Here is a 72,089-nt window from a genome sequence, read left to right on the forward strand (position 1 = left end):
ACTTCTTTTGGGATCTTGAGTCACCCGAGAACGCTGCCAACTTGTCTTCAACTGAATCGCCCTGCCGGTCGGATCGCTTCCTTTCTTCAGCCAATAGACGCTGCTTGACGAGGTCCAAATTCAAATCTTCTTCCGCGACGTTCTCCAGGGCCGTGACTAGGGGATCGAAAGAGTCTGGAAGCGTCAAGAAAAGCTGCGACACCAGATCACTTTCCGCCATAGTTGCTCCGGCCGTCTTCAATGTTCTCACGAGCCCGTCAAATTCAAGATGCGTCCGCATGTCCCCTTCCTTCATCCGCAAACAAGCCAACTGCTTCCGTACTAACGTTTGGCTCGCGACAGACTTCTTCGCATAAGCCGCCTCCAGACTGACCCACATCTCCTTCGTGGTCGCCTTCTCTCGAACGATCTCAAGGCATTCGTCCGACAGGAAACCCACCAGCAACGCCTTCGAGATCCGGTCCGTTTCTTCAAACTTCTTCTTTGCAGCTTGTTCCGTTGGAGCCACCTCAGTCAGCACATCCGCGACGCCTTTGGCTTCCAGGAACAGACGCACTCGATAGCTCCAATTTTGGAAGTCAGCTCCGCTTCCACGCAGCAACGGGATGTTGCACGAAACGTCCTTCGCGGTGGTGCCCATAACATCTTGAACGGACAAACGGGAGACTCCAAACGAAGTATATGGTTTAGCAAGAAAAAACGGAGAAAGGTTTATTTAAACGTCTGTACTAGACGAAGTGCGATTGTGGAATGAACAGTTATTGATTTTTACAACAGGAAAATTTCCGTCGGAAATCGAATGTGCAGTAAGGCAGCCTCCACACCTGCGTAGGATCCGAAGGAAGACGTGACCAGAGATTTTTATGCCTCAAAAGCCCACTAACCTCGGCTAGGATTGAACTCAGACCCATTGGAGTGAGAAAGCAGTCACGCCTACCACTACACCACCGGTGCCGGCCAAAATGTAGTCAATATATAGCAACTATAGGTCAAAAGTAAACATTATAAAGCTTTTTGACGTTTAATCGGCGCACACTACTGCACCATTTAAATCGAACGAGTGCGAGCAAGAGGGCAACAGAATAGAGATTTTCACGTCCGGTTGTATTGGTGCGATATGTGAGATCGTGTTAGTGAATGTCCGAGGAAAATGCATAACAAATCGATGTCAAACTCATTTTGACAGATCTACTTTCATACATTTTTTAGGTTAGCCAGAGGAAAACAATAAATAACTAAACACGGTGTTGCTCCCGCTAGTGTGCGTACATTAAGGTGAATTGCTGTGACATCCTCGGTGACATCCTTATTCTCGGAACTACTTCGAAACTTTAAGTGCACAAATATCAGCATCTACGACACGTGCAACATTCAATTTGCTACTATACGTTTGCTGCACTGCAGCACACATGAAGTAGCAATTTCAGGTGAAATGGGGTACCGATTTCCGAGATTTGAGTCATTGAAAATTCGAAGTGGAAGTGCATGTATAGTCTAGGCCATTTGTGGACTCTTCAAGGAATCACCTTAAACGTCACTATTCTCTATAGTGGGAAAACAAACCGTCCATTCATCCATATGTTTTAGATAGAAAAAGACGATTAAACGTCAAAAAGGTCTTTGGAAGAGGATTAAGCAGCTGGTTTGGAACAAAGGAGTCAAAAGTAAACATCAGAAAAAATGTTATGGAAACCAAGTGTTATATCTTGATAGAGCTGGATTTAGGGCGTAACAGCTTTTGTAAACAATGACTTCTCTCGATGATTTCTCGAAACTCAAGGCACGCTCACGCCAACCAACATAACCCTAATAAATTTGTTATGGTTATTATTTTGCTTAACGATTTGTGGAAAAGTTTGACTATTTGGGTTATTGTTCGTTTATGGTATTTGTTTATTAAGGAAGTCTTCCCCTACCCAATAGTGACGTTGATTTGAGTGGGCGAGCCTTGGCTTTCTAGAAATCATCGAGAGAAGTCATTGTTTACAAAAGCCGTTACGCCCTAATTCCAGCTCTATCTAGATATATGTTCCAAAAGGTGGGATTGGTGAGAGCGAAATTGAAAGCGAAATTTGAGAACAACGAAATTAAAATTACTGGAGTCTAATTGAAGAAAAACTTCGCAATAGAATAAAAAAAAAAAAAAAATCTGGTGGGATCCTGGATCATTCTGGAGGGGCCAGACTCCCTAGGCACCCCCATTATCTGTGGCAATGACGGCCCTAATAAAAATACTATAACTTATAACTTAAATCATAGAACTATTCCCCAAATGGTTTGTATGATACCCAAAACACGTCATTAAGCTAAATAACCATAACGTTTTTATTAGGGAGGCAGTAGGATTTTTTGGAAATTTCTGGTAAGTTTTCGGATCTTCGCGGAATCTGTGAGGAGTCCTCGGAACTTCTGTGAAATTCTCATCATTTCTGGAAAAAACTGCAGAATTCCTGAAAAATTCTGTGAACTTCTGAGAACTTCTGGGGAGTTCTCGTAACTTATCAGAACTTTCAATATATTTCAAGAACTCCCTAGAAATTCTGAAAACTTTCCAAAAGTTCTCAGAACTTTTCAGGAATTTCGAGATCTTTCCAGAAATTTTAAGAATATATATACCGACTATAGTCGTAACCCAGTAAACAACTTTTAAAAAGCGAACAAAGAATAAGTTTACTTGTATAATTACATCACAAATCATTATTTGCATAGTTAATTTTTTTGCACTACTACGGAATTGCAAACATTTACAGTTTCAATCCGTAATTTCATCTACAGTTTTCGTAAATTTTCTGAAAATTACAGAAATTCATCATTTTAAATGCTGAAGAGCGGTAAAACACAGTATTTTACAAAACAATCGGTAAACAGATTGAATTCAGCAAAAAAAGTACATAATTTAAGAAATTTTGTGTGCACGGAATTTCAAATTCAGGCTCAATTTGTGACAACAAATTATCTAAACAAAAAATGAACCTTGCTGTTCACACTGGACCAGTGCATTTCGCTTCGTCAACCGAACGTTCCTGAAGGCCCAGAAATGCATCGTCCACGTGCTCTCAAAAAATGCATTATGTGTGCGTGGATTGGTGCAACCTCCTGTCAAATTCGGCTTGCGCGCATATTATCACCCGTTTTGTTGTGATCCCCGTCTTCATCCTCGCGTAACTTTTTCGGCATCGTTTTTCTTGAAAATATGTCCCGGATTCCGACCGTGAAATCAACGTAAAACCCTCGAGATGCTGTCCCCGTGCTTGAGGCGCATCGTCTCCCATCCGCTGCGAGCAGGAGTGCAGTCGGCAGTGAACCGCGTAAAGGCTCTGAAATGTGGTGATGTAACGAAACGTTTCCCGGTAGCCGCGTTGCACTCATCCGGAGTGTTCCGTGTGAAAAAGTTCTCCGACACGGAAAATGACTTCGCCCACAGTATCCTGCAGCATCAACAGCAGCAGTTTGCGGTGCATTCACTACAGCGATTGGCGATTGATGGAAAGGAATTGGATTTCACCGAGGTAGGCAATTGGGAGTCGTACTCGGTGCGGGATGTTCTGGATCAGTTTCACCGGGTGGTGGATGTTTGCAAGCGGGATGGTGTGTGCATTTCCGACAGGAGATTCGATGGTTTTGTGGAAGCGATAGTTGGGAGGATGGCAGAGCTTAGCGATGAGGAACTAGTGGAGACATTGCGTCTGCTGGCAGAAATTGGACCGGATATTCCGACAGTTGACACGAGAAACTTTGTGGAAATTTGGAATGCAGCGGATCGGGTGTGCCTTGGGCGGGTATCACAGTGGAATACGGAAAAGTTGCTGTTTATGGCGGACCAGTGGTACCCACTGAGGGTGACAAAAGTGGGCAATTTTGTCGGGAAGGCTATGTGGAAGATTAGCTCCCGGTTGAGGAAGCTTCCGCGGGATCAACTGGTTCGGACGGTGTTCTATATCAACCTGACGCGGACGCCGGTGGAGAACATGATAGATATTGAGTTCAATCTGAAGAGGAACTTTTTCGACTTTGAAATCGATGACATCTCGATTCTTTGCATGGGATTCTTCAAGACTAAGACTCCTGTCAGGAGTGCGGAGCTGATTGAAAGGATCTACCACCTTGTGACCCATCACGCGAAGGATGTAAAGGACATAAGCTTGGCAGCGATTTTGAAACTGTTGCGATATTCTTCAAGGATTCCTCAGGCATCATCGATGGAACGACTGTTAACGGCGTACATTCCGGAGATTCCAAGATTGTCACTTTTCTGCTGTCTACATTTGGCTCTGCTCGGATCGGACATCCACATGTGCCACCAGGCGAGTCTTGCAGTCATCATTGAACGGTTTACCAAAGATATAAAGCTGATGCGACTGAAGGACATGGAACGGATAGCGTTCATCATCGGTCATTACAACATGACGTTTGAGGGTAATAAGGATCTTGTTCTGTTAAATGCGATCGTTGAAGAGCTTCCCACTAGGATTACTGAGATAACTCAATACCCCAAAAGTTACCTCTCGCTGTTGAACTTTCTTTCGCTCAAGGAGATCTACAGCGAGCAGCTGGTAACAGCCGCCTTTGAGAAGCGCTTCCTCTACATGACCTACGGTCGAAACGTGGCCGGAGCTGGCCGGGAAGTGATAGCACTGGATGCATTCTTGCGGATCAACTTGAAGGATCGAGAGTATAATGGAAACTACTACCCTGAAAAGTCGTTCAAGGTGGTCGCCAAGCTGACGCAGGACTACGTTCCCAGTTTGGACCATCGGCTGACCAAGTCGGACCGGATGTTGATGGAGATTCAGGACGCTTTTCATAGGCGACATAAATTTGCTCATATAATACACCTGCTGCCGCACTATCAGCGACCGGATGTTCTACTGCTGTGGGATGATAAGGCGAAGAAGTTTCTGGATGTGGGTGAGTACTGTCCGGAACAGTACTCGGGAGATATACTGAGCAGAGAGTATCTGCTGAAGGAGGAGGCTAGCAAGGAGAACCTGCGGTTGATAGCTGTCGTCGCGGGAGGATGGAACTGTTACGTGAGGGATCAGAACCGCTTTACGGGCGGCTTCGCCATGAAACTGAAACAGTTGCAGATTATCGGATACGATACATTGGTGGTAAGTTGTTTTGAGTTTTAGCATTAGATATGTCGACTTGACAAATTTTGCATTGATTGATGGATTGCTGATGGCTATTGTCTTTCGAAACAGATACCGTGGCATGAGTGGCCGTTGGAATCGCTGGAGGCAAAAGAGGTTTTCTTGTTCGATAAGCTAAACCCGCTGTTGGGCAAGCGATAGGAGAAGGTACGTAGTCCCAATAACAACTCAAACCAGCCATTTCTACAATAGATCGTTGTTGCTTTATTACTTATTTCTAACCCGTATAAAGGCCGCAATAGATTAATAACTAAAACAAGAAATTCTATACAAACAACTCGTTCATCAGCTTTTTCGTATACTCGTAGACGACAAAAAGAACCGCCGTGGCCGGGATTGTCCGAACAATTGTCGGCTTCAGTCCATTGTAGAATGCAAGTGCTCCCTCCTTTCGGAAAATATCCACTCCCACCTGGGTCATGCTGAGCCTCAGACTTTGCACCTGTATCCTACTTTTGATCACATCCGCTGGGAAGATTGCCGTCCACAGGGCCACCCCTCCGACTGCTCCTGCGACCATCGTCTTCAGCGGTCCAATATCGTCCTTCGATTGTCCCGGTTTTGCCAAAAGGTCTCGTGTTGCCTCGTATCCGCCGAAAAAGAAGAAGTACCCTGGCATTTCTCTCGCAAACGTTGACGTCAACCCGCGGAACATACCCGGAATGCCTTCGGATCGTAGAATTTGCCGCGTCAGCAGGAAGGGTGAAACCTTAGGGACCTTTTCGTTCGGTTTCAGATTGTTCTGCTGCATCTCCCGGAGGGCTTGCAGTTTGCATTTGATCAGTTCCGTTGGGCAGAGGGTGAAGGACGAGAAGAAGGCCGCTACGAATCCGGCCGTGGCATTGTCCAGGGCCGTCAGTTCGGCGACGGATGATTTCCGTTCCACCATCACTACCAGTTTTTGGCACGCTCCGTAGGCAGCGAATAATACTGAATTTTCGGCAACGTTGGCCACCACGGCCGGAAGGGTTCCGGCGTACAGACCCCGCACGACGCCATCCCGTTTGAAGGTGTTTACGGTGCAGTCGATCATGTTTTTGTACAGCGTTGGGAAGGTTTGCATTTTCACCTTGACCGTGTCCATCGGTTGGCTGACGTACACCAGGGCCACTCCACCTGTGGGGGGAGAGGGGGAACGATTACTTATTTGGAATATATCAGTATTGAGTTGGATTATAGTGAGATAAAGAAGAAGACACATGATGTGTTCTGATTTAGAGTGCAAACGAGAGATGTCGTGAAACGAAAACACAATACGATGTTACGTATAACAGTTCGTCGTTGATTTCTAGTTAACAATCACTAAATCAAACAAAGTAATAACAGCATTGGTCATGCTAATTTATATGACTGAATTGTTATTTGTGAGATATCGACGATGGAAGTCAAAAGTGACTGTTACGTTATATCGAGGAATACCTGTTTAGGATTCAGAATCCGTAGAAGGATGCTAAGCACTTAGTGTTAGTATTTTTCGTGTTATAGTGACTAAATTCAGGACCCCGGTAGAGCCCCACCGGCAGAAACTGCCAGGTGACCCTGGCAGCCGCTGCCGGCAGGGTTGCCGGGCCTGCTGTCAATATCGTATTTTAAATATTTTTGTAGATTCCTGCTTCCTTCGTAAAGCAGATGAGTTGGATTTCCGCTACCGGTCGTTTTGGAGGACGTCCCGAATGTTGTCGGCCATACCGTACAACTCCCGTGATCCGTGGAAACACGGGCAGTTGATAAGGATGTGCTCAACCGTCATCGTTGTTCGGCACGCGTCGCATTTCCTCCGGAAGCCTCCACCGCTGCTGCTTCCCATGTTGTGAGTAATCCGGGTGTGACCGGTTCGAAGTCTGGAGAGTATTCTCTGTTCCGCGTAACTTTTGGTGTCCGTCCATGGGGCCGTTTCCCCTTTGACCTTTCTAATGAAAAGCTCTTGGTTGCTGTTCCATTCGTTGCCCCATGCTGACCTGATGGTAGATTTTATCCAGACTTTCAGGTCTTGTCTGGGGACCGACTTGTGGGCAAGACGGTCGCTTCGTCCGATGGCCGCGAGGTGGTCGGCTTCAATGTTACCGGCGATTCCGCAGTGGCCCGGTATCCACATGAAGGTGGTGCCGGGTTGTGTGTGCTTCTGGATGGCCTGAATCCACGGGTGGCGTGCAGTGGAAGATTCCAATGCAGCCAGAGCGCTGGCGGAGTCCGTGAGTATGCATAGAGGGGAGGAGGATGGTAGGGAGGCCGCGTAATGTAGGGCTGCTGCTTCTGCTGAGAAGACCGAGCATTGGTCCGGGAGTTTCCAGAAATGGGATGTTCGGCCATCAGTTACTCCAAAACCTACTCTGCCCCTAGCCTTCGATCCGTCGGTGTATCGGAGTTGGTGGTTATGGTACATCGTTCTCAGTCGCTCGGTGAGGCAGGTTCTCATTTCCGCCGAGTTGTCCCCTGCTCTGAATCGGTTGGCCATGGTTCTGTCTGATCGGATGGGGGAGGCATCCCACTCCCTGGCTCCGACCCAGTGGAGTTTAGACACTGGAGGGAGCTCCTGGTGGGCGGTCTCTTGGAGAATTCGTTTCCCCTCCGAGAGGAGATAGAAATCTCCGTCTCCGCTGAGTTGCTCGTCGAGTCCCACGGCTCTCGTACAAACCGACTCCGCAATGAAAAACCGGAACGGTAGTGTTCCGGTCTCAATGCATGCGGCGTCGGCTGGTGTTGATGGCAGTAGACCAGCTGCAATCCGAGTAGCCTGGTTGTATATCGGTGCAAGACGGGAGATGATGGAGTCGCTGGACGCACATAGAAGTTCGATTCCATATGTCAGTCGGCTGTGGACGATGGATCTGGCGGTGTTCATCACAATACCTCGGTTGTTCACCTTGTGTGGACCGGATAGGGAGCGAAGGATGTTTAGTCTTGTTCGACAGTTGGCCTTGACCTCGTTGAGGTGGGGGCCGAACCGGAAGTTTCGGTCAATCGTGACTCCTAGTATGGAGATGGATTTCCTCCTGGGGATTGCCTGCTTGTCGATCCTAATCGGGGTCGGTAGTGGCCGGTGACCATGCCGGCAGACATGGGAAACCGAGCTTTTCTCGGCTGATATCGCAAATCCTGTCTTGGCGGCCCATCTACCAACCGCAGAGACCGCCGCCTGCAATTTTACCTTCATTGCTTTTAGAGTTTTCCCGACTACTAGGAGCAAGATGTCGTCCGCATACACCAGGATGTATATTTCCTTTGGCAGTCCCACAAAGATTCCGTTCATTGCCACCAAGAAGATGGTGACAGCAATTACGGAGCCCTGTGGAACTCCAGTCTCCTCTCGCCTGGTGTTGGATCGATGATTACCGATGGTCACCTGGAATGTCCTGTCCTGTAGGTAATTCCTCAGAAAGTAGAGAATATTTCCTCCAAGACCCCATTTGGACAGTTGGTGTAGGACTTGTGGTGTCCATGTCCTGTTGTAAGCTTTAGCCATTTTGCTTTTTTGATCCAGTGTAAGACTAGAGAACCCAATGGGTCATTTCAGGAGAACTTCAAAAGTAAGCTTAGTAAATCTTGAGTACATGGGAAGTAACATCAACAAGATCGGATTTGTACCCAAAGTTGCTGAGCAACTTCACTGGGAGCATGTCCTCAAAGACACTGTAAATTGAGTTCTTGCGAAACTCACGATACGATATGATCCACTACAACCTAAGAGAAGAGGTGACAATACGCGGGCGAAAATGAACCACTTTTCTGTCAAACGTGAACCAGCTCCTGATTGGACGATTTCATGTGCGTAAGATAGAGATAGAGATAGAGATATAAATAAAAGAGGAAGAAGCCAATTGTCACCTCTTCCTCTTAGACTACAACCATAGAGGTAACTCTAAGACCAGAAGGTCCCGAAGAAACGTGCTCAACTTTTTGGCTCAGCCCTGGTACTCTCTTCGGTCCTAAGCTAATCGATTCACCCCTCGAAACATAAGAAAATCCACTAACCCCTCATTTTATCTGTCAAACTTTCATAGCGAATCAAAACAAACATTGTTTAGTACTAGAATTTTTACTAGAATGGGGTACGTTAATCGATTTGCTTGGGATCAATAGGCTAGTCGAGTAGTGAGCCAATTTAAAATCGAAAGTTTCCACCGGTTGCTACACCTGCCCTACCAGTTATCTACATCTTCTGTTGAAGTTTCGTGGACATGGCCACTCCGGAAGAAGTTATAAGATCTTGGTAGGGTATGTTGCGATAGCTTCAGGCAGTTCCATAGATTTCAGGAAAATGTCTAGAAAACAAATAGCTTTGGGCAGTTCTATTAATTTGAGTAAAAAATGCAGGATCTTTACAGAAGTTTCTAAAACTTCAGTTGAGTTTAAATATCTTAAGGGAAGTTACGTAACTTCGGGCAGTCTATCAGGAAATTGCGATAACCTTCTAGAAGTTTTAAAGATAGTCAAAAATTTAAAATCTAGTGTTCAGAATCATAAGGGCCTAACTGCGATGATCGATTCTCTTCATAGATTTTCTCTTACGTTAATAACTCCACTAGAATAGCATTTCTCGATGCGTTTGATGTTGCTTTTGCTTGCTTATACAACCTTTCACTACATTGTATTTTGATTATTTCGGAAAATTAGTTCACTGAACTGTGACAATACGAAGAGAAAATCGATGAAAAGAATCGATCATCGCAGTTAGGTCCTTATGATTCTGAACGCTAGAAATGAGAAACTTCTCAGAAGTTGCGAGAAATTCATGGAAGTGCAGACATCAGGTCGGAACATTTAGAGATCTTGACGGCAGTTTAATTAATTTCAGAGCAAATCCAGGAACATCATCAGAAGAGTAGCAAGAACTTCAGGGAATTTCAGAGCTCTTATTTATTTAATAATCCATCTCACAAAGTTGTCTTAATGAATACACTATTCATTATCTTCAATAAGCTTCAATCTTCTTACTCTATTTACAAATTGAGGTGTGGCCATACCAAAATCAAACGCAGACTCCACGGATACAAGCATACGAACCATTGCACAAATAGGCTGGATGTAGCCATAGAGAGTACGATGAAAGCTCGGTTGCATCAGGGATTGCTGACGTAACATCCTACTAGACAGAAGGTGATGGCAATCGACGTCACCGTTGAGTATTTTAGCTATAAACGTAGCCTGTTGTAGCTTACGTCTTAGATCAAGCATTTCGAGGTCAAGCAGACGACATCTATCGGGATACGCTGGAAGGTTCATAGGATCACGCCACGGTAGGTTTCTGAGCGCAAGCCGTATGAATCTTTTTTGCACACGCTCGATTCTTATGTTCCATGTTACGTCGTTTGGAGCTCATACAAATGAAGCATTTTGAACAATACAATGCTTTTAGACAGTATGGATCCGTGAAATTCTTGGCAATCTTAGAGATGAAGCCAAGTTGACGATTAGCCTTGGAAATAATCGACGCATAATGGGAATGAAAGGAAAGCTTCGAGTCCAATACTACACCAAGATCCGTCACTTGATCCACTCTGCTAAGAACAGTATCATTGAAGGAACTACGTGGACAGGACGGGGCAATAATAAACGGGCCGAGACTTAACGAACAAAATAATGTTTTATTAAAGCAAACTTGAATTGCTCACATTGAGCTCTTGAATTGGAATGACAGCACAAAATAGCAGGAGTGACCAGGTCAGGTAATCCAACGACTACTTTGATTTCACCGAGGATTTCACCCCCTCTCGCTTGGATAGTCCCAGCATCGTCCGAATTTCCTCAAATCGTCCGACGTCCAACGATTTAGTGAAGAAGTCAGCCAACTGGTTGTTGCTGGCAATCGGCTCCATCAATAGCTTACCAGCAGCGACATGATCACGAAGAAAATGGTATTTAATGTCGATGTGTTTGGCACCGGCAGAACACCGACTAGTCATATTGCTTCCAATGCTGCAGCACTCAACGCTACATATTCAGCTTCGCTTGAAGAAGTTGCAGCTTGCTTGACCACGCAATAGTACATCCGAAAACACGGAAAACATCCGCTTACTGATTTCCGGTCCGATGCTGACGGTGGCCCAGTCTGAATCAGCAAACCCGATGAGTGGCGCCGCTTGATTCTCTCGAGTAAAGTATCATACAACCCGTTTCACACCTGTCCAATGTTGTTGACCAGGTTGAAGTTGGAATCTCCCCAGATATCCGATAGGAAAGCACCGGACCTTGTGGACATCATCACGTACATCAAGCTTCCCAATAATTCACGGTACGGTTCTTGAACACCTTCGGCCACTTGACGATCCAATTTCAATCCTTTCTCCATTGGCGTCCTTGTTGCATTGCACTCCGCCATGCCGAACTTCTGCAAGATCTTTTCCAGGCTGGTTTCTTGAGACAGCATCATTCTACCATTTTGTTGATCCTACCGTATCTTCCTCCCAAAAAAGTGAATCAACTCTCCACAATCGGTCATTTTTCAAACATCGCCGACAGTTCGCGTTTCAGCTTCATTATGGTGGTCAGCTGCATACCTGCTATCAGGAGATCATCGACATACAGCACGATGAAAACAACGTCTTTCCCCCTCTTGTCGATACGGGTGTATAGACAATAGTCGTGCTTGGAACGTGTGAAACCTAGCTTCAGCAGCGCTTGATTGAATTTTTCGTTCCAACAAAGAGGAGACTGCTTCAGACCATACAACGATTTCTGTAGCTGGCACACTGGCCCAGGGTCTGCCTTGACGCCATCCGGAACAGACATGAAGATTCTCTCTTGTAGCTCACCATGAAGGAACGCCGTCTTGACGTCCATCTGATGGAACTGGAATCCCCTTTGTACGCTTACGGCCAGCACAATTCGAATCGTCGTCAACTTCGCAACCGGCGCATATGTTTCATTGTAGTCCAGATCAGCCTTCTGCAAGAAACCTTTGACTACCAGTCTTGCCTTGCATCGTTTCCTTCTTCATCCTCTTTCACGCGAAAGACCCACTTCGACTGCAAGGGCTTGACACCGGCAGGGCATTCCACCGTCGTCCACACCTTATTCTCCTCAAGAGATTTTAACTCGTCTCTAACTGCGGTCATCCAGAGCTGTCGATCTTCTCGATCTTCGATTCCGGGGGATCTGGGAGAGTTGAGTTTTTACCAGCAGATGTTGCTCTAAACCCAGTAAAGAAGTCAAGTAACTTACCTGGGAGCCTGCGCTCCCGTTCACTGCGCCTAGTGTCAGACTCTGATTAGTCCACCTCTATGTTGAAGGGAGCGCCCCAGGGTTTTCGGATGGAGCTTCTTCGGTTGGTTCTTCATCCAGATCAACGGTGCTTTGCGTATCCGGATCGACTTAATCTTCGGTTTCGCTTTCGATAACAGCTACTGCTTCTTGTTCGGCCGACGAATTGTCCCCCCCTGGCGGATACAGCATGGGAATCACTAAGGGAACCTTCGAGCCTTCATCTTCTTCATTTGCGTATGGTAAAGAAGCTTCATCGAACTTGATGTCACGAGAGATGAATACTTTTCTTGCTTTTCTGTCCCATAAGCGGTAGCCATTTGGAGCATAGCCAATCATGACCGCCTCCCGACTCTTGTTGTCCAACTTCTTCTTCAGCTGGTTTGGAACCCACGAAAACGCTTTACATCCAAAGATACGCAGCTTGGAGGGATCAGGCTTCGCACCTGTCCAGTGCTCAGCAGGTGTACGATTATCCGACAGAGCAGCAGTAGGACACCGGTTTAACAACGTTCCAGTAAGTGCTGCCTCCGACCACATGAACTTTGGCATATTTGAGTCGATAAGCATGGTTCTCACCTTTTCTACTAGGGTTCGGTTGAACCGTTCAGCCACGCCATTTTGTTCAGGTGAGTATGCAATTTGAATTCCCTTTCGTTTGTTGTACGCTTTCTGTTTTCCGGAGCAATATGTACTCACGTCCCTGGTCGACAGTTAGCTTGCAAATTCGTTTTTCAAACTGGGTGGTTACCATGGCTTCATACTCTTGAAAATGTACGAAAACTTCGGACTTTCTCTTCATCAGGTAGATGCACGTAACATGGCTGTAGTCATCTATAAAGGAGACGAATATCTCGATCCATCTCAAGCCGGCGGATCGATTGGTTCGCACACATCCGAATGTATCCGCTCTAGCAATCGACTGGCTCGCTCACGAGTTCCGTTGAAGGGTTCTCTGCACTGCTTTCCAAGCACACATGTGTCACAGAATCCAATTGAATCAACTTTTGGACCAAGACCTTCCACCATATTGTGTCGAAATAACGTATTCATCGTGGTCTGACTGGCGTGACCGAAACGACGATGCCAGAGATTGCTGACCTCCGCTGCGCAGAGATTTGCTGTAGGTCCTACCAAGTCCAGATCTAACTCCAACTCGTAGAGATCTCGTCGCAACTGTGCCACACCGATCGCCGCATCACCTTGCTTGAACAACACGTCAATCCCGGCTTGGGACATCTTCTTGACAGAAAGCAGGTTGCCTCGCAGCTCTGGTACGAAAATTACATTTTTCATCTGAAACAGAATACCTTCTTTGGAAATCCCCTTGACTCCGCCTTCATATTTCCCAACACCATCTTTGGCCACATCAATAACGAAAGGTTGTTTGAGCTTCCGGACCGACTGCATGCAATCTAAACTGTCAACCAGATGGTCGCTACATCCGGAGTCCACGTAGAAGATGGTTCGCTTGTTCTGCACCTTCGGTTGCTTCTGGTTCACCATGAACGAAACTGCTTTGCTTCCAACCGCTGCGTTGACGTTACCATCGCTCTTCTTGACAGGACAATCTTTCATCATGTGGTCAGTTTTGCCACATCGATGACACTTTCCGTTGAACTTTCGTTGCTTCTTATTTCTGTGTCCAACAAACGCTGCTGCCTTGTCTTCGCTCGAATCTTTCAGCCTATCACACCGCTTGGATTCTTCAGCCAGTAACCGCTGTTTCACAGCCTACAAAGTGAGGTCGTTCTCATTGATATTCTCTAGAGCCGTTACAAGGGAGTCGTAGCTATCGGGAAGGGTGAGAAATAATTGCGATACCATGTCGTTCTCTTCGAGCTTCGCGCCTGCCGATGTGAGTTGGCGTATGATATCGTCGAACTGTTGAAAATGATGCCGCATCGAAGTTCCTTATTTCATACGGAGCCTGGCCTACTGCTTCCGCAACAGGGTCTGACTTGCTACAAACTTCTTCGCATATGTGTCTTCCAGTGCCTTCCACATTTCTCGAGCAGTCTCCTTGTCCCGTACTATGCCTAGACATTCATCAGAAAGGAATCCAACTAGCAAGAACTTCGCTTTCCGATCTGTCTGCAAACACTTCACCCTTCCCTGGTCCGATTCACCTTGGAACTGGCTTGGTTAATACGTCCGAAACTTCTGCCGCACAGTTGAAACCGCCAATTCTCGAAGTTCGTTCCAGTCAACTGCGGAATTCCGGAGCTTTCCTTCGTAGACAAGCCCATAACCTGAAGGAACTACGTGGACAGGACGGGGCAATAATGAACAGGCCGAGACTTAACGAACAAAATAATGTTTTATTAAAGCAAACTTGAATTGCTCATTGCCAGGTCATCGATGTGGTATTCATAAATTATCGGGTATTTGTTCGAGCGGCACCAGTGAACGAACATGTTAAGCAACCTTTGCAGGAGAAAGGCAGTTCTCGATGCAGCGTACCACCAAATAGATTTTTAGATCATCAGCATATACGAGCTTGCACTTGTTGCCAATGGTAGATGCAGCGTCATTGAAAAATAACACACAAAAAGTAACGTTAAAAGTTATATGTTAAAACTTTAACTTATGGGCAGTCCCTGTCACTTCAGGAAGTTCAGATCTGTTAAGGTTAGTTTCAATAAATTCAAGACAGCACCATTAGCTTCAGAACAACTTAAGTTGTTCCGAGAACATAAAGGAGGTCCAACTCCTGAAATGTTAAGAAATCTTAAGACGTATTTTAGAACAGTAGTCCAGTTCCATTTATTTCAGGACAGTACCAAAACCTTCAGGAGAATTTCTAGAATTTCAAAGAATATACTTCAAAGAAATTTCAGGAACTTTACAGAAGTTCCGAAAAATTCAGGGAATTTCCAAAAACTTCAGCAAAGTTCCGAAATCTTCAGGGAAGTGCTGGGAACTCCAGAGAAGCTTAAAGATTTTTGGGCAGTTTAATCACTTTCAGGGATGTACCGAGTATTTCTAGGTAGATCAGAGAACATCAGCCTTCATGTTTTAGCCTAACGTTTAATTCGCGTATGAATCATATGTAGATTAGAAGGTTTCTGACACAATGATCATGCAGTCGACGCGGGATCCTCTTTATACGCATTGATAGCTGATTTCCAAATCCGGCTCATTGTCAGCGATGCATGCAGCATGCGTGACCAACATTTCCATTGGGATGGGTTTGAGGCAAGCACGTGCCGGACAAAATTCGCCCCTTATCACTCGAATAAGTCCGGAAGAATTGTAATCAATGTTATTGTTTTTTTAAACGATTCTTATACCACGTTCAGACTAAAGTCGTTATATGTATAGTCTTCTTCTTAATTCCTTTATTTAACGTCGGTCTCTGTTCCGCAACCTAGTGACAATCATCGACGGACATTGATTGTCATCCATTGACGACAATCGAATGTGCAGGAGTGCAGGGAGGCGGTATCCTAACCTGCGTAGGATATATCGCACTCATCAACTCGCTCATCAACACACATGGGCCGGGACCAACGACTTTACTTCGCTTCTGAAGGAAGAGGTGACCATTGCATGCCTCAGAAAAATCCCACAGACCTCGCCTGGGGTTAAACCCAGACCCATTGAGGTGAGGATATATTTATAGTCTGGTGGATAGAATCTCGGGAATCAACTGTCCGATTGGCGAGGAAAGAACTATCAAAATTTTGTTTATAAAAGTTGGTAGTATATTTTCAATTGTTCATCTGCAATATATTGAATTGGTTCCACTTTTTTAAAGATCGAAATTCTATCCGCCAGACTATATATATAGCGACATATATTCATACTACAGAGTTGTGGGTTGTGTCATGTTACAAGGGTATTATAATAATTATCGACATGGAAAATATCATCAAGATAGATTTATAACATGTTATAACTGCTCAGTCTGACTAGCGTTTTATACTACGTTATAACTGTGTAGTCTGAACAAGGCATCAGAATCCACTGAGTGATTAAAATTCACATTGTGCTTCAAACAACATGTTTTCACAGTTTACATCGCAGCAGTCACTGCCTGGATAGAAGCTTTCAATTTAGAAAGTCGCGCCTTACTACATACAACTACTAACTACAACGATTAAAACTTACCCAACGATCCTGCCGTGAAGTCAATCAGACCCGTTTTGAACCCGCTGCCTTCGCCTTTTCCGTGCATTTTCGATCAGCTTATTGTTGTCAGACGTAATTTCCGAAATTATGTTCTCTACAAACCCCGAATCTTAGTTCTCAAGATCATGCGCCCACTAGAGTAAACAATACAGATTCTTCACCCTAATCAAACCGCGTTCCTTCTATTCACCGGGACTTGGAAGACGAATGATTTAGCACGATAATGACGACTCTGTTTGCTTATCAGCACAGTCCAGCACTATTCAGGAGTGCCTTCGCTCGTTACAGTTGCTGGCCACGCTGCTGCCTTTTTCTCAGTCAGACTTGAACCCGTCGTGCGTCCACCACACAACCGGGGCACTCGATTGCGTCAGCAGAATGTTGCTTTGCAAATTTGCGTCTTCTTATGCACGACACCGTCTAAGGCGTGTTCGACTCGTTCCTCTGCTGGGGGCTCGCACTAGGGACGATGTCTCTTCCTTATCACACAACCGTGTGATGTGGTGTGGTAGGTAGGTACCTGTTGATAAACAAGTTTTAACTCTTGCCCTCTCGGTTGGAAAAAAAGGTCTTCACTCCTTCAACTGTGCCGTGCGACTGAGCTGCTTCATCTAGGTATATGTGGGTAGAAACGATGATTTTTGCGCACTTGAACCAAACGCTTATCAGAGGTAGATTCGTCCAAAATATTTGTGCAAGTGATGTGCCTATCTCTTTCTCTATTGTAGACGCTGATAAGCTTCGGAAGACGGGATGTGCTTATCTTGTTCTCCGTGTGGACTCATAAACAATGATGGTTAGTCACTTGATTATGGCGTAGCGGGATGCTGGGACTGATTGGTTCAATGGCAGTGAGATTACACTTTTACTCCAACGAAGCTACCCACTCAGCAGGTTTCTTATCAGGACTTGTTTTTCCAGGTACCCACGACTTGTACTGTACCGACACCACGAGTACTACTGCTTTTTGCCATGCTTGTTATCGATGATTATGCAGCAAACTACTCGGCAAATTACAAGTGCAGTAGTGTGGAGTAGTATTTACCGGAGTGATTCGTCATTTGGACGTAATTGCTTTTGCAAATTGCTGATTATTGCAAATTTAAGCTCAATCTCGCAAACACACTATACCAAATGATAGAAAAATAATTCCTCTACCTGATTGTATTGTTAGTTTTCGAGATCGAACCTTTATTCGATAGCAATAGGCGATTGACGTGTTTGTTCACAAAAGCAATTACGCCCAAATCACGAATCACTTCGGATTATAGTCGCTATATTAATATAGCGACTATACTTCGGATTAGTAACGGCGCCGGTGGTGTAGTGGTAAGCGTGATTACCTCTCACCCCAGCAGGTCTGGGTTCAATCCCAGTCGGCGCCGCCGGGATGTTCTGAGGCATAACATCTCTGATCACGCCTTCCATCGGATGGGAAGTAAAGCCGTTGGTCCCCGGTTCATGAGTTGATGGGTCGATAGGTAGGGTCCAGGTGTGGGAGCTGCCTTCCTGGCACGTCGGTAGCATTGGTGCTCAGCACGGAAAACAAGATCGACGGAAAAAAAAAAAAAAACAAACCAAACTTCGGATTAGTGTGGGACCATGCTGTCACACACTAATTTATAACTAAATACATGTATCTATATATATTACGGCGTGTTGCTATGCAAGCACGTGGTCTTGTCTATGTGTTTGTGATGCTTTCAGCGCCTGTTGCTGCAGTGCTACTGTGCACAAGCCAGCAGAACAGGTCTGGCAATGTGAAACTTGCCGTCATTCTCATTATTCACTCGATTTTAAATGGAACTGAGCATAGAGATTGCTGACGTTTATCGTACGCAATACGTATATGCAAAATGTTTTCAGCGGGAAAAAAAAACTTCATAGCCAGGGTGGCCAGATTATTTTTTTCATTATCGGTAGCTTCTCAAAACTTGTATCGGTAGTTATCGGTAAGCCGTCTCAAGAAGGCTTTCCCGAAACTTGAAACCTATTGGTCCCAAGCAAATCGATTAACGTAACCCATTCTAGTCGAAATTTCAGCACTACACTGTGTTTGTTTTGATTCGGTATGAAAGTTTGACAGATAAAATGAGGGGTTCGTGGATTTTCCTATGTTTCGAGGGGTGAATCGATTAGCTTGGGACCGAAGATAGTACCACACAGCAAAAAAAAATGTAATATCGATCAACGTAATTCAAGCTGATGTATGAAATAATGATGTAATAGCAAAAAGCAGATACAATATTACATCAATGGATGTAATTTTGTTCGCAAAATCGATGTACATCGTACAATGTGATATTACACAACCGATGGATTGACCTGGTTGCAGCAGTTTCGATGTAATATTCAACAACTTTTTTTGCTGTGCAGAGCTGAGCAAAAAAGTTGAGCACGTTTCTTCGGGACCTACTAGTCTTAGAGTTACCTCTATGGTACAACGGTGCTGCTTTGTATGTCTGTCAATGGTATTAAACGTGCCGAAATCAATATTTCTAATTATGACTACACAGAAAACAAAACATTGGAAGTTATTGAACATTTGTCAAGATTACTAAAAATCTGTAATTCTCGGTAAGAAAAGTGAAAAATCGGTAGTTTTTAACCTTTCGTCTGTGAATCGGTAGGCATCCCGAAAATCGGTAGGACTACCGATAAATCGGTAGGTCTGGCCACCCTGTTCATAGCGGAAAATTTTCCCGATGAAAACAAATCACTGACACCATCATACTTTAGCAAACTCTATGGCGTCCCATTCGTTGTTGCATAAAAACAGGGGGAGAATGAAAGAGATGACTAATTCACATTGCCAGACCTGTTCTCCATGATATGGGTTCACAGGTTCACATGTCCCCTTCAGGAAAATCATTCGTTCTCCAAGCCAGGATCTCACGAATACTACACGCTATTTCAAAACTACCCAAATTTGGGTACAATTCACCAAGATCGGTCAAAACTAGAAATACTCAGAGGGAAAGATGGGCGGAGAGAATGTCTGAGCCAAATGAACTGTCATAATCTGAGCCAATCGAACATTCTAGAGTCGGTGTATAATGAGTCACGCCAAGAGAAAAACAGTTGAACTCGCAATACGGTTTTCGAAAGATTCCCTTTCTTTTCACTTGGCAACAGAGGACTTCTGCATCAACTTCAAATGACTTCTAGCGAGGAAAAAAAATAACGGCTGTAGTAAATCATTATATCAGTGATTTTGTAGAATTATCTTAAGGAAAAATAGTAGAAATTGTCATTACTGATCATTACAAAACGTATCGCATGACAAATGTAATGCTCACTGCGTGTATATTTAATAATTAATTGCAATTCCTTTCGTGGACCTTTCATAGCATCGTAATGCTTGTTTACTTTGCACGATAGGTAGCCGGTTTGACAGTTCAATAGGTAGACTTGGCTTCACTCTTGGCGTGACTCATTATACACCGACTCTAGAACATTCCAATTAACGAAAACGACATTAGAGCAACCATAACGGTACGCTGCTAAACTCATTTTAGCAGCCCTCATCATAGCGCAGCTACCGTATCGGGGGTTGCCATACGAGTAACTGAAATAGCAGTCGGCTTCTCGGTGAGAAACGCGTTACCAAATTTAGCAGCGCGGGATAAAGGTTGCTATTCGTAGAAATGTCAAAATGCTCACTACCGGTACACGGAACCAAAAAATTACCCAAAATTAAGTTCTTTTCACTCATCTCCCATGTTCCGTTCAATAAGCTAATTTTCAGTAAACCGTTTATAGTAGTTTACATTTGACTACGGCAAAAATAATTACTTACTCGTGAGTATTTTCTACCCAAAATTAAGTTTAATTGACTCTAATTTGAGAATATCACATATACTCACTACTAGCTTATTGAAAGATAGTCTTGAGAAAGTCGAATCTCTCGTTCCGTTTTTGATAACAACAAAAAGTGAGAGTGGGATGCAGAACTCAAAATTACCCAAATTTAAGTAAAAATAACTTAAATTTAAGGTATTTTTTTTCTCTGTGTACGGACTACGGCGAGTAATTTGATAACCGCGATAGCAGCGACCGGTGTGGAGAAGAGTGACTACACTAAAATGAGAGCGCTGTGCGCGAGGGGGGCGACACATCTAAATCTCAAGTTTAGATGCTCAACAAATCTCACACTAGCGAATCAATCTTCGAAAAATCTGCTTTCATTTGTCGCATCTACTTGCATCGCGCATCATCTTTTTGCAGGAAATCTTCAGAATCGTCATCAATCTTCTTTCTATCTACTCAGCGTGCGCGCAGCTAGCCACAGCAAAACACAATCTTTTCAGCATCGTAGATAGAGTCGTCCCCCTCGGCTGTGCGCTGTTGAAATAGTCGCGCAAATGACAACGACCGTTACGGTTGCTCTAAATTTGGTAACGCGTTTCTCACCGAGGGGGGCGACACATCTAAATCTCAAGTTTAGATACTCAACAAATCTCACACTAGCGAATCAATCTTCGAAAAATCTGCTTTCATTTGTCGCATCTACTTGCATCGCGCATCATCTTTTTGCAGGAAATCTTCAGAATCGTCATCAATCTTCTTTCTATCTACTCAGCGTGCGCGCAGCTAGCCACAGCAAAACACAATCTTTTCTGCATCGTAGATAGAGTTGTCCCCCTCGTTTCTCACTGAGAAGCCGACTGCTATTTTAGTTACTCGTATGGCAACCCCCGATATGGTAGCTGCGCTATGATGGAGGTTGCTAAAATGAGTTTAGCAGCGTACCGTTACGGTTGCTCTAATGTCGTTTTCGTTTTTGCGGTGTAGCACCGGTGTAGTGTAAAGCTTTAGGCTGTGTTCCATTTGGCGAATTTTCACTTAAACTTGACAGATGGAAAATTTCCAAATTAACCTGCTATTCCAGCAGACTTATATCTGACAGACAAGGAATCCATTTTGACACACACCTTCTCGAAAATTGGCCGATCAACAACAGAGGGATTTTCGAACATTATAATTTAGTTTCGAAGTGTCAAATTTAAGTGAAAATTCACCAAATGGACCACAGCCTTAGTAGGGATCCAGCCGAGGGGCGGTCAACTTCATAAATCAGCTCGGCGAATGAGAGCGACCCAAATTTGAGTTTAGTTCACTCATAATCACCACAAGTGCAGGAACTCAGCGATGAGTAAAATTTGTCTCATGGTTTCCTGTGGAAAACCTAAAAAATCTCAAAGTGTTTTTTTTTTTATGTTACTTCATACGCGAAGTTAACGATTTTCAGAGTTGGTTGGAAATGCTAACATGAAGCTAACAACCCCGTTCACATTACGCACTATATCACGTGATATAGAGCGATTCGTGATATAGCAGCTATATCACGTTCTATATTACGTGATATCCCATACAACGATCTGTCAACCTATATCACGAAGAGTGCTTGATATAGCTCATATCACGATCCATGCTTGTCAGAAATTGATTAAGTGACTGCTAGCAACACGGCCACGATAGAGCTGGTCGGCATTTTTTTCTTCAAAATGTCATCTTCAGAATTCTGACACCTTTCCTTGAGTTCGTTCAGTCTCGCGTTCCATTTTTGTTTTTAAATTTCGCGTTCCATTTTAGCTTTTTTTTATGTTACGAGTACATTTTCAATTGCTAAAAACATTTTAAATATTACAATGGAGGAGAAAAGAAAGCGCACGAAGAGCAAACGAAATCCTTGGACACCCGATCAAGTTGATCTGCTACTCGAAATGTGGGAAGTAAAGTTGCAAGATCTGCGTGGGGCTCGAAAAAATAATCATGTTTTCGAGGAAATGCGAGTTCTTTTTGAGCAGCATGGACACGCGGTTACAACGGATGAGATTAAAAACCGGGTGCACAACTTGACAGCCCGGTACAAGTAAGTCTATATCTGGTATATAATTGAATATTTATGTATTCTAGTGTATTCTTCCTATTGCATCAAACGTAAGCGCGACAAGTCAAAAATATTGATATTGAATTTTCAGTTTGCAATTCATAAACGTTGACGGAACGGTCAGGCCGGGTTATCTAGTAATTATAGAAAAGCAACTAGTACTCTTGCCTCTATCTAACCACCAACAAACAGGTCCTGATCGTCATGTTCAGGTTTGTGCATTTACCAGTGAAAGATCCTAGTGAGTTTTATTTTTTGGCTTCGCAATGCCTTCGTTTTCAGTAATACTGCGTTTAAGAACTTTACAGAAAGATGCTGCTGAGGACAAAAAGAAAAAGTGACTAAATATACCGGGTGCACATCTCATGCAATAAGTAAAGATGAAGAATATAGAAAGTTAAAAAAAATAAATTTACGGAAAAGATTCGCTTTGACTGGGATTAGATAATGTGTATACACATTTAACAAGGGATGTTTTACTTCGTGGAACTTGCATGTCACCATGTAGTCACTGCTATCATCGCTGCTATCCGATGGTGTTTGTCTCGGTGTTTGTAATATCGAACTAATTCAGTAACCTATCTATAGATAGGTTACTGAATTAGTTCGATATTACAAACACCGAGACAAACACCATCGGATAGCAGTGACTACATGGTGACATGCAAGTTCCACGAAGTAAAACATCCCTTGTTAAATGTTTCGCGGGAATTCTCAAAGCACATCCCGATTTTTTTTTAATACATCGCAAATTTCTCGAGTTTTCAGGAACAAAAATATATATCCAGAACAACATGTGAAAAGGGCATACAAGCTTTTTGTAAACAAACCTTCTTATGCCCTTTTCTCGCCACCCATATGACACCAACGCAAACCTTTAACACCACCGGGTAGGGGACACTTTCCCCTTCCCGATGATATTGCTGGTTTGCGTGAGCGACTCTCGGTTGGTGAGAAAAGGGCCTACAAAGGTTTGTTTACAAAAAGCTTGTATGCCCTTTTCACATGTTGTTCTGGATATGTGCATGTGTACTACTACTTTTATGGAATATTGGTCCAATCTCAGGCAATACAAATGGAGTTCCCTGCATATACCTACTATGCAATGCGTGCTTTCTCATCGAGAACGGACCATCGAGCTATAGAATAACAATCCCATCCAAAAGCGGTTTTCCATTAGCCATGACATTTATTTTTGCTATGGTAGTATAACTTGATATCGAGTTTCTGGACTTCGAGTTGTAGATAGTTGACAGTATTAAAATGTTAATGTACTTTCCAGTGATGTTGTGAATTCCTGTTGGACAAATTATTTTTCAATACCCTGATGTGAATCAACAGCTAGTACGGATCTTATATTTCTTGTCGGATGTTTGGCACAAGATAAACGTACGAGTACTTCAAAACTCTCGCGTATCATTTGAATAGGGCCTAGCACAAACTACAAACTCTATCACGAAGAGGAGAATTTCCACTAAAACGCCGTCCAGAATGGAGAGTTGTAACATGTTATAGCGCTTTCTTGATGGTGTTTTCTGTGTTGAAATTACTTGAAAACCGTTATAACATGTTATAACTCTGTAGTCTGAACGTACTATAACCAATGGTGTTGTTGGTTTGCATAGGCAAGCTTCTATTTACGCATAAGGAGTTTTACAAATCTTGATGAACATTTCAAATGGTCCTATCTGCTTTGATCGATTCTCTTCATCGACTTTCTCTTTTGATAACCACGCCTACGCAAATACATTTGTTGCTATTTTCGCCACACAGTTTGATAGCAGAAGTTTCTATCTTGTGCTTCGAACGTTGAATACAGGAGGGAATGCTTTTGAAGTTGAGTTATTAATGGAAGAGAAAGTCGATGAAGAGAATCGATCAATGCAGATAGGACCTTTTGAAATGTTTATCTAGAAATGTTGTTTACAAAAGATGATAGGCCCTTTTTAAATGTCTAAATTTGTTATTAGTTGAATTGACTTAATAGTTAAAATATTAAAAATAATAACTGAAAATCTATGGGCATATTTTCTTCTTTCTCAAATATTGATATATTCGTTAGTGAGTCATGTAACACAATATCAAAAGCAACAGTTCATGCACCCAGAACTGATAATCAAGCCAGGCTATAGATAACATACACTAATAAAAATTCAATGATTATTTTTATGTGTCCCACACATGAATTTTTGCAATGTGATAAACAAATGATATATATGTGTCGGATACATAGTTCTTATGTATAAACATAAAATTCATGCGTAATCACACATTCTCTTAATTTGACTCATAAATTTCATGTGTACTTCTGAGTGGATTCTGTTGATGTGTGGACACATGATAATCATATGGAATTTTACATGGAAATTCGCCAATAAAAATGTGTCGAATTTTATGAGTGTAGAGAATCGATTATTTCCCTATTATAGTTCTTACCAATTCTTTAAGTTTTACCTTAATTTTTATAGTTGAATACTAAAACAAACCAATTAATTTGTTTTCCAGGAAAGAAAAAACCACCATCGGTCCCTCCGGAGGCTCGCCTTCGGTGTGGCCATATTATAATCGGATCCATAGGATTTTAGGGAGCTTCAAAATCCATAATGTTGAGGAAGTGATTGAGGACAGTATTTCAGATGATTACGGTATGTTTATTTTTTATTTGTAGTTTCAAATTCAAAAGCAATTACTAATTACAGATACCCGTGAAGAATGGATTCAGGAGGAATCATTTTCAACCCAAGCGGTGGACTATGATTCAGGTGATGCAAGTGGATCGTATGCTGAGAATTCCCCGTTGGCTTCGACAGGACCGGAACGTTCAGCTGCGAAAAGGAAAAAGACCGTTAGCATACAGCAAGAGATTCTACAAGAGATCAGAAAATCTAATTTGACCTTAGAAGATGAGCTGCGGAGATCCAAGGAAACCGATGAAAAACTTTTGAAACTTGAAGAAGATAGAAATGATCTTCTTCGAGAAATGACAAACAGTTCTAAAGAACTGAATGATGCTCTCATAAAATTTTTATCTAATTAAATTCATAAATTGGAGCAATAAATACTTAAATTCATCCACCTATAGTAGTATTTAACCGTTCCGACTTAATTAAATTTCAAGCAAATCCTGGGATGGGAGGGAGGGTACTCGGAACCCGACCGGAATAGACCGCTTCTAAAAAAAGTCGAAGGGTCTGTGCCTAGGGGCGCGAACGGAAGCTTGACGTAGGACCGCTAGTGATCAATTATCTATTATCTCAACTCTTTCCGTTTTTTAATTGTAGGCGTACCAAATTTGTAGTAATTTTTTCAAAGAGAAAGTTGATTAAGAGAATCAATCAAAATCACTTGCACCCCTGCTTCCAAGTTTGGTTACAAGATTACAACTCTGGAGAGCATTTTGTGTGGTCGTGTGGGCTTGTGGTTCTGAATATGGACAAACAAGCACAGATAAATTCTATTCCAACTCTTTACTGATGTTAGCTTGATGGCCCTGAAAAGGGCCGTTTTATTGAAGAGGACATCCATGGTCACTTACGCTTGGCGTGTTTAGTGTAGGTGACAGCATCACGGACCTCATTTTCCAGGAACACCTTCAGCACACCTCGTAGATCACACCGGAGATACGTTTGACACCACCACGGCGAGCTAGCCGACCGATGGCATTTATCTCGAAGAACTTTGCGATGACGCTTGGCGCCTCCTTTACCAGACCTTTTCCTCCTTTGCCACGACCAGTCAATTGTTGCTTGTTGGGTGTGAAGGAGTGGACTAGCCACAACCTTCCTACTGCTGCTATTGCTGTTCACCACGCCGTCCGAAGCGAAAATGAGCTAATGCCATACAGCAGCGCTCTTTTATATCTTTTCAGGTTAAAGCAGAATGATGTGCAACCAAGTGGTATAAAAGCTATAAAGACTCCTCCCATTATGAGTAGTTTGCTATCAAGTAGCGACACTGGCTCTTTTCCTTTTGCGTACACGGCGAATGAGAACGACCCAAATTTGAGTATAGTTCACTCATAATCGCCAAAAGTGCAGGAACTCAGCGATGAGTAAATTTGTCTCATGTTTTCCAAGGTTTTCCCAGGTTTTTCCAGGATTTTTCAGGGAAAAATTCCCGAATTTAAGAAAAGTAAAGTTTATTTCTTATTTTTGAGATAACTAAACTCAAATTTGAGTCGATCTCATTCGCCGTGATATCACCTTGAAAGATATCGGCGCTGGTGGTTAGCGTGATTACTTCTCACCCCAGCAGGCCTGGGTCCAATCTCAGTCGACCCCACCAGCATGTTCTAAGGCATAACATCTCTGATCACGCCTTCCTTCGGGAAGTAAAACCGTTGGTCCCCGGTTGAGTTGATGGGTCGATTGGTAGGGTCCAGGTGTGGGAGCTGCCTCCCTGGCATCGGTAGCATTGGAGCTCAGCACGGAAAACAAATCTCCTGTCACTTTTCAATAGGTCCTATCTACATTGATCGATTCTCTTCATCGACACTCTCTTTCGTAAATAACTCGGCTTCACAAATGCTTCCTACCGTCTTCGTCGAATTAGATGCTGAATTGTTGCTTCTTCCATTGAAAATATCCGGCCGTAGCGATTCAAAGTTGATCAAGGTTGATCAAAGTAATTTGTATCCCTGCTTGCAGTTTGATTACATGAGCATTTTGTGTGATCGTTGGTTCTGAATATGGACAAACAGGCAGATGAATTCTATTCCTACTACTTACTGTAATAAGCTTGGTGGCCCTGAAAAGAGCCGTTTTGTTGCCAAAGTTGGTGATGATTTAACCTCCGAAACCAAACAGAGTGCGTCTCTGTCACTTCAAAACGCAGATGACATCCATGGCCGCTTACGCTTGGCGTGTTTAGTGTAGGTGACAGCATCACAGATCTCATTTTTCAGGAACACCTTCAGCACACCTCGTAAATCAAACCGGAGATACGTCAGACACCGCCACGGCGAGCCAGACGACGACGGATGGTGGTTATCTCGAAGAATTTGCGTTTGGTTCTGAGTATGGCGATGAGTGTGCAAAATATTACGCAATTCCATCCTCCCTATTCGCACCAACCCGAGGATCGGAGGCGAATGCCACTTCGACTTGTTTCGTCTACTTACTACTCTCTCACGACTGTGCTTGGGAAGCAGCATATGCATGTAGGTAATTGGTGGATTTGTTAGTTGTTTCAACGCTTTTGGACAATGCTGGACCTTTACCAGTTTTTCAATAGTTTCTTGTTGAAAATCAACATTCAAAAGCATTGTTATCGATGCGTAGCCATATTTCTGATCGATTGGTGATAAAATTATTGAAATTGGACCAGGGGCAGCTGAGTTATTAACGTTCAAAATTTTTCTTAATTTGTTACATGTTCCATTTTCGGTTTTCACAAAGTGTACCCCCATATAGAAATCAAAGACGTAGTCCTACGTCAAAAATAATTATCGCTAGTGTTGCTTGGGTTGATATCACTCAAGCACACGCGCGCACACACACACACACACACACACACATAATGTCGAGTTGATTCGATAGGTATATGATACATGGTCCTCCGTGCGTAGGATCAAAAGTTGGTTTTTCAAACGATGTGTATATTAGGGTGAGTCAAGTTTGTATTGCGAATCAAAACCCTTTTATCCCCACTGATTTTCGATCTGTTTTGAGATTCCCAACAACTACATACTGTGCAAAATTTAAACGAATTTGGCTACGACCTGTATTTTTGGGAAAATTTCAAAGTTTGTACATCAAAATGTATGCAAAAGGGAACAAAACTGTTCAATTGTTGGTTAAAAATTCAAAAAATGATCAATTTTGACCAAACCTCAGACTGATTTGAAAAACCATAACTCTAAAATGGCCATATGGGGCAAGACGAGCATCAGCTCTAAACCACATCTTTTGACAATTATATTGGTAAAAATGTGTGTAAACTATAGACACTGTATATAGACCGGACAATGTAAAAACATGCAATCTGGTAGCCCTGATAAATGTCATCAATATGAAAAATAAATCTGGCATCACTTGAATTTGTTCAAACTTTCAGGGAGCAGCTCAATAAGCCAAGAAAAAGATTTTTGTTTTTGTTTTTCCTTTGCTTTTGTTTTGATTCCATTCGTGCATAGAAGCTGTTAAATAAAAGTGCTGTGTAAAAATAAATCTCACAAAAATCCACAAAACAAATCCGCTCACCGAAATTGCGGCAATAGCACGCGATGTGAAGTAGATTCCGTGGGTTTCTTCCGTTTTCCGAAAAAGGATACCATCAGACAGATTTGGCTAGCATTCTGTGGCCTTCCTTAACTTATTGATGAATCAAGAGCAGAGATTCAAATGCCAGTGGCCGGATGTTGTTTTAAAACATATAGCTGGGTAGAGTAAACGCAAACCGTAGTGGATGTTGAAATTGTAGTCCTGTTGAGAGAGAGGAACCTTTTCACTATCACAAATCCAGCCGCGTACAAATAATATGTTGGAAAAACTTACATTGAGAGAAACAAAATTTTACTAGGAGTTCGCCTCTTTGTTTATATTTTGCATTTTGTTAAAACAACACTAGATCACAATACTTGCTCCTTTAAAGCAAACCAAAGGATGACAGTCCGTTTGGTTACACTTTTTGACAGTTCGTTTGGCTGCATAAGACAAACGTTGTCCAGTCTATACACGGAGATGAAAAACTACCCAAAATTAAGTACTTTTCCCTCAATTCAGGGGTTCAGCCCAATAACCCAAATTTGAGTATATCGCATATAGTAGTTTCCATTTAACACCAGCAAAAAAAATTACCTACTCTTAAGTACATTCTACCTAAAATTAAGTTTAATTCACGTAAATTTGAGAATATGCAATTTACTCAAAAGTAACTTATTGGGCTGAACTATATCGTTGGGTTGAATCTCTCGTTCCTTTTTTGACAACAATAACGAGTGCAAGTGAGAAGCTGAAGTCAATATTAAGTAAAAAGAACTCAAATTTTGGGTAGTATTTTTTCTCCGTGTATACAGTGTCTATAGTGTAAACCACTTCTTTAGTATGTTCTCATGTTGCATACTGCAACAATTGAGTACTTTTTGCTCAGTTTTTGTTAATGTTTGTCAAGTATACTTGCAAATTTTAAAATAATGATTTTTGGCACACACCGGGACAGACAAGAAAGACAAGTACTCACTCAAATAATTAGCAATTGACTCTCGAATCAAATGTGCCATGGGATCAGTGTCCGACAGCGTAACAACTTCTTCCGGTTGTTGTTTCTGATGAATGGTTTTTTTTTTCCTGCAACTGTTGTAACGATTGCTGATTGACAACATCGCTATTCTCGTTCAAAAAATTGTGGAGAACACAGCAACATTTGATTATCAGTGGAACTTTATCAATATGGTTGTCAAGGCCTTTTCCGATGCGTCGAAATCTGGCTTTCAGGTGGCCAAATGCGTTTTCCACAACCCGACGAGCTTTTGATAACGCATAGTTGAAGCATTTTTGTTTTGGTGGCGCATCTGCACGAAACGAATATGGTTTCATCACCATGTTGGACAATCGAAACGCGGAGTCACCGATCAACAAAACGGGTACATCTACTCCACACAATTGCGTTGAATACTGATTCAAATTTGAAGAGAGTAACGCCTTCTTCAAATTGGACGTTTCAAATATTGTTGAATCGTTACACCTACCGGGGCTTCCAACACTGATATATTGAAATCGGTATCTGCAAAAAAATATATTTTACAAAATGTTTCAAGCTATTTTCTCACAGGATAATACCTGTAGTCAACGCAGGCAAACAACACTACAGAATACCATCCTTTGTAGTTATGGTGGTCTAAAGCATCTTCTGCGTTTGGACAAACTTCAATATGGCATCCATCTGAAAGCAAATACGTATACGACACTCCAATTATTCAATTACCGACTAATCAATCCAATATCAGCTAATATTGAACATCAGCAATCCAATAATGAAAATAAATCCCCAGAAGTATCACATAAATATCTGTAACAATAGTTTGATAATATAACCTTACCAATTGCTCCGTAGCATTGAGGAAATCCTAACTCGCCGAAACCATCCACACATTCTTGAATTCGATCTTTTTGAAGTGGAAATGAATCCATATAATCATGCCGCATACTGCTCCAAACTTCCTCACAAAACTCTAGTAAGATTTGGCATACCGTCGATTTTCCCACGCCGAAAAGATTTGCAATGGTTCGGTATTCGGCTGATGAACCAAGTGCATAAAGTGCAATAGCCACTCTCTTCTCAAGTGGTATACATTTCCGTAGAGTTGTATCCTGTCGTGACATCCCTTGAACTTTCGTACAAATGATGTAAAAACACGCCTTTGTCATCCGAAAGTTTTCCTTAAAGAACGGTTCACCATTTAGCTGCGCATCATTTTCAAAGAATTGGCACGTGCGATTCTGGAAACAATCTCTAATAGTTTCTTAAGATCAATTATCACAAAAATATCTTACCTTCGTCCAAACTGATCTGATTCCACTACTTCGTGCCAGCTGCTCCGATAATGCAAGTGTTTTGCTTTGCAGTTCCAGTACTCGACGAATATGCTGCTTCCGCATCCGCTTAAACAATGCCTCTCGCATAGAAACCATACGAAGCAATTCGCGAAGTGAATTAAGTCGTCGTATATGATGAACCAAAATGGTTTTCAGATTGCGCTTGCTACTCTCCATTTTTTTAAATCCGTTGATACTGTGCGAGGCACTGAAAGCATCAAAATAATTGAAATCTTTGATAAAGAACAGCACAAGATACGTCAAATTTTGTTTTGATTTCTGATTGTCAATAAACGTCAACCTGTATCATCTCAACGTAGTGTGAACACTTTCTGATATCGATATCATCTCGCTATATCACGTGATATAGAGCGTAATGAGAACGGGGTAAGTGTGATGATTTATTAGCTAGAGAATGATCTTTAGAAGAGGGTAGGTGGATAGTTCCGTTAGAGTACGGCAGCATGAAAATTGAATAGAAGTTGATAATGAGCGAAGGGCCATTAATGCGACAGTTTTTCAAGATAGACGCACATTTTTGCCTAACCCGTACGATGTACGCGGGGACTTGAAGTACACTCAAAAAATTTCACACGTTTGATCGAAGTGTTTAAACACTTGATTTTTTAAATGCAGAATCACATTTACTTTAAGTGTATTTCACCTTGGTTCGATGTGTTATACACGTTAATTTAGAGTGTTTCAAACTTTGAAATGTTGAAAATGTTTCACTTTCTATTCAAGTGTATTGCACATTGAATCACGCTAATGTTCAAAACAGATGGATTTAAAGTGTTTTGCATTTCAATACTATGTGAATTGCTTGCTCAGAAAGGTAAACATCGAAAACAAGAGTTGTGACTTTATCCTATTAACCCGCCTCATATATGAGAACAACCCTGGCACAGTGAGATAGAACGAAGACTCCGGCAGCAGCACACCGTAACAGTCCATGATCGAATCCCAAATCAGACCCATTAAAAAGATATGTGAAAGCTCTGGTCTCGGACAGTTTTGATTATATATTTGTCGTTTCAATTTTTAGAGTCGGTAAAGTAGAAGTCGATAAAGTAGAATATTGTAGAATATTGAACTATGGTGTGCAAAGCTATTGATATCACCATATGAGACACATAGAATCCAAGTGTGTCACAATTCAAATCCATAGTGTTCAGGTATGGTTCATAGCATAAAATTCACACATGAAATGGATGTGTTTCACAATAAGCGCAAAATTAAGTGTGAGACACATGATGATGGCGTGTGGAATTTTTTGAGTGTATGTCTCCTGTGGACTTGGATATGATATGGTATTACAGCCGACAACCCTTCTTCTTTTTTCTTCTTCTTCGCATTTCAAGCTTATTGCATATCGCATATTAGCTTATTGCGTGCTCTCAACTTAGTGTTCTAGATGCACTTCCACAGTTATTAATTGAGAGCTTTCGATGCCTGTACCATTTTTGAATTAGTATAATTGTGTGGCAAGTACAATCATACTCTATGCCCAGGGAAGTCGAGAAATTTTCCAACCCAAAAAATTTCTAGACCGGACCGGGAATTGAACCCAGCCACCTCCAGCATGGTCTTGCTTTGTAGCTGCGCCTTTACCGACTGAGCTAAGGGACCCCCAGCCGACAACCCATTACCGGCGGAATGAGTCGGAACGAGTGGTGACCTTCTCGTGAGAATACATCGAGCAAGGATCGATGCGAATATGACTAGTAGCATGGAGATCGGGAGGATTCCAACTATGCTACCCACAAAGCACGCATTTGGTCGTTTGATGTCTAGTGAACGGGAACCGGTGCATATTTCATAGTAGTTCACGAATACGGGAATGGATTTTTTCCAAGTAGCGCTAGTTCTGGCACGAGTTCTGGCAAACACACAAAATATACATAACCAGCTTTTTCTTCGTAACTGTCTTCATAGCCATGGTATGAACTTGTTGAGTGGCTTAACGGGAAGAACAAAGCATATTCTGAATAATCCGATGAAATAGCCCACATCTGCTCAGCAACCATTCGATCAACCTTCACGGATAGTTGATTATTCATAAAATGTATAAGTCAACTAATAAGCAGACGCCTTGCAAAAAGTTAATGAAGATCATGTGCCAAATGAAATGTATAAGCGGTCACACATACGCTTTATGCATTCTTATATGACCTATGTGGTTTGTCTTATGGAATGAATAAGGCTGATGTTTTGGCAAAAATGCATAAGTGAAACACATGAATAAAATAATTGATTTTCGTTTCGTGTTCATTATCGTGCCCCCTAGACTGGTCCTGCAAGAATTAACCGCCGGCTGTAGGCCGGATCTCTCTTATTTGGTAGTGCGTATATGGAATGACTACCAAATTAGAAATATTTTTCTTCAGTCATCGGTCAATCATTGACTGGATGATTATTATCCGCTCATTTCTTCATATAGTTATGTATAATCTAGCTTATTAGAGGATGAAATGGTCTGTTTTTATAATGTTGAGCTTGACGTTGAATCATTATCCCCAAATTGTGGGAGTCCCGATCAGATTTCTGTGGAATCCTACCGATTGCTGGAGGGTGAAAGAAAAGAAAAATGAAAAATGCAACAAAAACAAAAAAAAGAGCATCACACGAATGTAAACATTCTTGGCTCTAGGCAGTGCTGCCAAAAAAGATTGAAAAATTGTTCTCATGGTGATTGAAGAATGTTTTTGATGTGTTTAGCACAAGGTGGCAGAGTGACTTACCCCCTGACTCGTGTGCATTTACCTACCGACACAGGAGTGGAACTTCGGATCAGAAAGTGCCTTCTGCCTGCAGTTAAGATATGCAGCATGCTATGATTGCAAATAGAAAGAACGTGTGGAACGCTACCACAACACATCGCTTGTTGAGCAGAAAAACGAACCACTTTTTGATTCACCGATTTGTTTGCACTTCCCCTTCTGTTCTGTGCTACCGACCTCTTTGACACAATCATAAGCCTAGTAGGTATACAGATCGAAGCGAAACGAAAATGAAATCACGCGAAAAATCATGAAATTTCACTAGCGAAAAAGGTTGTGAAAAAATGTTTGTGGAACATTTTCCAGTTTCAATTTTTCGCAGTTTACAGTTTTCATGTGAAACGAAATCGATCAGTTTACACCTCCGGTGAAGTGAAAATCTGACAGATACGCTCTTTCAACTTTTCGCTAGCGCTGCATGCGCGAAAAAAATATAAACGTAAGCGAAAAATACGATCCACAAAATTAGATTTCGCTGGATCGTATCTTTTTACAGTTCAAAGCGAAGTGAAAAATTTGCCAAATTCGCTTCGCTTCGATCTCTGTACAGGCCTATATTCGGTATTATTTCTCTGTGGTATTATGCTTAAATGGATTGTTCCACTTTGGAAAATATATCGATTTTTATATATCATCTGATAGAGCTTCGTTTTCTGAGCACAACGATATTTTTATCGATCCCGTAGACATTCATCTCGGTTTTTAAATCAAGATTTAAATTTTTGTTCCTTGACACTATATCCAAAGATGAATACTAAGATGAAACTGTCGGAAGAAAAACTTTCTATTTTAGTGTCTTCTTTCACGGTCCCTTTCATCCAATGAGAACCCCCCGTATTCAAGGTAATTTTGTGGTTGTGCTGCCCCCTCGGAAGAGATGAAATTTTGCGCTCATTTTTATCAAAACAATCACACCAAAGTCAGAGATGTCCCATTTTTTAATTACTCGATTAACAACTAATCGATTATTTTTTGTTCGCTGTGCTGCCATTTTTATACCAATGAGAGTGCAGCACATGTTTGAAGCGATCGGTGATGATCCTGTGGAGATGTTAATGCTTATATCGGCATGATCTAACCGATTATAAATAGTTTACTTTTCGGTTCGTTAATCGATTATTCGAATGAAAATTGGCCATCACTAGATGAATGTGAAACGTCATTTCAAATATAAGGACCGTACATGAATAATGATACAATTTGAAAGGGACCGGAGCTAATCACAAATTACGTCCCCACGGTAACTGAAATAAACACGAGTGTTCACTAAAGCCCTACAGTAAAACGGTTGCTATATCTATTCGTTGACAGCTCGCTCCCATACAAAGTCCCACCAAGGGTGCTAAGATGGCGATGTTTGCTAATGTAATCGTATTTATTTAAAATAATTCCAGTGTACAAAAATTGATGAAATTTTGGATTTCGGTTCCATTTTTAATGCAGATAACGAATACCTATGTATTTACTTCAATACCCCTAAACAACACATTTGAAATTAAATTCAGGGAATAAAATGGAAATTTGATAATCGGCATTTGCTGGTCACCATGGCATTGTAGATAGTTTTGCATATCTGGAATATTTCTGTTTTACTGGAAAATGAAGGGATTTGTTCTTATACATTGAGTCGATACCCTGCAACAGCGGCAGAGAAAATCCGAGAAGCATTATTGCCTGAAGTCGTGCTTACTACAGACTCCACTAGACCTTGAGGCCTGGTAAACTCCACCCCAGTACTAAGTGTACCATGTACAAGACGCTGATAAGAAGGGTGGTTCTCTAAAGGCACGATACGTGGACAATGCTCGAGGAGGACCTGCAAGCACTGGGAGTTTTCGAACGACGTGTGCTTATGATCATCTTTGGTGGGGTATATGAAAACGGCGTATGAAGGAGAAGAATGAACTACTAGCTGGCTCTAGTAGTCACACGTGGTAAGAATGCCGGACAGCAATCCCTTTAAAATGGTGTTTACGTCGAATCCGGCCGACTAAAGACGCAGAGGAGCGCCCCGAGCTAGGTGATTAGACTTAGAAACTAGAGACAAGCCATGTATCGAATTTGTTGGCGCAACAAACTTCGAGGATTGTGAGGGGAATCGCCAAGCCGTGCGACAATATTGACTTCGTTGGAATTCTCTACTACTTATATGGAAATCTTCACCGTGGGAAAACCCCTTCCTGGACCGTGATATCTTCCAAAATATAATGTTCGCTGTTAGTAGTAATTGTCGTCACTACCCTTTCTTTTGTATTCAATAAATTCTAACCTCCTTTAACTTTGCTTCCTATCCAACTTTTTTCTGATTGATGTGATTGTGATCCTATCTTCCATATTCTCTCAAGGCACAAATACCGAATTTTGAGTTTCAGTGTTTGATGATGATTTTTTTTTTGGATTTTCGCTCGCCAGTATTGTGACTCAGCTGCCACTAGTAGATAATGAGATGCTTTTGTTATTTTTAGCTAATAATGATAGTGGTCAGTAGTTAATTGTGCCGATTGCGATTGCGGTTCCGATCCTCGTTCCAGTTCATGTGTATTTGTCAGTTCAATAGTTCTGGCTTTTAATCTCAGAGATACCAATTGGTTGGTGCCTATCATATCCTAATTTGGCTACGCACTTTTGCTTTGCTTCTTGCTTCTTTGTTTTACTAAACTACAAGTTATTAGTTATCAATTCATATTTGTCTACTATTGTTGTCTAAGCCAATATAAATTAGTAAACCTATTGATTTCAGTTGTTTTCTGTTCAGGGATGTGTGTAATACTTGGCCGTTTCCTTGCTTGCGAGAAATAGCCGTTCAAAGGTTTGCTTATGCTTTCACAAAAATTCAAATTCACCGTCGGTTACGTTATTCGACAAAAAAAAAAAATGATCCTGATATAGTGAAAAGCATATCAAATGAAAGAACTTCCTCCCGACTTACAGTATTAATCAAGCCATCATTCCGCCGGTTTTCCGGCGCTTCTTGGTCTTGTGCGCAGACAGCGATTCCTGGCCGCTGTCGGTGTTGCTGCTGTCGCTTTCGTCGCTGCTCGAGCTGGAAGACGATGAGCTGGAGTTGCTCGAGCTATCCGACGCCACGCCGGTGCTTTGTCCAACGTCGATTTTCCCTGCGACCTTCGCCAGATCCGGGTCCACTTCCTGTAGGAATATTTCGTCAATAATTTGCGTTGGAGCTAAATAGGAGCTAGGGCGCTTACCTGAAGCACCTTCAGCCATTTTTTGGAGAGTTTCGGCCGCCCGCGGACAGTCTTATGCCACACGACGGGAAAGTTGGTTTTGCTGCAAAAGTTCTGAGTCACTGCAACCGTATCGTCCATATTGAGAACCACGTGCCACCAGCCACCCGGGACGAACACAGTTTCGCCCGGTTTTTGCAGGATTTCCAACTGGAATGCGATCCATGGTTTGAATTTTCCAGATTCTAACAGTCAAACAACCAGTACTTACCGGTTTACAGTCGCTCGGCCAGTCCAGTTGCTTCGTCTTCGGGTAGATCAGGTTGAACCACGTGATTGCTTCGTCCCTCTGTTTGCCCCCGATGGCTCCGGTAACCTTGAGCAGTTCCTTTGGCGTGTGGGTAGGGAACAGACACCACCGTTTGTGACCGCTCACCAGAGCATTCCAAGCGCTGGTGCCCAGCGGATCGATATGAATTCCCGTCCCGGAGCGGCCCGGTCCCATCACGAACCACCGATACGGTGGTCGTCGCTCCTCGCCTGCATATTGGAACAGATCATCCCGGAAGTATAACGGGATATCGTAGTCCTCCAGGAGCTTTTTCCGACGATGATGCTGAAATTCAAACAACACTCTCAGAATCTGTGCTGGTCGCTTGAAACCTATTCCCCTACCTCCCCAAAGCTACTATCGAATATATACAACGGGCTATCGTCTGTCGTGCTCTGCATGTACTCGATGTAGTACTTCATCTTCATCTTGACGCTGTAGCCATCGTTGTCTTCGCCGCACTTGAACTTCTGATTACGATACTTCTTGACCAACCGCTCCAGGGTCCACTTGTACTCCGCCTTCCAGCCTTCCTGTATCCCCTCGATGACCACCGGCTTGTAGATGGCCTCGTACCTATCGATAAACTCCTGCGGCGAGACATCATTGACGTTAATCCGCTCGACGTTGTCCTCAAACTCCCGGAACTTGTCGAACTTCCTGTGGTACTCCAGCTGTACCCAAGCGGTCTTGTCGGCGAGTTCTGCAAGAGACATTCAACGAGTTACATTTACTCACTAATTTGCGAAGGCCACCCACCCCCACGATTAGAGGAGGTTATGACTAATGGCACCGATTGACCCGCATCATACCTGGTCGAGCCTTCCGTTTGACCTCCCGGACGCGTTTTCTCGTACGATGCGATAGTTTTACCTCGCCTTCCACCAGGGACATTCCGCCGAGCGTATCTCCGAATAAGACGCCTAAACTTTTAACAACTTAGGAAAAAACTGCACTATCTGGTTTGCTCGTTTCGTTGCGGGACAAACGAAGCAAATAAGGCCTATTTTTTTTCGCAAGAAATGGTGCGGGGCGATGCAAACTAAATGGAACAGAGTGTGGAGGATCCAGCGAGCGGGCGAGCGCAGTCAGTCCCAGTATATGTGCAATTTCGACTTTTGATAATGGCGGAATGACAGTTATGTGCGCTGACGGACTGATGATGATTGTTGCTTCGCCGCTGATGATTTTTTGCAGAATGACACAAGAATCATCGATTATTGGTGTTTTTTTGCACGCTATTTTAAAACTACCCAAATTTGGGTAGAGTCCACCCGGATCGATCTAAAGATCTAAACTGAACCTATTCAAAAATGGGTGAAGTACTATCAACAATCAATACGAAACTAACGATTTTAAATTGGCTCACCACTTTAGTAGCCTATTGGTCCCAAGCAAGCGATTAACATACCCTATTCTAGTCGAAATTCTAGTACTACGCAATGTTTGTTTTGATTCACTATGAAAGTTTGACAGATAAAATGAAGGGTTATTGGTTTTTCCTATGTTTCGAGGGGTGAATCGATTAGCTTGGGACCGAAGATAGTACCAGAGCTGAGCCAAAAAGTTGAGCACGTTATTTCGGGACCTTCTTGTCTTAGAGTTACCTCTATGGTACTATGTTGGGAGTGACAAATTGACAAATGGACAACATCGATATGAATCCGATGGATGTTGTTTATTTGTCATCTTGTAACTCCCTACCCAACATAGTTAAACCAATTTTTTTGGGTAGGTTCAGTTTTGACTAAAGCCCTACAGTAAAAGTATGAAAGTTGTTCCAATCGAACCGTCAAAATGCACCGCTTTGCTCGATTGGAACAGCATTTTTCAGTTTTGTGGTGACAGTCGTCCATACTTTTACTGTAGGGCTTTAGTTTTGACCGGTCTGTGACGTACACAGCGAATGGGAACGACCCAAATTTGAGTTTAGATTACTCATTAATCACAAAGTCGACAGTGAGCATTAGACTGATGCAAAATTTGACTTTTTCACTCCACAGTGCTTAAATGGTTTCAAATCGGGTCGTGATTAGCCTCCAAAAGTTACAACTCATTTGGTTAGAAACAGACTTCGCACAAACCATTTGAAGTTTACATGTAAATTACTATGGGAAATCTCAACTTTTTGTTCCTTGCCTTCTAGTCTTTTTCCATACTGAGCTGCGAAACAGTTCGAGAGCTATTCCTTTAGAAAATTTTCTCAGCTACAACTTTGCTGAAGATCGTTTCTACACACAAAAAACGAAAATTGTATCGGTAAAAATATTAACCTTTCAATTTAAAAGTACCCCAAAATTTGTTAATTGAACTATGAAAATATTTGAAACAACAAGGTTATTTTCAATCCAAAAGTAGATGTTTTGATTTTAACTTGTAGTTTTAAAAGTGCAGATTTTCAAATCAAAAATTGTTTTACTGTCAAAACAACTTCTTCGGGGGTAGGTTTCTACCCATTTCTGGTTAGTTTTTGAATAACGTGAGTAAATAAAAATAAAAACGCGCAAAATGAGAATTGAAAATTTTGCTTTATTAATTTCTATTCGACCAGTTTTCAAAACAAACCCCTGCTGCATTCACCGGATCATCCGTGAGCTAGACTGGCTGAAAATATAAATAAAATACGGCGATACCACAGGATCAATATGGTAAGTTTATCTACGATAATGCCTTGTTCAGACTAGAGAGTTTTTTACGATAATAGAATCGCTTTCTTTTCGGAAATTTCAGCATCAGTCAAAAGTAAGATCATCGTTCCGGATTGGGTCACACCGGACTCTGAGCCAGATGGCTGAAACGATAGCACCACAGTTTAAGGTTGAAGCAGGGGAGTGGATTGCATGGACGGCTCAACAGATGCTGACGAGGATGGCGGACAATTCCACAATTCAATATTTTTAATTTTTTTTGTTAGTTTTACATTTAAAATATATATATACGTAAAAATCAAAACAATGAACTTTATGTTTAAAAAGAAATAAAATTTTATTTGATTAACTACGCTCTCATTTTGAAATAAGATAAAATTTATTTTGACCTAACCTACTCTTAATTTGACAGTTCTACAATTTCATTTCAAAAGTAGAAACTTTTAATTTGACATTTATAAAATTTAATCATAAAAGTTGTGACTTTTAAAATCAAAGGAGTCAGCATTTTTATTTTAACTGTTCATGTCTTTTGCAATTGAAAGTTTCTGACTTTCTACCAAAAAGAACCAATGCAAACTTTTAATTCTACCAACGGTTTTTTTAATTCTATTAACGTTTATTTTTTGTGTGTATGTTAAACGAGACAGGAAATAGTTATTAATTATTTAAGAGATTGGTAAACTTATGACATGATCAAGCAGCTGCTTTGTAGGCAACACTGTATTTTTCAGTGTGACATAGTAGCCATGATTTTTGTGTCCTATTCAACGCCCCAGAAACACCAATGTTGCCTGCTGAGCAGTTGATTGAGCATGATCATAAGACATCAGTGCATTGAACCATTAATAACTTTCGATCCTTGCATTTAATCAAAAAGTGGTCTTTAGCAAAGTTGTAGCTGGGAAAATTTCCTACAAGTAAAATTGAAGGCTTTTGAAGCAGACCGATATGGTGAATTATTAGATTGACATGAACAAAAATCTTGGTTTTACCATAGTAATTCCCATACAAACTTCAAATGGTTTGTGCCATTTCAGTTTCTCACCAAATGGGTTCAAATTTTGAGAGGTTAGTCAGGATCCGATTTGGAATCGTTTAAGTATTGTGGAGCGAAAATTTCAAATTTTGCATCACTCTAGTGAGCATGCATAAGGGCGTATACGCGATGATCGATTCTCTTCATCGATTTTCTCTTTGCATTGCTACAGCTAAGCGGAACAATTTTCAAGAATTTGTTCAATGCAGAGTTTTAACAGGTTGTATCGGCTATCAAAAGCAACAGCAAACGCACCGAGAAACGTTAATTCTAGTGAGTTATTAACAAAAGAGAAAATCGACGAAGAGAATAGATCATCGCGTTTACGCCCTTATGCATGCTCACTGTCGAAGTGCAGAAACTCATGTTGCCTCATGTTTTCCAGGTTTGTCCAGAAAAATATCCCGAATATGAGAAAAGTTAAGATTGGATTCACTCAGTCTATTGGTGCTACTCCTAGACTGAGTAAAATTTTCGTAAATTTTCTTAAACTCTTTCTAAACTAAACTCAAATGACTTGTCACTCCTAAAGAGCCTGAATTTATAAAGAGGTGACATCTTATCCATTTGACAGGTCTTCTGCTCGATTGGAATGACTTTTCCTATGACTTTGACAGACAATCGATTGTTCCAATTTTTTCGTCTCTTTATAAATCCAGGCTCTTTAGTCACTCCCAACATAGTTTACCCATTTTTGGGTAGGTTCAGTTTCAAGCGATCTGGGTGGACTCTACCCAAATTTGGGTAGTTTTTAAATAGTGTGTAACATTTTTGCGAATTTGAGTTCAACGGTGAGCATGCATAAGGGCCTAACTGCGATGATCGATTCTCTTCACCGATTTTCTCTTTATGTTGCTACAGTTAAGGGAAGCAATTCGACAGTGAGCATGCATAAGGGCGAATACGCGATGATCGATTCTCTTCATCGATTTTCTCTTTGCATTGCTACAGCTAAGAGAAACAATCTTCTAGAATTTGTTCAATGCAGAGTACTAACAGGTTGTATTGGCTATCAAAAGCAACAGCAAACGCACCGAGAAACCACAGACAAACAGACGTAACTCTTTGAAAAAGTTTTTCTTGAAAACATAGTATCTCAAAACATAGGACCTCAGTAGCGACATCTTTCAGGCTTCTCGCGGAAAACAGGCTTGTTCGCTAACTCGCAAACAATATTGCATAAAAGTTCTATAGAATGTATAGAAACGTCAAAGTGATCCGATGCCAGTGCTGCGGCGAGTAGTTCGCGGAACTTATAATATTCAAATCAACCGTTAAATTCGTGAACGAAGATAAACAATGAAGAGTTACGTCTGTTTGTCTGTGGAGAAACGTTAAATCTAGCGAGTTATTAACAAAAGAGGAAATTGACGAAGAGAATCGATCATCGCGTATCCAGCTTTCCATGCTCGGTAATGGTGGCCTGTTTGTATGAATAAATGTATCCTTCACTGTGCTTTTTGACACTAACTGGAGGGCGTATGTTGTTCCATTTTCTTCTGTTCCTGGGAGAGGGAAGGGGAAGGGGTTAAAATTCGAACATCCAGATAGTGTCAACAAGCACAGTGAAGGATACATTTATTCATACAAACAGGCCGCCATTACCGAGCATGGAAAGCTGGATAGGCACTTGTGCATTGCTCACTGTCGAATTTTCTGAAAATAATTGTCTAACACAGTACTGTTACAGGTTGTATAGGCTATTATTAGCAACAACAAACGCACTGAGAAATGTTAATTCAAGCGAGTTATTAACAAAAGAGGAAAACTACGAAGAGAATCGATAATTGCAAATAGCACCGGTTGGAAACTAACGGATTTAAATTGGCTTCCTACTTGACTAGCCTATTGGTCCCAATTAAATCTATAAGGGTACTCCATTCTAGTCGAAATTCTAGTACTACACAATGTTTGTTTTGATTTGCTATGAAAGTTTGACAGATAAAATGAGGGGTTCGTGGATTTTCTTATGTTTTGAGGGGTGAATCGATTAGCTTGGGACCGAAGATAGTACCAGAGCTGAGCCAAAAAGTTGAGCACGTATCTGCGGGACCTTCTGGTCTTAGAATTACCTTTTTGCAAATATGCCCTTATGAACGCTCACTGTTGTGTACGCCGAATATGTGTACATCAAGCTGAACATTAAATTAGGTTCTAAGTAACATTGACAAATTCTCTTCGTAGACTTTCTCTTTGTATTCCTACGGTCATGTAAAGACGTTCCCAGGTATTTTCAACACACAGATCGATAAAAGAAGCTTTTATCTAGCATCCAATACGACCAACACAACAAGAAACGGTTATGTGCTCAAGTTATTAACGAAAGAGAAAGTCGACGAAGAGAATCGATCAATGTTACTTAGGACCTAATGCAATGTTTAGGCCGTTCGCAATGCTGTTGTATTTTATAAGGACTGTTTCAATTTGAAACTAGAACAGAAACGCACCTCTCGCAATGCTGAGTTGCAGTTTCATTATTCGAGCACTATTTTGCACCAGATTTGCAACTGCTCGACTATTCTGTTTTATTTCTGAGCGAGTTTGAAACACGAATGGAACTCTGTTTCAAATTTCTTTGGATGTGTTTAAGATGTTTCGAAGAGCTCCACAAATAAAAAACGGAGAACTTCATAGAGAACAGTAAAGTTTATGGAACTTTATGATTACAAACATGTTTTAGAACTGTGCGTTGCGCTGATCGTGTTGCAGTTTTATTTTTGACAGTTTCAAATTATAGAATTGACGAGTAGTTTAAAACAATTTTGAAACTCAGCATTGCGAACGGCCTTAGCTTGACGTGTATCGAACAAAATAGGTTGATTTACTAGCTAAATCTGGTACCTAAGTCATGCACTTGTACGCAAACTTGCACGCCACAAATGCAAGCCGAGCAATGAATTAGGTCCTGAGTAACATTGTCACATTCTCTTCGTCGATTTTATCTGTGCATCCCTACGACCATGTAAAACATTTTCAGCTGTTTTCAACATACTGTTCGACGAAACAAACTTTTATCTAGCTTCTTATATGACAAACATGTTAAGGAACGGTTTTGTAGCGAAGTTATTAACGAAAGAGAAAATCGATGGAGAGAATCGGTTAATGCTACTTACGACCGAATCCATTGTTTGGCTTGAATTTTGGTTGTCAAAGTTAAAAACCGTTCCAGAATCATAATAAACATGAGCAGCCCCAGAAACGCAGTACAAGATGTCCGTCTATGGTCGCTAGATTAGCGCTGGTAAAAATTCATATTAATTCACCTGAATTATTTAAAATTCAACGTTCCGGAGATGAGTCTTAAAATCGACATCAGCCTGTGCCGGGTTTGCTGCAAGTCGGAAGCAACCCATTCGATCTACAAGTACGCCAAAAAGTTCCTCTACTGCACTTCGATTAAGGTAAACATATTTTGGAATTGTAGTTTGTTTACATACGCGCGGTAGTAGCTTGGCTTCTGTTTCAGCTTGCGCGCCCTTCGGTGTGTGGCCGGCTAGCCTGAAGTGGCCTAGATTACCATGTGCTCGGGTGGCGCGCAGTTTGAAATTCACCGATCGCTTTTTTTTTTTTCTACAGGTGACGGAAAATGATGGACTTCCGGACAAGATATGCGATCAGTGTCTGGATCGAATGGGAATCGCTGTCGAATTCAAAAAGAAGAGTGAATTCTCTGACCGGCAGCTGAAAAGCTTCATCGCCAATGTAAACAACCAGTTCATGGCCCTGGAGGGGTCAGGAAATGACGAAGATTCCGACGATGAGGAGAGAGCCGAAAGACAGGAAAAGGAAACACCAAATGAGGATGAGACATTTACTCCTAAGAATAGCGTTTTGGGACATGGCAACGATACGATTGAGCAGAGGCAGGCACAGGAGGAATCTGCTCAAATAGAACGGGAGCCCGAAGAGGCGGAGCTTTCGACGGCTTCCGAGCCAGGGTCGGAGCCGGAACCGGAATCGGAACCGGAACAAGAGCAAGAGAAATTTCGGGCAGTGGCGGTAATACAGGAAAAGCCGGTCGTTAAGGCGGAAAAGAATGTGTTTGAGATGGTTGAAGTGGAGGACTACGAGGAAAACCTTCTCCAGCAGGAAGGAATGGAAGTTGAAGAGCACGAATCGGACCAGCAGAATCAATTGATGGATGAGTCGGAAGTCGGGGAAGAACAGGAGCAAGTAATCTACATAGGCTTCACAACTGAATACCATGAGGAAGAGGAGGACGCACAAATTCCGGAAGATGACGAAATCTCTGTGAAGCGGGATGACTTCTCGGATGTAAGCGAAGTGGATCATTCCTATCGGCAGCCAAAGTATGCTACCTTGACTAGATTGGACTCGTCCATGTCTACGACTAAGTCCTCTCCATCAGAAAGACCACGTAGCAAATTTGAATGCGTCGAATGCGTGAAATCGTTTTCCACCAAGACGAATCTGAACCGCCATCTACAGACTCATAATGGCAACAAGCCATTCGCGTGCCCTTTGTGTCAAAAGGTTTGATCGAACCTCTGTTTTATTGATCACGTCTGTTAACGAATGTTTTTTTTCCAGGGTTTTACCCAGAGCGGATCGCTCAAGCAGCACTTGCTTATCCACCAAAACCTTCGGCCGTACGTGTGTACAATATGTGGTCAGGGATTCACTCAGCAAAAAACTCTTACGTTCCACATGCGGCGGCACACCAACGAGAAGCCGTTCGTTTGTCCGCACTGTTCTTACGCGTTCCGCCAGAAGGATGGCCTGAAGCGGCATGTGCTGGTAAAACACACGGAGAAGGATGCCAAAAGCTTCCGCTGCGACGAGTGCGAGCACATTTTTCAATCAAGATACGCTTTGTCCATGCATCGTAAGCGACAGGAGAGTGGCGTACACGGAAGCTGCCGCAGGAAGACCCCTGACGAAAGCGAGGTGATCTTGAGCGTGGAGCTGAAATCGGAGGTAGAGGAGCGTGTCGAGGCTGGTTGTGAATAATCAGAGCAGGGAAAAATGGTAGGCCGCTGGAGTGGTTTGCAAATATAGCTTAATTTTAAGATAATTGTCATATTGAAATAAAGCTGAATGCATGTTTCAAATATTTAGAAAAGGAAACTAATGCCGATTGCAGTGGAACGTCAACATGCATGAACTGAGAAAGCAACTGTTGGGGCCAGCGTTGCCCCATTGTTGATCGGTATTTACTATTTTAATTAATTTTATATTTTTGCCTTTCTGGAAGGCAAACGTTTGGACTAAGGCTCTGAACCATTTGGCGAATTATTTTAACTTTTGGTTAAAATTTGACAGATGGAAAGTTATCGATTAACCCTGCTATCCAAGCGTGGTTACTTCTGACAGACAAGAAGTTAAATTTTGACAACTGTGGCTCGAAAACCGGTCGATCGACAGCACGGGGATTTTCGAACATAGAAAATAACTTTCGAAATGTCACTTTTAACCACGAGTTAAATTTGACTCGGCAAATGGTTCACAGCCTAAGAAGTTATTTTTCTTTTCTTCTCTTCGGGACCTAACACCAGTGCGACCAGTAATTTGATCTATTGTAGTATATCCCATGCCCTTATTTTAGTGCATGTCGTATTAGTCCATCACTATTGAGAAATGATGAAGTAGGGGAAATGTTAACATCGGCAATATCTTAACCTATTATCGTCAGGGGGGTAAACAACGTCCTTAGGAGCTCAATTTTTGTATGCGGATACATTGTGTTTGAGAGCATCTATTGGCCAAATTTGAGTGCTCTAAGATTTTGTTTACCCCCTGACGATAATAGGTTAAGATATTGCCGAAGCCAACATTTCCCCTATTCGATTTTTTTACAGTTGTCATTCTTGCATTTATCGCAAGGATCCGACTCCAATTGGGTTGTTTAATGCATCAACAATTTCAGCTTTTAACACGTTTAACTATGTGGAAGACTCTTAGAAACACGTTAATACTTTATTTTTTACATTTAAATAAGCTACAGCTAAGAAATCGCAAAAACCTTTTTTTAAAACGTTCATTAAATGACATTAGCTTTTATATCATGACGCTTGCGACTTACGGTGTAAAACAGGGCACAATACACGTTAGATAGCAGATCAAAATTTCAGTAGGGACACCACTTTACCACATACGAGACGTCAAATGTAAATTTTTTTCGCCAAGCTCGTAACAACAACATCAGCTGTCTTCATCTTCATTCTTTTTTGATATAAAAGTTTCAAGAGTTTTAATCAGTGTTTAATCCTAAAAATGGAGCCAGGATTTTCCAAAGCGGATGCAAACACGCTCCCGAAGGTGGATTTCTTCATGGTGCAATATTTTCTGACCACTAATGAAAAATTCCGTGACGCTAATAAACGAGGAAAAATCGAAAGGTAAGCCGAGTTTCATATCATCTCGTTCAGCAAATTTATTGGTTTGTTTTCAGGTCATCCAACCCCGATTATTTGAAGTCTTCTATTGGACGGGTTCAGTTAAAAATTGACGGGAATCTATGCACGGTAAAAGCGAAAATTGTGCCGGAGCACAAGATTACTGCTAGGCAGTATTCCGTGGTTGCGATAATAAATACAGCCGATGAAAAAGTTGTTGATATCTTTTGTGAAAGTGACGCACAGGGGTGTAAGGCAGCCGCAGGGGGTTGTAAACATGCCGTAGCGTTTTTATTCTATCTGTATGAAAAATACAGCCAGCCTTCTCCTACTGATTCAATATGTCTCTGGAAAGTGCCGAATCTGTCGAAAGTAGAAGAAAACATAGACAAGTTTGATCTTGCCAAGCATCGTGATTCCGGAGTTTCCAATTCGAATGAAGTAATTAATGGAAGTGGAAGGTTTCTTCAAACATTGCTTAGCAAATGTCCGTCAAGTGCTACTATTAGTGCATTGAAGTATCATCAAGCGTTTCCGAAGGTAGAAGGATATGCTTTGCATTGTCTTTTGATAGACTTCAAAGAAAGTTCCGAAGCAAAACAGAGCTCGAAACGTTTTATTCAGTTCTGCAAACGTACGATGATGGATAGTGTATGTAAAAAAATTGAAACTATCACTACAGGGCAAGATTGTTCCCAGTGGAAGCTGCTAAAATATGGGCGAATAACAGCTTCAAAAATTTTTGAGCTGTCGAGGTGTAAAACTGGCGATGGTTCTCTCGTAAGGTCCGTGCTAGGACAAACAAGTTTTACTAGTGAGGCGATGAAACGAGGGTTACGATTAGAGGACAAAGCAGTAAAAGCAATTAGGATGCGATATCAAAACGTTCGCAGATGCGGACTATTTCTGAGTCCTGATTATCCCGTATTTGGTGCATCCCCAGATGCGATCAACAGTTCAACAGTTTTTGAAATCAAGTGTCCATCGAAAAGCGATAATGTTAAATGTGAACGGAAATTTACAAGAGAAAGTAAAATCTCAAATCCATCTTCAGATGATTATGTCAAACCGCAAAAAAGGTGTTTTAGTATTAGTTCTACCGGAATTTGAAAAAAGTCGAAACCCTCTCAAATTTGTAGAGTTCTATGAAATAAATCTAGATGTCGATTATATACAACAGAAAATGACAGACAGCTACAAGTTTTGGAAGACTAATATTTTTAACAAACTGTTTACATCTTTTTGAAAACCTAAGTGATTCAGTTTTAATTTGTTGTCAGTTAGATTAAAGCATTCTAACATGTATCCCAAATAAATTATCTAACCCTTAACCGACCGGACTTTGGCTTACTCTAATGGCTACTGGGGGAAGGGAAGGAGGGGTTGGTATTGATATGAGTGATTTGGTCAGCTTCAGACTGAATGAGATAAAAAAGCTGAAGATAATCGTTTGTTCCATTTGTTTTAACCACTCAGTGTTCAGCCTGGGACATTTATTTGACCCCCATGTTTAACCTAAATATTTAGGTTCTTCCAGAAAGCTTCTCTCTTTGTCTTTTTGTCTGTTCCTACCTAGCTATCTTCCTTCCTCCTTCTGGGCCATGGTTTGGAAGTAGTTGTGTTGTTTCTTGTAGGAAGCGGACAATCAAAACCAAATTAAAAACTTAACAACATTTTTATTTATTTGTTCTACATTAACCAACAATTGCTTTAAGATTTTACGTACATTGAACTTACTTAATAAGTGACCCTTGCAAGTTCACTAATCCAGCTACAATTATAACGATAAAATCTAGGTTGTGTAAAAAGTATGACGGCAGTTCCGCATGAGGTGCGCACATCCTGAACTCCCTGAACCTTCGAATAAGCCGTTCCACGTGTATCCTGACACAAGCTATCTCTTTTGCTTTCAAAGCATCCTCTTTGGATAAGGCTTCATCTTTTGTAACACTTGGTGGACGTATCAAAAATCCACCCTTTTGAGCAACTTCTACAGCAATATTTTTGAAGCCGCGATCGGCCAAAACTCCTACATTTTGATGAATATTATTCAAAAATCCAGAATTCCGAACAATTTTTTGGTCACTCGCACGTCCTGGAAATCCTTTTGATATAAAGTTGATGTGACCACATGGGGTACATGATACCAAGTACTTTATTGTATTACACGATTTATACTGTGAATATGTAATTGACTGCACAACTGGGTCGGTAGGTTTCTGAATTTGTGTTTCAAAACAGTCAATTATACTTTGAACTGCACTATATTCTGTCAGGAATGCGACTGGCAAGAATTTTTTAATTGCTTTTGCATCAGGCCAAAAAATCAGCTCTTTAAATTCTCCAGCTATTTTTGACACATTTTCATCGAATATTTGTGAAATTCGCGAACGAGATAGACCAAAACAGTCCGATAACAATTCAAATGTTTCATTTAATCTTATTTTCCTTAGTACAATCATTATATCCCTCTCACTAACATTAGTGGTTTCTTGTAAAGATTGCAATATATGGGTTCCATTTGATGGGATTCCTAAATATTGCATACTTTTATCTTTCATTAAATTGTACACAAAATTTAAATTCTTTAATTTATCCTCCGTTAGGCATTGTTCATGTGCAAACTCTCTCTCGCTCCGATTGCTGGGAAAGTACTCGCTGCCTGCTGATGATATAATGTCTGAAAGTGTATGGAAATATAAAAATGTGTTATTGCTTGGAAATTTTAGAACCAGAATGATGAATTACTATTCCTTGCTAACAAGTAAAACTATCAGAGACAAACCAGCCTTTAGGCTGAAAACCTTTCAAATTAAGAAACAAAAAAAAGACAAGAAATAGCTAGCTATTATATGCATTTTTAATCAACAAGTTCAATCACCTGTTTACCTGCTCCGATCAAAACCAATCAATGTCCCGTAATGCCCTAGTAACTAACTATATGATATATTGATGTTGGTGTAGTAACCATCGAACTATTGGATTGATCGTAGTATGTCAGCAATAAATTATTAGACAAGCGTCACTTTTCAAATCGACGTATTTGATTTTGCAAACAATCACTTCAATCGACGATTTGTCTTAACTACTAGCTCACCCATGCAAACTAACACCACGATCAAGTAAGGGAATCTTTCCTCTGCCAACTGGTGCTCATAAACTTATACAATGCCCTAGTAGCTAAGTACCTGAACTTTCTGATGCAGGAGTGCTGAAAGAACCAGTCGGAGTATTTTGATCCACGGTTTGGATAAATTTCTTTGGAGAACACTGCTTGCTTTTCTCGGGTTCAATGTTCACTCGATGAGAGTCGCTGTGCTTGATTTCCAAAGGACGAGCCAATGGGTCTGATTTTGGAATCAAAAAGCTGTACCTTTCAGCATCTGAAACAGAAAATCTTTGAAAACTAACAATACGTTATTTAATTACATTTTTTACCTTGTACAAACGGAAGATTCTTATGAGGAACAATATTTTTGTCCAACTGGTACCGCACATTGAACTTAGGTGATTTTACTGGTACTATTTTGTAGTCAGAAGGCTGAAATGGTAAATAAATGCATAGAAAATACATTTATTTGCACTCGCATTTAAATCAATTATATTCACTTACATTGAAATGCCGCTGACAAATGAATAAGCGCTTCCTTTTGCCAAGAACTGCATCTGACTTCATGATGTTGACACGCTGGAACCACAATTCTTTCAGGTCTTCTTGTTTGGGGAACTCGAAAAGGTGAACATTCAATGAATTTAATGAGTTCACGGGGCATCCGGACACCGCGCAACGCATTTTTCTACCGTTTTAGCTTTTACCAACTAGACGAATGAAAACCGAGAAGCATAAACAAACAGAAACAAGCAAAAAACTGGTAAACAAACACAGACTCTATAGTTGGTGTTGGGTGTAGGTTGTCGCTATTTAAGAGGTTGGGTGACCAGTGTAGTTTTTCGATAGAATGGAGTCTTGAATATTGACCAGGCACTCAAAAGAAGAAAACACCGTTTTTGACGTTTATACAATAACAAAAATAGAAATGTTTATGATTTTTTATTTTTTGTGCTAATCTGAATCATATGGCATGAAAACCCACATACCGTTAAACAACCCAATTGAAAGGTTCCGCTGTTTATACCCTTCGGAGTGTTGAAACACCATCCAAAGGCGCGCCCCTTTGTCAGTCAAAATTGGATTCCTTAGCATCAAAATTAAACAATGACACCGATAATGACCATGCATCAGAACCCTAGTCTTAACCACTTCAAACTAGAGAACAACGAATAGAAGATTAGGAATCACATAGAATATAGAACTGCCTAATTTTTTCCTTGTTTCAAGATCATCCTCGGTGGACAAAACCGAGTCTTGTCACTTTCAACAAGGCATAAAAAGTAACTAAGATGTGTTCCTTTGATTACTGAAAATCCTGTTCCCCTAGTTTGAAGTAGTCCGGACTATGAATCGGTGGTAGATCGTACATCCCGTAACGTACCACAAAAAGGTGATCTACCCACGTTACGGGGCGACTAAGAAGTTAGGGGTATTAAACTATGACCGTAAATGCCCGCCAAGGCCCGCCATAGACTCCCTCTTAGCACACATTGCAAAGATTGTGGCAGCGTTCACCGAGGCGTTCAAACATCCAGACCACCGCGTTTACCAAAACCTTCAATCGCTAAAATCAACAGTGAGCATGCATAAGGGCGTAAACGCGATGATCGATTCTCGAATGTGGGCGTCTTAGTGGAATACCTGTATAATCAAAGAGAGAGAGAGAGAAGGATTAGTATTTTCCATTTAATTCCACTACTTTATTTGCTTATCCTTGACAGATACGCGTATTTCGTCTACAATGTGCAGACTTCTTCAGTGTCTTGTACTAATACTCAGTAATTTATGTTTTCAGTGGATCTAGTAGACACGAAATTGTGTCAGCGGACGTTAAATGGTTTTTGATTGATACGATTCGGTCATTGATAAGTGTTCATTGATAGCTGCTGGAACCGAAAAACAGCCAGGATGTTACTTTCTACTTCAGGTAAATAAGTTTAGCTTTCCATAAATAATACATAGGGGAAATGTTGGCTTCGGCAATACCTTAACCTATTATCGTCAGGGGGGTAAACAACGTCCTTGAGAGCTCAATTTTGGTATGTGGATATATTGTATTTGGGAGCATCTATTGGCTAAATTTGAGTGTTCTAGGACTTTGTTTACCCCCTGACGATAATAGGTTAAGGTATTGCCGAAGCCAACATTTCCCCTACTACGTATTTTGTAAGCTCTTCCCATAGACAATAACGAATTAGCTAACAAATGTCTTAGCTCATGATTGTTTCTGTATTCGATGTTTACCCATACATGCGGTTTACTGCTAGTTGCCCTTGTATGCGCTTAAACTAAGTCATAATATCTTAACACTAGTGCACTCACTGATCGCTGCCTGTCGCCACTGCCGCGGGCTGCCGTGGATGGAGGCCTCCCCGAAGGTGCCGCCTTTCCGGAAGTCTCGTTGTGCGCTCGGATCATATGCTGACGAAATGGGCGCCTCGCGTTCTCGACGTGACCGGCTTATCACTGCAATCGCTATGGGTATGCCGTGCATGGAAGCCTCTCCAAAGCTGCCACCACCCTGTCCTCCACTTGGTTCGTTCGTCTCGTGCGCCGACAAGACATGCGCCTCACACCCTTGACTATGGCCGACGTGTCGCTTCTGCCGTTCCAATGCCGGATTCAGCTCGCCCTAATCGGTGACGTCCGGAATCGAATCACTCCACCAGCACCACGTGCAGCCGTGAAGGAGCAAAACTGTGTGTGAGAAAAGAAGCCCTATATGGCGGTGCAATTAGTTTCACGACTGTCAGTTTCGTGTCGATGTGAACACGTACTTCTCGAAGGCTCCTTTTTTTCCTTGAGTTCCTTCCGGCCGAGCGATCGATCGTCGCTGCTCCCCCGAGTCCTTGCCGACTCGTTGCCGTTAGGCTTCGTTGTTTCGGCCGAACCTTTACCGTTCGCGCTGGTGGTAGATGGTGGCTTGTAACTGCAGGAGGTCATCCAATGAACAGAACGCACGTAATAATTATTTCAGGTTAATTCACCTCTCGCCGCAGCCGTATTAAACTTGGCTGAAATGACCCCGCTCTGGTGGGCTTTGATCGGCACGGAGTTACAACCGTTTTCCGCACACACTCACTCCCGATTTCGCGTTTGCGATGCCTTGGCGTGCACTGTCGGCACCACTAGTCTACACGACAAACCAGACACAAGTGAAGACTTGCCCGTGCTGTGCCGGTTTTTTCTCATTCCAGCGGAAACTGTCCCGCGCTGACAGTCGAATGGCAGTGACAGGCAACGAATATCCCTTTCTTGACTTTCTTGCCAATCTTCGATTAGCTGCGTTCTGTTTTACTGTTTACATGATGGCTGCACTCTAAATGCTAACTATCCAATCTATGGCTAATACTAACTAGTCTGCAGCATTTATTGCTTAAAACAAAGTAACTGTAATAATTTACTTCAGTAAAGAATCGATGAAATAATTGTAAGTAACCGAGACAGTCTCAACAATCATCGCCAGCTGACAACAGGTACATAAGAACCTTATGAGACCCCTGAGAAACTATAAAAAAGGAAGAGTAACCAACGGCCCTTGGGCTACTAAATGGTGAGTCGACAACCTGGAAGGAGCGGAATACCTAGCCATGGTCCTCACAAGTTCCTACTTCACGCCTCCTCGAGTCATATGATAACAAAAGACTACCAGCTGAAACATGGACACAGCTGGTTGGCGTAGCCTGGGCAATGTTGCCAGTCCGGCAATAGCAAAGTGAAGAGGTGCGACGCGAACACTGGCGCGGTAACCATAGTACCACAAACGAAGTGACAGACGACTAACTGGCAAAGAAATCCATTTAAATAATGTGGTTCACTGTAATAGAATTTTCTTGGAAGCTTGTGCCATCATCCACCAGATGGGTTAGTTTTTTTGTTTTGATTTGAACAAAGTTGATTTTGTGTACAATGATTCTTTGACAGTGTGCAAAGAGTGCGTATCATTTTGTCATTTTTTTGTGCATTTCAGTTTTGAGTAGAGTGAAAGAGATAGAACCAAAACGTTCTAGTACATTTGGTGAAAATGCTAGTTCAATCTAGTAGTAGTGTTGCCATGTGGTACAATCCAGTAGTAGTGGTGTTGCCATGTGGTACACTGAAAAATTGCAATAGCAGGTTAGTCACCAAAGTTTTCGAGCCGCTCCGTCTGTCACTTCGTTTGTGATAGTACGGTGATAGAGGAAATGCTTCACCAAACCTGAGCGTCTGTTTATCATGGAGGTGTGGCTTAAAACGGCGTCTGTTCTCCATGTTAGGAGCGGCTGATCACCGTCCTAGTGCCAGCGTGGGACTCTAAACAGAGCTGTGCACGATGGTCCCCCGGCGAGACAGGGGGTTGGCCCTGGAAAAAAAACAAAGTTGCAAATACCGAAGAAAGAAATACGGATCGGAACAATCGGCACAGACCTACGCGACGAAATAAGGACTACGATTGGAAACTCGGAACATGGAACTGCAAATCGCTCAGCTTCCCGGGTTGCGATAGGTTAATAGGACGAACGATAGGACGAACTTCAACCACGCAACTTCGAAGTCGAGCACTGCAGGAACTTTGCTGGACGGGACAAAAGGTATGGAAAAGCGGGCATCGAGCGGCTACTTTCTACCAGAGCTGTGGCACCACCAACGAGCTGGGAACCGGCTTTGTAGTGCTGGGTAAGATGCGCCAACGCGTGATTGGTTGGCAGCCGATCAACGCGAGGATGTGCAAGTTGAGGATTAAGGGCCGTTTCTTCAACTACAGCATCATCAACGTGCACTGCCCACACGAAGGGAGACCCGACGACGAGAAAGAAGCGTTCTATGCGCAGCTGGAGCAGGTGTACGACGGCTGTTCGCAACGGGACGTCAAAATCTTCATCGGCGACATGAACGCTCAGGTAGGACGGGAGGCAATGTATAGACCGGCAATCGGGCCAAACAGCCTGCATGCCGTATCGAACGACAACGGCCAACGATGCGTGAACTTTGCAGCCTCCCGGGGTATGGTAGTTCGAAGTACCTTTTTCCCCCGCAAGGATATCCACAAAGCCACCTGGAGATCACCTGACCAACACACAGAAAACCAAATCGATCACGTTCTAATCGACGGGAAATTCTTCTCCGACATTATCAACGTCCGCACGTACCGCAGTGCGAACATAGATTCGAACCACTACCTAGTTGCAGTATGCATGCGCTCAAAACTCTCGACGGTGCATAACACACGTCGAAGTCGAACGCCACGACCCAACATTGAGCAACTACGGGACACCGGAGTTGCCCAGGACTACGCGCAGCAGCTGGAAGTTGCACTACCCACGGAAGAGCAGCTTGGCGCAGCTTCTCTTGAAGATGGCTGGAGGGACATCCGTTCAGCCATAGGTAGTACTGCTGCAGCGGCACTAGGTACTGCAATCCCGGACCGAAAAAATGACTGGTTTGACGGCGAATGCAAACTGTTAGTAGAGGAGAAGAATGCAGCACGGGCGAGAATGCTGCAACACCGCACGAGATTGAATGTGGAGCGATACAGACAAGCGCGGAACAGACAAAACTCGGTTTTCCGAAGGAAGAAGCGTCAGAAGGAAGACCGAGATCGCGAGGCGATGGAAAATCTGTACCGCGTAAACGACACACGGAAGTTCTACGAGAAGCTAAATAGTTCGCGCAAAGGCTACGTGCCGCAAGCCGATATGTGCAAGGACTTGGACGGTAACCTTCTCACGAACGAGTGTGAGGTGATTGAGAGGTGGAAGCAGTACTATGACGAGCACCTCAACGGTGAAGCAGCAGAAAACGAAGGTGGCACGGCAACAGACCTTGGAGCACGCGCAGAAGACGACAGGCTACCGGCCCCTGATCTTCAAGAAGTTGAGGAGGAGATCGGTCGGCTGAAGAACAACAAAGCAACTGGTGTAGATCAACTACCAAGTGAGCTATTGAAATACGGTGGTGAAGCACTGGCTAGACCGCTGCACTGGGTAATTGCCAAGATTTGGGAGGAGGAGATATTACCGGAGGAGTGGATGGAAGGTGTCGTATGCCCAATCTACAAAAAGGGCGACAAGTTGGATTGCTGCAACTACCGCGCGATCACACTGCTGAGCGCAGCCTACAAGGTACTCTCCCAAATTCTATGCCGCCGTCTGTCACCATATGCAAGAGAGCTCGTGGGGCAATACCAGGCGGGATTCATGGGTGCCCGCGCTACCACGGACCAAATTTTCGCGATTCGGCAGGTTCTGCAGAAATGCCACGAATACAACGTGCCCACACATCATTTGTTCATCGATTTCAAATCCGCATACGACACAATCGATCGAGATCAGCTATGGCAGATTATGCACGAGTACGGATTTCCGGATAAACTGACGCGATTGGTCAAGGCGACGATGGATCGAGTGATGTGCGTTGTTCGAGTATCGGGGACACTCTCGAGTCCCTTTGAATCTCGAAGGGGGTTACGGCAAGGTGATGGACTTTCGTGTCTGTTGTTCAACATCGCGTTTGAAGGTGTGATTAGAAGAGCTGCGATAGACACGAGTGGCACGATATTCAGGAAGTCCATCCAGCTCCTTGGAGGTGGTCGATGAGTTCGTGTATTTGGGCTCACTGGTGACCGCCGAAAATGATACCAGCAGAGAAATTCAAAGACGCATTATGGCAGGGAATCGTGCCTACTTTGGACTCCGGAGGACGCTCCGGTCGAATAAAATTCGCCGCCGCACGAAGTTGACTGTCTACAAGACGCTGATTAGACCGGTGGTCCTTTACGGCCACGAGACCTGGACTATGCTCGTGGAGGACCAACGCGCCCTTGGTGTTTTCGAACGGAAGGTGTTGCGTACCATCTACGGTGGAGTGCAGATGGATGACGGAACGTGGAGGAGGCGAATGAACCACGAATTGCACCAGCTGCTGGGAGAACCATCCATCGTCCACATTGCAAAAATTGGGCGACTACGGTGGGCTGGGCACGTCGTAAGAATGCCGCACGACGACCCAGTGAAAATGGTTCTAGAAAGCGACCCAACAGGAACAAGAAGAAGAGGCGCGCAGCGGGCAAGGTGGATCAACCAAGTAGAAGGTGACCTGCGGACCCTTCGCAGACTACGAGGCTGGCGAACTGTGGCCATGGATCGAGTAGAGTGGAGACGACTTCTTCGGACAGCAGAGGACAACAAGGCCTTAGCCTGATTGGTAAGGTAAGTAACCAACGGCCCTAAGATGACGACACAGTATGATAAAATCCCTCTTTAAGTTTAGAAATCTCGCGTCACTTTTCAAATAGACCAGTCTATAGTCTACATCAATTCTCTCTTTCGTAAATAGCTCGGTTACAAAAACGTTTTCTATCGTCTATCTCGTATTAGAAGCCAGATTGTTGCTTCTTCCATCGAACTGTGTCGAAACTATCCGGAAATATCTTAACACGCTAGTGGCGATCAAAAGAGAAAATCGATGAAGAAAATCGTAAATAGGACCTATTGAAAAGTGACGCAAGAGATCTTCGAATGATTTTTTTTATTTCTTGTAGATTTTCTTTATTTCTGAATGTGTACAAAATCTATCAACTGCAGACGTAACTGTTACGAGTCTGACAAAATTTCTGGAGAAAGTCAGCAAGGTATGTACGTAAATTTGTAAGTACACAGAAACAAAATCCATTGGCTAAAATACTATATTGATGGTTTAAATTAAATACTCCCACCAATATAGATTTTTGCAGAAACGAAATTCATTTATTTTTTCTATCAAAGCTACTATGCCGTTTGACTAAAACGCTGTCCAGACTGGAGAGTTATAACATGTTATAACGGTTGTCAACTAATTGCAACACAGAAACCACCATCAAGATAGCGCTATAACATGTTATAACTCTGTAGTCTGAACGTACTACAAGCATAGTAGTTTTGACAGAATGGTAGTAAATTTGATTAAATTTATAGTAAACTATACTGAAATCATGGTAGAGTGTTTTCTGCAAAATAGTATTCCTAACTATTATCTTTGTTTCAGTGTAGTTGAAAAAAGAGAAATTATGTTAACGTCATTTTAGGATTTATCACAACACAAATAGTGCTCGGAATATCGAAGCAGCAATCTTTTCAAGCACGCAACAATCAAAAAATAACCTATAGGTCCTCGTCCGTTCAATGGATATCCATCATGAACAAATTTCGATGAACATTTCAAATGGTCCTATCTGCTTTGATCGATTCTCTTCATCGACTTTCTCTTTTCATAACCACTGCTATGCAAACAGATTTCGCGCTAATTCTACCACATAGTTTGATAAAGGAGGTTCTTATCTAGCGCCCAAAACGTCAAATACAACAGGGAAAGGTTTTGAAGCTGAGTTATTAACGAAAGAGAAAGTCGATGAAGAGAATCGATCAAAGCAGATAGGACCATTTGAAGTGTTCATCGAGAAATCCATCCAGCTGAAGGCTCGGGTGTAGGTCATGAATTAAGAGCGAAAGTATCAAGACAAGCCATGACAAGATTGCCGAACCAAAATACCAGCTTAAACGCTGTCCAGACTGGAGAGTTATAACATGTTATAACGGTTGTCAACTAATTGCAACACAGAAACCACCATCAAGATAGCGCTATAACATGTTATAACTCTGTAGTCTGAACGTACTATTAGTCAACTAATATGAAGAAACGTATCGATTTTGTTTGCGTTAAGCGTGAAATATTATCCAAGAAATATTATCCAAGATAATCCGTTAACTCTCAAGATTTTTCTCTTTCAGAATTTCATTAACGACTACGCTGCAAACACGTCATTGGCCCTTATTACCGATCTCACTTCACGGTGAAGTGACGACTTATCACTCAAGTGATTGCCATGTAAATTAAATTGGAATCCCTACACCGTGAGTGACAAGTAGTCACTTCACTTCGTTTTCACCGAGAAGTGACACTCGTAATAAGGGCCAATATGTAGAGGAAATTGGGCACCTTCATTACAGGGTCAATCTTGATAATAGTCTGAAAATCAACTGTTTAATTTAATTTAATCAATTTAAGCAAAACTTCTACTTCATAAAAAATATGTAGGTAGGCTCATCTTGAAAAAAATCATATTTTAAGCATTTTCTTATTAAATTCTCTCAATTAGCATTAGCATAGCTCAAGTTTTAAATTGGCCTTTACGTTATAAGTGATAATTTATTCACTTATGGTAACCAAACTGTCCCTTTTTCCCTAAATAGGATATGCAGCATACGAAGACCTCAGAAAAAGGACCGAAGTAGCATCTATGAAGCGGGTTTTGCAGTTAGCTTCTTCCTAGGCTTCTTCCCAAGTTTTTAAAACTTTTTCGAAAAATTGTGACATGTCTCAACCGTTAATTTCATGATTTCTTAATATGTATGATATGTAAGGGGCCTCCCTTAGCTCAGTCGGTAAAGGCACAGCTACAAAGCAAGACCATGCTGGAGGTGGCAGGGTTCGATTCCCGGTTTGGTCAGGAATTTTTCGGGTTGGAAAATTTCTTGACTTCCCTGAGCATAGAAGTATTATGATTGGACTTGCCACACAATCATATCAATGCAAAAATTGTACAGGCATCGAAAGCTCTCAATAACTGTGGAAGTGCATCTAGAATACTAAGTTGAGAGCAAGCAATAAGCTAATATGCGATATGCAATAAGCTTGAAATTCGAAGAAGAAGAAGAAGAAGAAGTAATATGTATGAATTGTGTACATTTTGGTTCTTCTTCTTCTTCTTAATTTTTATACATGGATGTAGGATTTTAGTGCTCGCGAGATTGCGCTTGGAGATCTCTATAGAAAAAGATCAAACGTTAATAAATAACTGTACATGTTGCGGTTCTTTTCACAGCTCCAGTGCCCGTCAAATCAGGAGTCATATTCAAACTGAACATTGCATTAGGTCCTAAGTAATATTGTTCGATTCTCTTCGTCGACTTTCTCTTTCGTTAATAACTTGAGCACAGAACCGTTTCTTGATGTGTTTGTTTTATTAGTTGCTAGATAAAAGCTTCTTTTATCGATCTGTGTACTGAAGATATTTGGGAATGTCTTTACATGGCCAAAGAGAAAGTCGATGAAGAGAATCTGTCAATGTTACTTAGGACCTAAGGCAATGTTCAGCTTGTATTGTACAAGTCAATACAACAGAATTTTTTTCAAATCCAAAATGTTTAGCAGTTATGTGCTTCCATTTGAATAAAACGGTGTAGACGTCCATTTCTACTTACTGCGCTTTGATTCCTTCTCGATAAATATTCGATTTTACATTCACGCATAGTCTCGTTTACGTTCGATTTCATAAGTTTTCCATAAAAAAAACTAAGGTTCGAACGAAAACGAGAATATGGGTGATTATCCCGAATACCACTTGCCCGAATGTAAAAAGAACAAGCAGTAATTATATTTCTTAACTTGCTGGACTACTTATAATGGTAACAAATAATAATGTGTAATTTCTAATATGACGTGACTTTTCATTTTGTTTTGCCAGGAGCTACGATGAGGTTGTTATTGAACATAGAAATTTTCAACCTACTGTGTTACCTGACTTATAACGAATATACGTTGTATACGACGCATTTGCAATGTTAAATTAGACGAACTATACATTGTATTCGGGGTACTCGTATACAACGTATATTCGTTATAAGTCAGGTAACACAGTAGAAGCATAGAGGTAACTCTAAGACCAGAAGATCCCGAAATAACGTGTTCAACTTTTTGGCTCAGCTCTGGTACTATCTTCGGTCCCAAGCTAATCGATTCACCCCTCGAAACATAGGAAAAACCAATAACCCCTTATTTTATCTGTAAAACTTTCATAGCGAATCAAAACAAACATTGTGTAGTACTAGAATTTCGACTAGAATGGGGTACGCTAATCGTTTGCTTGGGACCAATAGGCTAGTCAAGTAGTGAGCCAATTTAAAATCGTTAGTTTCGTATTGATTGTTGTTATAACTCTGTAGTCTGAACAAGGCATAACCAACAATCAATACGAAACTAACGATTTTAAATTGGCTCACTACCGGTTGGTGTCACCGTCGACGCCAATGACAGCTGCAACCAAACTCGAGTCGACCTTAAGCCAACCCGAGTCATGCAGCCCGAGCATCATGGTCACGTCTAACGATGGTCTAACCAGATCTAACGCTAATATCCTCGTCTCAGGGCTTGCTGTTATGAGTTACGTAAAACAGGAGTTACAGATGGTGGGAACCTTATAAAAGTGTTCTAAATGCAACCTAAATGTATACTTCCAGGAATAATAATAATGTATGCAATCTACATAACATCTAGCAAAAAGCATAACACTCCTGCCAGTGGCGCATGTCAGGGTTTAGGGTTTAGGGTTAATTGTTGCACACTTCACATTGCACACTGGGCATTTCCGTGACTTGGTATCTTCGGCAAAGTTTCTCATCATAATAAGGTAGATGACATAAACAAATAGTTCTAAACTCTTCCGCAAAGATGGCGCCACAATCTAACTTCTTTCCCTGACGTTTTGGAGACTTAATGCCTCCGGCAAAGTTGTTTATCTTGACAAAATAAACAACTATATGAATGAAGTAATGAAATTGGGTTGATAGCGGAATGCTAAATAAAACAGCAAAAAAGGTTATCTTCCATTTAATTCCACTTAATTAATTTTGGTATCCATGACAGATACGTATTTCGACTACAATGTGCAGTCTTCATCAGTGTCATTCCCACTAAAGAACTTATCAAAATCTAACCCCCTTAAGTACTCATCCCCTAGGTAAAAAAGTCAAGATCATAGGTATAAAAATGAAACTACAATGTGTTGAATCGGATAATGAAGTGGTGCCAGAATTAATAGAAAATTCTGGTGGAAGTGTGTTTGGAGTGCGTCGAACTGTGTTTTTGGAGTGTTAAACACAAGGTGGCAGAGTGAGTTACCCCTTGACTGGACGTCTACGGCAAGGTTGTTTATCTTGATAAAATAAACAATTCTTTTGAAGACGTCAAAACTCCACAGCCTACTATTTCCGAGTTAAATGGAATTTAAGAAAAAAATAAGAATATAGTTTTTAAATTTTAAAATTATTGTTGAAATGCACGAAAATTAGCAATTATTTAACACAAATATCTCAATACTTTACGAAAAATAATATCAAAATTTTAAAGAAGTTTCTTGTGGTGATTCAAAGACTCTTTTTTATTTAAATAGAACACGTATTTCATCCAGCAGTATATGAGTAATGAAATTGAATGATTTATTTGCTTGTATTATTCCAAAAATTATTGTAAACTACAATAACAAGTTTCGGACTTCTTCTGGAAATTCTTCAAACGTAGTTTTGAATTTAGTTCCATTTAGCGAGATTACTGGGTCCGATGTTAGCAGTAGTCTTTTGAAAACATCCTCGATGTTTGCCAGCCGGTCGAGTTTTCTCGAGTGACGCTCTCTGAAGTTCCGTATGGATTTATTTCTCCGTTCTTGTACTTCCTCGGTAAATCTCATTGCTTGATTTAATGATATTTTAAATGTTATGCGAGAGTTGATCCACTTCGAAATTTTTTGAAGAAAAACGGTTTCTTTTCTATGGCATTTCTTAAATTTCGTCTGGAACTTAAGATTCAGCAACCTAAGAGTTCTGAGTGCCGGAGGAATATCTATAATATCGCCTTCGCTTTGGAACTTCTGTTTCAAAGCATTTAACGTTTGACCCACGCTTTTTCCGTCTAAAAACAGATCGACAAGCTCCCGACAAAGGATTGCACGCTCTGAAAGATTTTCTATAGTTATTCATATGCATCAACATTATAAACTTCAAATATAAAAATATTCAAAATAAAACAACCTACCTTGAGCCATGGCGTCGGTAATAAACTGACATTTATGATGCATCGATTTTCATGGCATACTCATGAAAGCTAACATGAGAGGCTGCTGCTAATTTGTCGTGCATTTCAACTCAACATATACTCACATTTTTTGTTAAATTCCATTTAACTCGGAAACAGTAGGCTGTGGAGTTTTGATGTCTTGAAAATAATTGTTTTTTTTTTTATCGAGATAAACAACTTTGCCGAAGACGTCAAGTTTTCAAAACGCCATTTCTAGGCATTAAAAAAAGATAAAGAAAAAATACGTGTTCCACTAAAATGAAGAAATCTCAAAAACACCAAAATATACCTCTCTCAGATTTTTAAATTTTGTTTATCTAGTATTGTTTAATTTTTGCTGAAAATGTCAGGTTGCGATTTTTTGCGCTTTGGGAGATATTTAAGTTCAAAATTTGCTGTGTTTTTCGCGTTTTCAAGAATGTCTTTATAATTTGAAGCTTAAACCAGTATGTTTCTTGACAAAAGTTATTCATTTAATGCATTTGCATAAAGCTGGGTTTAGACAGGGCAAGTCAATTGATCAAGTCAGTTGAATTCAATTGACTTGAACACGAATTGAACGTGTAAACCATGCCATTCAACTGACTTGATCAACTCACTTGAATTGAAAAAAGTTGAACCAGGCTCAACTTTTCAAGTCAATTGAATTCAACTGAGTTGATCATTTGACTTGCCTAATCTAAACCCAGCTTAAGAGAAAAATAGAACATTATATGATTGTAAGCAAAACAACCGAAACAAAAGGAAAACACCATATTTTTGCAATTTTTTTCTTTAACTCCATATAGCTCGGAATCAGTAGGCTGTGGAAATTTTACGTCTTGAAAAGAGTTGTTTATTTTGTCAAGATAAACAACTTTGCCGGAGACATTAAGTCTCCAAAACGTCAGGGAAAGAAGTTAGATTGTTGCGCCATCTTTGCGGAAGAGTTTTGAACTATTTGTTTATGTCAATAGATGGTCCTTATTATGAGGAGAAACTTTGCCGAAGATACCAAGTCACGGAAATGCTTCATTTCGGAGTTATTAATTTTGCTCCGCTAGATTGCATTCCTGGTCCAGTGTGCATTGTTTACTGTATAGCATTCATCCAAACGGTGGAAACTAACGATTTTAAATTGGCTCACTAATTGACTAGCCTATTGGTGCCCAGCAAATCGACTAACGTACCCCATTCTAGTATAAATTCCAGTACTACACTATGTTTGTTTTGATTCGCTATGAAAGTTTGACAGATAAAATGAGGGATTAGTGGATTTTCTTATGTTTCGAGGGGTGAATCGATTAGCTTGGGACCGAACAGAGTACCAGCACAAACGAAGTGACAGACGGAGCGGCTCGAAAACTTTGGTGACTAGCCTGGTATTGCAATTTTTCAGTGTACCACATGGCAACACCACTACTACTGGATTGAACTACATGGCAACACTTGTACCAACAATCAATACGAAACTAACGATTTTAAATAGGCTCACTACTTGCCTAGCCTATTTGTCCCAAGCAAATCGATTAACGTACCACATTCTAGTCAAAATTCTAGTACTATACAATGTTTGTTTTGATTCGCTATGAAAGTTTGACAGATAAAATGAGGGGTTAGTGGATTTTCCTATGTTTCGAGGGGTTAATCGATTAGCTTGGGACCGAAGATAGGACCAGAGCTGAGCCAAAAAGTTGAGCACGTTTCTTCGGGACCTTCTGGTCTTAGAGTTACCTCTATGCTACTACCGAGGCTACTACTGGATTGAACTAGCATTTTCACCAAATGTACTAGAATGTTTTGGTTCTATCTCTTTCACTCTACTCAAAACTGAAATGCATAAAAAAATGACAAAACGATACGCACTCTTTGCACACTGTCAAAGAATCATTGTACACTAAATCAACTTTGTGCAAAACCAAAACAAAAATACTATCCCATCTGGTGGATGATGGCACAAGCTTCTAAGAAAATTCTATTACAGCGAACCACATTATTTTAATTGATTTCTTCGCCAGTTAGTCGTCTGTCACTTCGTTTGTGGTACCAGAGCTGAGAAAAAAAGTTGAGCACGTTTCTTCTGGACCTACTAGCCTTAGTGTTAGCCTTAGAAACGTGCTCAACTTTTTGGCTCAGCTCTGGTACTATCTTCGGTACAGTTCGAAAAAATAGCGTAAAATTCTGTTCAATATGATGCACTTAAATTATGCGTCACATATTACGTAACTTTACATTATAAATCGTGTAAAGCTCATCTTTGTAAACAACATTACTTACAAGTTGCTCCTTTGCGTGAAATGAATTATAAATTTACATGAATTAATGTTTACATCACAATTAAAATTCAATATTTTTAGCTGTGCATGATTGTTTTGTTTCGATATTAAAGTTTGACCGATAAAATGAGGGGTTCGTGGATTTTCTTATGTTTCGAGGGGTGCATCGATTAGCTTGGGACCGAAGAGAGTACCAGAGCTGAGCCAAAAAGTTGAGCACGTTTCTTTGGGACCTTCTGGTCTTAGAGTTACCTCTATGGTTACAGCACATACAAACAGACATAACTCTTAGAAGAAAATTCTTCAAAAATATCGTTAAGGGTATTTTGCATGCGCACTAGCACGCTAGCACCATCTATCATCCACATTCCTAAGCATTGATGTGCAACCAGAGCATCCCTCGTTCCTTGCCATTTTTTCACCAGTTGCTTTTCCCTCGTTCGGTCAACGCGTCAGCTGTGTTGAATAAAAACAAAACAGATGGTAGTTGTTGTGTTCACTAATAAGACACTTGTTAGTTAGTTACTCACTGATTATAACTGCAATCAGCGATGTTTATTGCCGAGGCTATTTATAGGGTTGTAAACAATAACGATAATGTACAATCATCAGATTCTGTTCTTTGTTTACTTATGTACATATCCTCATATCTCTACCACTACATTTACTGTTGACGTTTCCCTATCAGAACCGCCGTCGGCTGACTACACTGAAACAAATGTAACAATACCTTCACCTTTAAGTTGAAAATCATATTTAATTTAAACTCTTTATAATATCTAAATTTTGACCAGACAATAAACTGGAATTCATAATTATTATTCATTTCGAAAGTTTCAAATTCACACATGACAATTCATTGGAAGTAAACATATTTATCATCGACATTCTTTGTTTTTTTTCTAGCCGATCTTCTTAACATTGGCGAACACGATGAAGCTGAATTCTGAACTGGTCGCTGGATGGATTGCAACACTCTTGGATGCAGCTCGCTGCTTGCTGGCAAGGGTGGTTCTGGACTAACTGTAAACCCCAGAAATTCTTCTTCGCTGTCTTCCAAATCCTCGAAACGTCTCTTCGTTCCGCGTCCGTGGAGTCCGCCCTTCTCCACTGAACCTGGCAACGAGCTTGAATGGCCATGTTCGCAATCATCCTTTCGTAACTGGAGCGTTAAATTACGCCTTCGTCCAGTCTGGCTCGGAATCTTCACCTGCCCCTTGTGGGCCGAGACGAGGATTGACCCCACAGCGATCTTCTTTCTCGGAATCGGAGTCATAATCTACTCGAAGCCTTTTGAAGTAATCGTGGACGTTATTAACCTTTGCTTCCTCCTTCACGAATTTAACCGAATCCCGAGTTGTATCTCTCTGATTATCCAAGAAGCGGTAACAATTCTTCTGAATATGACCTCGCTTCCTGCAAAAATGGCAGACAAAATTGGCGTATCGGCCTCGACTCGAGCTTCTTTGACCTGACCTTGATCGTCCTTCAAACCTCCTGTAATTTGCACGCGAATCTCGATTTCTACCGTAATATCCTTCCCTAGATCTACTCCGACTACGATCTCGCCTATCAATTCTAGATTTATTGTCACCGAGACGATGCTTGACCGAGTTAATACCCACTTCCGAATTGATGTACTGTGTGTTACTGTTCGCCATTTCAAAACCTTTAATAATCCTTTCAGCCGATCGTAAGGTAAGATCTTCTTCATTTAACAACCTCTTTTGTAGCTCTCTATTGTACACTCCGAAAACTAATTGGTCGCGAATGGCTGAGTCACGAAATGCGCCGAAATCGCAGGATTCGGCTAACAATTTTACCGCTAAAACAAAATTTTCTCTACTCTCAGTAGGACTTTGTTGTCTGCAACGGAATTTATAACGCAACATTATCTCCGAATCAATTTTGTCAAAGCGTTCTTTAAGCTTTTTTGTTATGTCCACATATTTTAATATTTTTAGGTCAGTAGCTGAGTATAAAAGCTTTAGCTCCTCGAAAACGGTTAGCCCTGCACAGCTCATAAAAATGTCCTTTTTCCTATCTTCCTCAATATTATTCGACGAAAAAAAATACAATTCTTAGGTTAATCCTAGAAAAATCATGCATTGTCCGGGGGTCAAAATGGACTTGGACGATAACGGGTTAAGTGGACCAAACTTTTAACGATTTTTTTTATTATTTAAAAAATTGTAACTGATTTTACTTTATTTCAATATGATAGTCAATACTTGTTCCCCACTAATTCCACCTCAAGAAAAGTAGCATCCGCTTGCTATACGATGGATAAAAATTTTCTGCAGAGTAATCTTGACTCAATTATCTACCACCAGTCCACATCATGGAGTTCACCTTCTCATCGAATTATTTGTCGTTCCTCCTCAATCCCGTGTGTGTGTGTGATGGAAGTAGCGGCACTCTCCGTTGGGTATGAACTTGTAGCTACCGCTATCTGTTTTGTTCCAACATCGTCTCAAATTAACTCGTTCATTAAAATTGTTTTCACTCCTTTGCTGATCACACTCCCGATGGTATGTTTGTATAGGAAATTTTCCTTAGCACCTACCGCATGCTATTCCGTTGGACAATTTTGTCTTCGGGAAAAATTGTTATTAAATTGGAACCATTCATCAGAAATCTGGCCGCCGCCACTTTCAAAGTGGGTTATACGTCATACCCTAACATCCAACGGTAGTTGCCCCGTGTTCACGCCACATTCGTCTTTGTTGTGACAATTTATCTGTTCCGCGCAAGCCTATCTGGAACGCGGGCACCTTTCTTCTATACAGGTACCTAGATACTAACGATAGCTTTTAAATTTTAATATAATTCAATTATACCCACCCGCGCCCGCTCACACTTCTTATGGCCAACGACGACGCTATTCAAAGGCCTCTGTGCGCGCAGAAAATAACAGGATCGAATTTCCAACGCTTGCTTGATCTCTCGCTCTCCTACATCAAGCTTCAACGGAGATTTTGCCATTTGTCGGATCGGTGGCAATTTTTGAACCCGGCCGACTACGACAACGACGACGACGACGGCAGCTGTATTTTATGTGAGAGAACGCCACTTTTAACGTTGGTTGGTTGATACTAACGTTTATGCCTATGTCATGGGAAAAAAAAAAGCAGAAACGGGTACCCCGACGAGAAATTGCTAATCGGCTAATAAGATGATAATATGTTTAATAATAATGCATTTCACTGAAGCGGCGGCGACGGGTAGCTGCTTCTCACCCTCGAGAGGGCGGTGGTGATGATTGCAGGTTGTCCATCCACAACCGAAGATATGCTGGTGCGGCAAGGACAGGGAAGGCACAGCTGGCACAGTGAACGAAAGAGCATTGCTTAGATGCGGATTCGGTGATAAAACCAGCAGCGGCCAATGAGTAACCTGGCGTGTAAATGGGGTACCTGTTTCCGCGGGAACGTCTAATCGTATAGCCTACTTTGTTGTTTAATAGGGTATATTAACTTTTAAATATGTGCGGCGCATGAGGTTCCGGATGTCACGACGGGTGGTAAATATTTATGACTATTATGCAGCGATCTGGAAGCAAACTGTGTCAAAATATGAATTCCAAGCTGTATGCGAATTTGAGTTTCTGGAAATCCAGTACTGTCTATATTAGCTGATTCATGTAGCATAGCATAGAGGTAAATCTAAAACCAGAAGGTCCCGAAGAAACGCGCTCAACTTTTTGGCTCAGCTCTGGTACTATCTTCGGCCCCAAGCTAATCGATGCACCCCTCGAAACATAGGAAAATCTACGAACCCCTTATTTTATCTGTGTAGTGGTGTAGTGGCTGAGGCATAAAAATCTCTGGTCACGTCTTCCTTCGGAAGGGAAGTAAAGCCGTTGGTCCCGGCCCATGTGTGTTTGATTGAATGGGTGCGATATCCTACGCAGGTGTGGAAGCTGCCTTCCTGCATCTTCGATTACCGTCAATGGATGGCAATCGAAGTCCGTCGGTGATTGGCACTAGAGCGGAACAGAGACCGACGTTAAATAAAGGAAAAAAAAAACATTGTGTAAATGGGGTACGCTTATATATTTATTTGGAATCGATAGGATAGTCCAGTGTGGGCCAAATTAAAATCGTTAGTTTCCACCGGTTGCTTCTACGCCGAGGGATAAAATTTCAAACTGAATATAATGGAAAAAGCTCTAGAGAATATGACATAGAGTATTATACTAAAATACATTGCAAATTATTAGAACAGTCCATCTATAAGGACGCTTACGGGCCAGCCTCGTGGGTACTTCCCCCAAAGTCGTTCGGGTTAGGGTGAAACAATAAAACAACAAGAAGGAATCAATTTTAGACGTCTATTCACTACTTAGCTTTGTCCTCCTCCTCGCTGTTCCTGCTGCTGTTCGGTGGGGCCCTTCAATGATAGCGGCGGCAGTTGCTTTCCGTTCCGGTTTCACGTTATTTAACGTCGGCACGGACTGTGCCAACAGGTGCCAACGTATCCTCTCCTTCTTCACTTTGACACTTAGCGGCGGTGAGGGATAACCGGCGTTCAGCTGTCGGATCCCCCCCCCCCCCCTTGTGGTGGTGAAACTGGTTCTTTTGGCTGAGACACCGTAGTCAGAACGTTGTTTACCGGATCCTTTGTGGTTATCCGGGGAAGCGAGTCTCCTTGGTGTTTAGCTACCCACAATGACGATCCGGCACCCCTTTCACTGCACAAAGGCAGTACAATTTTCACGGCCTTTCACTCGCAAAGACGCAAAAAAATCACGCAGGCTGGAGCCTTCGACGCGATTGGGAATTCTTTCCAATTGGAGATGAGCTATTCGGGACACAAAACTTTGGTAAAACGTCTCCGAACGAAAAACACGCTAACTGCACCGTGGCTCGAATTGTTCTCCTTGTACTTCACAACGTCACAAAACAAAACAATCCGCCATCGCTTCTACAACCAACCGGTGGAAACTAGCGATTTTGAATTGGCTCACTACTAGACTAGTCTATTCTTTTCTTCTTCGTTACTTTATTTAACGTCGGTCTCTGTTGCGCAATTTAGTGCCAATCACCGACGGACATCGATTGCCATCCATTGACGGCAATCAAATGTGCAGGAAGGCAGCTTTCACACCTGCGTAGGATATCGCACCCATTCAACACACATGAGCAGGACCAACGGATTTACTTCCCTTCCGAAGGAAGATGTGACTGGAGATTTTTAGACTAGCCTATTGGTCCCAAGTACATTGATTAACGTACTCCATTATAGTTGACATTCTAGTACTACACTATGTTTGTTTTGATTCGCTATGAAAGTTTGATGGGTAAAATGAGGGGTTCGTGGATTTTCCTATGTTTGGAGGGGTGCAATTAGCTTGGGACCGAAAAGAGTACCAGAAGAGCTGAGTCAAAAAGTTGAGCACGCTTCTTCGGGACTTTCTGGTCTTAGAGTTACCTCTATGTTATTATGGTGTCCTGTTACAAAAGACATTTTTTTAGTCACTATGGGAATATTAAATACATTGGGTAAGTAACACTCGTTAACACCTTTCTTAGCATATATTGGTGGCCTCAATCGGATCATTCATTCAAAAATTACAAATGGTACAGCACCAATTCTCTAACTCTACACGGCGAATGAGAACAACCCAAATTTGAGTTTAGTTCACTCATAATCGCCAAAAGTGCAGGAACTCAGCGATGAGTAAAATTTGTCCCATGGTTTCCTGTGGAAAACCTAAAAAATCTGCCGGAAAATGAGGAAATTGACGAAAATTTTAATCAGTCTCGGAGTAGTACCAATAGACTGAGTGAATCCAATCTTTTTTTCTCAAATTCGGGAATTTTTGCCTGGAAAATCCTGGAAAAACCTGGGAAAACATGAGGCAAATTAACTCATCGCTGAGTTCCTGCACTTTTGGCGATTATGAGTGAACTCAACTCAAATTTGAGGCGTTCTCATTCGCCGTGTATGGAGGCCCCCTTCAGGGTAAAATAAATCGAAAATCTTGTGGATGCCATATTTGAATGCTTTTTGCTAGATGCTATGTAGGTTGCATACATTTGTGCGCTTTTCGTACGTTTTGATTAAGGGAAGTATAAATTTAGGTTGCATTTAGAACGCTTTTATTTAGCCTTCCACTATCTGTAACTCCTGTTTTACGTAACTAGTAACAGCAATTTGAACGTCAACGGCTGTTTAGGAGTTACCGAACCACGTGGTGCATTGCATTTATACATAAAAAACGCTAATTTGTAATGGAAAAACTTTCTGTTTTCACACAGATCACGAAGCTGGTAATGCAGCAAGTTGATTCATATATCAAATGTCAGGAATGCTCTTATTTTTGCCTATGAACAAAACGTAAAATTAATGACTGCCTAGGCTGAGTGTGAAAGCACTGCACTATTCAATCCATTGCTGACGAGGCAATGTAAGAGCCAACAAAAACATTCAGTCACTCACGAGCAGGCGACGCACACCACTTGCCTTCGCTCACACAGCATGTAATTGAGTCATTTCTCCATAGAAAATGTACGCTCAGTCATTCAAAACAAATATTGGGTACCATCACGGCAGAAAAAACGTGTTGACTGAGCTACTGATTGAGTGCTCGGCAGTCAGTG

General features: G+C 41.7%; 4 protein-coding genes and 1 pseudogene across 4 annotated transcripts; 3 read left to right on the top strand and 2 right to left on the bottom strand.

Annotated features, from left to right (window-relative positions):
* The first annotated feature begins 3,155 nt into the window (after window positions 1–3,155).
* LOC135705512 (uncharacterized) lies at window positions 3,156–5,389 on the top strand. The gene is made up of 2 exons (XM_065227282.1): window positions 3,156–5,111; window positions 5,205–5,389. The coding sequence occupies exons 1-2, from the start codon at window positions 3,237–3,239 to the stop codon at window positions 5,292–5,294; spliced, it is 1,965 nt and encodes a 654-aa protein (XP_065083354.1). The 5' UTR covers window positions 3,156–3,236; the 3' UTR covers window positions 5,295–5,389.
* On the bottom strand, window positions 5,312–17,424 carry LOC135705526 (mitochondrial ornithine transporter 1). Its single transcript, XM_065227303.1, has 2 exons — window positions 16,467–17,424; window positions 5,312–6,269 (listed from the first exon to the last, which is right to left on the bottom strand). The coding sequence occupies exons 1-2, from the start codon at window positions 16,531–16,533 to the stop codon at window positions 5,419–5,421; spliced, it is 918 nt and encodes a 305-aa protein (XP_065083375.1). The 5' UTR covers window positions 16,534–17,424; the 3' UTR covers window positions 5,312–5,418.
* Window positions 17,425–35,909: 18,485 nt separating this feature from the next.
* Window positions 35,910–38,323, bottom strand: PSR (Bifunctional arginine demethylase and lysyl-hydroxylase PSR). Its single transcript, XM_065227355.1, has 5 exons — window positions 38,023–38,323; window positions 37,555–37,913; window positions 37,151–37,495; window positions 36,901–37,089; window positions 35,910–36,841 (listed from the first exon to the last, which is right to left on the bottom strand). Exons 1-5 carry the CDS (start codon window positions 38,102–38,104, stop codon window positions 36,632–36,634), a joined length of 1,185 nt encoding a protein of 394 aa, XP_065083427.1. The 5' UTR covers window positions 38,105–38,323; the 3' UTR covers window positions 35,910–36,631.
* A 5,773-nt stretch (window positions 38,324–44,096) lies between these two features.
* LOC135705582 (zinc finger protein 543-like) lies at window positions 44,097–45,902 on the top strand. Its single transcript, XM_065227356.1, has 3 exons — window positions 44,097–44,298; window positions 44,474–45,391; window positions 45,449–45,902. The coding sequence occupies exons 1-3, from the start codon at window positions 44,191–44,193 to the stop codon at window positions 45,866–45,868; spliced, it is 1,446 nt and encodes a 481-aa protein (XP_065083428.1). The 5' UTR covers window positions 44,097–44,190; the 3' UTR covers window positions 45,869–45,902.
* A 1,191-nt stretch (window positions 45,903–47,093) lies between these two features.
* LOC135705583 (uncharacterized) lies at window positions 47,094–48,553 on the top strand (annotated as a pseudogene).
* The last annotated feature ends 23,536 nt before the right edge of the window (window positions 48,554–72,089 follow it).

Source organism: Ochlerotatus camptorhynchus, unplaced genomic scaffold (genome assembly GCF_037179485.1).
Source record: "Ochlerotatus camptorhynchus isolate MF236.1 unplaced genomic scaffold, CSIRO-AGI_Acam_v1.1 ptg000268l, whole genome shotgun sequence".
Classification (NCBI taxonomy): Eukaryota; Metazoa; Arthropoda; class Insecta; order Diptera; family Culicidae; genus Ochlerotatus; species Ochlerotatus camptorhynchus.

Bases quoted from the DNA above. Each gene is read 5' to 3' on its own strand.
- LOC135705582 (XM_065227356.1), top strand. From the start codon at position 44,191: ATGAGTCTTAAAATCGACATCAGCCTGTGCCGGGTTTGCTGCAAGTCG. The intron at 44,299-44,473 runs GTAAACATATTT...TTTTTTCTACAG, and splicing joins TCTACTGCACTTCGATTAAG to GTGACGGAAAATGATGGACT. The intron at 45,392-45,448 runs GTTTGATCGAAC...TTTTTTTTCCAG, and splicing joins CGTGCCCTTTGTGTCAAAAG to GGTTTTACCCAGAGCGGATC.
- LOC135705512 (XM_065227282.1), top strand. From the start codon at position 3,237: ATGCTGTCCCCGTGCTTGAGGCGCATCGTCTCCCATCCGCTGCGAGCA. The intron at 5,112-5,204 runs GTAAGTTGTTTT...CTTTCGAAACAG, and splicing joins TCGGATACGATACATTGGTG to ATACCGTGGCATGAGTGGCC.
- LOC135705526 (XM_065227303.1), bottom strand. From the start codon at position 16,533: ATGCACGGAAAAGGCGAAGGCAGCGGGTTCAAAACGGGTCTGATTGAC. The intron at 6,270-16,466 runs GTAAGTTTTAAT...CTCCCCCCACAG, and splicing joins CTTCACGGCAGGATCGTTGG to GTGGAGTGGCCCTGGTGTAC.
- PSR (XM_065227355.1), bottom strand. From the start codon at position 38,104: ATGTCCCTGGTGGAAGGCGAGGTAAAACTATCGCATCGTACGAGAAAA. The intron at 37,914-38,022 runs GTATGATGCGGG...TGTCTCTTGCAG, and splicing joins CAAACGGAAGGCTCGACCAG to AACTCGCCGACAAGACCGCT. The intron at 37,496-37,554 runs GTAGGGGAATAG...TTTGAATTTCAG, and splicing joins TCGATAGTAGCTTTGGGGAG to CATCATCGTCGGAAAAAGCT.